The sequence below is a fragment of the Dipodomys merriami genome, unplaced genomic scaffold (genome assembly GCF_024711535.1).
Source record: "Dipodomys merriami isolate MVZ:Mamm:240054 unplaced genomic scaffold, mDipMer1.0.p SCAF_325, whole genome shotgun sequence".
In the NCBI taxonomy this organism is placed as follows: Eukaryota; Metazoa; Chordata; class Mammalia; order Rodentia; family Heteromyidae; genus Dipodomys; species Dipodomys merriami.
In genome coordinates, this window is record NW_027204771.1 from 414616 (window position 1) to 486704 (window position 72089).

General features: G+C 40.0%; 2 protein-coding genes across 2 annotated transcripts; one reads left to right on the forward strand and one right to left on the reverse strand.

The window, feature by feature from the left end:
- Window positions 1–12845: 12845 nt before the first annotated feature.
- Window positions 12846–33355, reverse strand: LOC138841660 (zinc finger protein 25-like). Its single transcript, XM_070042444.1, has 7 exons — window positions 33330–33355; window positions 32819–33014; window positions 24396–24527; window positions 15987–16113; window positions 15324–15413; window positions 14109–14209; window positions 12846–14021 (listed from the first exon to the last, which is right to left on the reverse strand). The coding sequence occupies exons 1-7, from the start codon at window positions 33353–33355 to the stop codon at window positions 12846–12848; spliced, it is 1848 nt and encodes a 615-aa protein (XP_069898545.1).
- Window positions 33356–61073: 27718 nt separating this feature from the next.
- LOC138841661 (zinc finger protein 33B-like) lies at window positions 61074–63110 on the forward strand. The gene is made up of 2 exons (XM_070042445.1): window positions 61074–61415; window positions 61713–63110. The coding sequence occupies exons 1-2, from the start codon at window positions 61074–61076 to the stop codon at window positions 63108–63110; spliced, it is 1740 nt and encodes a 579-aa protein (XP_069898546.1).
- The last annotated feature ends 8979 nt before the right edge of the window (window positions 63111–72089 follow it).

The window sequence follows — 72089 nt, forward strand, 5'->3', positions numbered from 1 at the left end:
TAGTACATAATCTGGGTCCTGACACTATCATTAAAAGCTGCTCATGAGTGCTAGCCTTGGACAAAAAAGGCTCAGTGACAGTGCTCGGACCCTGAGTTCAAGCCCCACAACTAAACAACAAAACAAAACCAAACTCATGGACAGTTACTGTTCTACTCTCTGTTACTCCCAAGATGAAATTGTGGGCTGCATCCATCCTCATCCTCTCTGAAAAGATGGAAGGCTTATTACTTTCACTGCCAAAAAGTTAAAAGTATACCAGTGTGACATATTGGCTATGGAAGTTAAATGTGCTTGAAGAAAATGGTGAAAACTGTTTTTTTTTTGTCTGACTTCTTTTTTGTTTTTTAAAAGCAAATTACTTTATTATGTAAATACTTCCTATTTCTCCTAGGTAAAACTTGCCTCGAAAGTGCTGGAAGTGACAGGCTTTTATAAATCAAAGGGGAAGAAATTATATTTTCCATTTCTGTCCCTATGCCTTATGCAATCCTGAAGCATATTAACAGAGGTATTCATAGGACTGTCCTGTCATTCAGAAACGAAGTGTATCTATAACTAGGTAGGGTATCTGGATTTCTTAAACTCATGGAAAGACTGGATGATAGAAAAGTTAAAGTTCTGATTCTTATCTCCTTGAAAAGTAGGCAAGCTTTAGCTTCAGAAAACCATTCTTATGAACCATTTATTTAGAATCTCTTGGATTAATTAATTTTTAAATGGATGACACAAATAACTCCATTTAGACTCTGCCAACATGCCCACTTATCTTAACAATTTACTTCTCTAGTATTAGAATCTGAATGGTCCCTCATTGCTGGAATAAAGTTTGTCCGTAGAAACCTTTTTTGTTGCCTGGAAGAGATGTCCTAGTCGTTGTTATCCCAAGTTGGCATGAAATGACAGTTGAGAAGGGATTCAGTGCTAAAAAGACCTTTTAGAATCAAATTGGGAGAAATTAGCTTAGGAGGAATGTTTCTGAAACTGGTCTTGAAGTTAGTTAAGGTTGTTTTTTATCCTCCTGTTGTTGGGTTGGGTAAGAGGAAGGTTAACTGGAACACATTTTTTACCTACATAGGAAGTATCCATGAATACTCCCTCCCCCCCCTCGCCCACTGCTTATGTATATCAGTTAATTTAAAATAATGAACACATGGACAGAAGCTTTTAAGTAGCTAGGCTTATTAACCTGAATAACTTCGAGGATGCTAGCTTTTTAAAGCATTTTCTTTATTCCATCATAGAAGCCTTATATTAACTTGGGAAACAAATATATTTAACATACAAGTGAGCCATCAATACTTAGCATATCACTTTACAAATACAGAGCACAGAGTATGTTAGAATCACTTAAAATAAAAGTTTGTTTACTCTGCTATAAAATATAGCAGGTATTTGGCTTAAAAGGAAAAAAATCTCTTCCTTAAAAAAATATTTATTGGGGCTGGGAAGGTGGCTCAGTGGTAGAGTGCTTGCCTTGCATGCATGAGGCCCTGGGTTTGATTCCTCAGCACCACATAAGCAGAAAAAGCTGGAAGTGGTGCTGTGGCTCAAGTGGTAGAGTGCTAGCCTTGAGCTGAAGAGCTGAGGGACAATGCCGAGGCCCAGAGTTCAGGCCCACAACCAACAAAAAAAGAAAAAGAAAATATTTATTAACAGCAGAGCAATATTATTTTTTTTTTCAGAGCAATATTCTTAAGATAGCCTTGTTACTACAGAAAAAGAGAATGAGATATTATATAGAAAATCATTTAGATAACTTTTGAATTATGCTTTAACAACACAAAAATGGTATAAGCTCCATATATTTGTTTTAAGACTTAGTAAGTTATATTGTAGCATTTTGTTCTATCCTACTTTTTCTGTGAAAGTTGTGCTGCCTGATTTCATGGCCGGGACACTGTCTTGAGCTTTTTGTTCACTGCTAGCCCTGTATCACTGGGTCTACAGTTCCACTTCTGGATTTTTTTGGTAGTTATTTGGACATAAGTAGCTCAAGGCCATACTGCCCAGGCTGGCTTTAAACCAACATCCTCAGATCTCAGCCTCCTCAGCAGATAGAATTAAAGGTATGAGCCATCAGTGCTCAGCCATCCTTCTTTTGTTTAGGAAAAAAAAATCCTTTGCAATAGTGCTTACCCTACATAACTGTTTTATTCAAAAACATTTTCTCCTATTATCTTTTTTTTATTGTGAAAATACCGAACAGAGGGATTACAATTACATGGCCAAGGTAATGAGTACATTTCTTATCAAGCATTGTTGCCTCCTCCTTTGTTTCCCCTTCCCATTCCTCCTATTATCTTTAAGAATTTGTATAAAGGGTTTCCATTCCACAGCTTTGTGAGTATACTGCATCTGGGTCACTGTCACCCTTTATTATTATCCCCACCTCCCTCAAACACACCAATCCAAATTCATCTTAATTACCTTGCATAGAATACATTACCAGCAGATCTATCTTGAATGAATTGGATCTTGCGGTTCAGGCGTGTTAATTCCAGCAATAGGAGAGGCCTAGTTAGAACTATAGTCTGAAATCCATCCCTTCTCAGAAAGCATCCAGTTTATAAAAGGTGGGCCAATGAGCCACTTCCAACTAGCTTGTATATGTATGTGTGTATGTGCATGTGTATGTGTGTGTGTGTGTGTGTGTGTGTGTGTGCGTGTGTGTGTGCGTGTGTGTCTACGTGGCATAAAAGGTAGAAAAACAGGTGCGTCCCAATTTTTCTATTTTCTTATATTTTCAATATTTTTTCTAAGCCTTTGCAGTCAAGCAAACGGATGAACATTGTGAGCAGAAAACACTTGAAGTGTAATTTCACTGTCTTCATCTTGTAAATATACTCATGGTCAGGACTAAATGGCCCTGTTTGAACAAAATAAATACTAGAATTGTGGAAGGCCTAGGAAACCTGAAATGAGACTTTGGATGAAGCCTCTATTTCCCAGAGAGAAAAGATTTCTTCAGGACAGCACAAAGGGCTCATGTTTTTATTCCTAGCTTTTCTGGAAACCAAGATCACAGAATCTCCTTTGAAGCCAGCCCTGGCAGGAAAGTCAGTAGAAATATCTGCAATTAACCATGAATTGTTGCTGGGGCTCAACTGGTAGACGGATAGCATTGGTTAAAAGAAGATAAAAGGTCAAGGATGGCACTCAAGTCTGGAGTACAAAACCCCAGAAAAGCACACAAAATTTTCTTTATGTAAGTGCTTTTAATTTAAGCAAACAGTTCAGACCTTATGAAGAATGACTGGGTTATATAGGATTTGGAGTCCTGGTCTTGGTTTACTAATTAAGCACTTCCTGGGGAAATACAGACATATTTCCAAATGCCTACAGGACATATTTACTTTTACTATATACTGGCATGTAACATGGCTCTAGGAATTCTAAACTTAGGTCAACTTTTGTGTGTCTATGTAAATGAAGACAGTATATTAGTGGAGTTATTCCAACAGTCTACAAAAATAGAGCCTTTGTTTACATCATTTTCTAAACGATTCAAGAGTTTGCTTTTTGTAAAAGCCATTTTTCTTGAGTCCTACTTCTAAAAGAATAATTGTTTCACCAGGTATCAGACATTCTTCTTTTGAATACTGTTTATCCCTCCATCCCTCTCTTCCTTCATTCCTTTTTTCTCAGGGTCTGGGACTGTCCCCCACCATCTTTACTAAGGCTAGTCCTCTGACTTCGGGTACAACTCAGAACTAAATATCTTAATGTTGACCAAAACCTTTCCAATCATTAGATTTGTAGCTTTTTACATTATCCTTTAAAGTAAAGGGGCAATGGAAAATTTCTAAAATGTTGAAAAATATTGTGCAGTCTGAGCTGAGGATCACAGTTCAAAATCAACATTGCAGTAAAGTCAGGCAATACTTCAGACTTCACCTTTAATTACTAAACAGGCAAAACTGGAGCTGGGCCTTCAAAAGTAGAATACCATCACTGACTGAAAAACCTCAAGAAAAATTGCAAGATTCTTCACCCACTACCTGGGGGAGGGCGGGAGGGGGAGGGATGCCCAGGAAGCAAAAATTAAATATTTTGCAAATCTGGTTTACCTTGAATTAGGGAGATATCGTGTGTGTGTGTGTGTGTGTGTGTGTGTGTGTGTGTGTGTGTGTGTATGTATGTGTGTGTGTGTGTGTGTGTGTGTGTGTGTGTGTGTATTTCTAGTTACACAGGCCGAAGAAAAAGGAGTGTAATCTCTGAAACATCCCTTGAGATTTATCTAATTTTACTTAGTTTGCAAAAAGGTCTAAGTAAATAAAAACATTTGGGGGCTATGGGTAATGCTCCAATTTAAGGCATCTTTGTATCAAGTGCAAAGCTACAAATTCATCATCAATAGTGTCACCTCGGTGCTATAAAGAAAACAAACTGAAAAGTAGTTCAGAGAGAACTGATACCACAACAGTGAGAAACTTAAATATATAGCATGTCATGGGTACAATCACAATAAGTAAGTGAAAAGAAAAGGTTTCCTTCACTTATCATTACCTAGCCTAACAAATCCCATTGTGTTCAAAATAAAGGCAGAAATGTTTCTTAGTGCTAGTTTATGGACAGGTGAAATGTACAGCAGAAAATTTATAAGGGACAGCAGAGGAAGTGAGTGTCCCCTGCACAGTGCTATTGAAAGTGAACTAAAGTCACTTGTAAGATTTTGAATTGTAGGGAAAACATTGAGTAACTTAAATATGCAGACTTTTTATGTTAAAAGAAGAAAGAATAGTCTGGTCTATAGTATCTACATTCCATAGTTCAATACCCAAAAGTGAAAAGGAAGAAGTAGAAAATGGAATGACATGAAGTATTCAGTTATAGGTAGATAAGGAAAAAAGGTATTGAGTGAAAGAAACAGAGGAACAAAGACAAAGAGGAAGAAATCAGTTTTTTTTAAGTTTTGGTTGTAGGGTTTGAACTCAGGACCTGTTTGAACTCAGGTATGTGACAGGACTAGGTAGGAGAACTGAAGTCTGTGAACCATCCCTTCTCAGAAATCATCCAGTTCATAAAAGATGGGAGAATATGCCACTTCCAACTGGTTTGTGTGTCTGTCTGTCTCTGTCTTATCTGTATGTCTATGTGCTATAAAAGTAGAAAAGCCAATTTTATGGGTGCTTTTCAATCACCTTATTCTTTTCTAGTCCTCTGTAGACAGGCAAAGGAGTGAACAGTGTGAGGGGAGGGGCTAAGCGAGCAACCTAGCCAGCTTTAGGAATGTAAGTTCACTGCAGTCATGGCCAGGATTTAATAGCCTAGGTATTCTGAGATTGTTTTTTGTCAGTCGTGGGGCCTGAAATCTGGGCCTGGGCGCTGTCCTTCAACTTTTCAGCTCAGGGCTAGCGCTCTACTTGAGCCACAGCGCCACTTCCAGCTTTTTTTCTCTGCTTACATGGTGCTGAGGAATTGAACCCAGGGCCTCATGCATGCAAGGCAAGCACTTTACCACTAAGTCACCTTCCCAACCCTCCCTGAGCTTTTTGATTGAAGGATGGCACTCTGCCACTTTGAGCCACAGAGCCACTTCCAGTTTTCTGCTAGTTAATTGGTGATTAGTCTCACTGACTGGCCAGGCTAACTTTAAGCCACAATTCTGACATCTCAGCCTTCTGAGCAACTAGGATTACAGGCATGAGCCACTGATACCTGGGTAAAAGTCAGTTTTGTGTATTATTTCTACTAAACCAAATATATCAGTAATCAGTTCACTTTAAATCAGTAACCAGTTCATTTTAATCATGAGCTATAACATCAATATATACCTTTGAAAATTTCAAGTTCATATTGTTAAGCATGTATCACTATTATGTTTATATATTCACAAGGTAGTTTCTTTTATTGGGGGGGGGGTCCAGTCATGGGGACTGAACTCTGGGCCTGGGTGCTGTCCCTCAGCTCTTCAGCTCAAGGCTAGCGCTCTACCACTTGAGCCACAGTGCCACTTCCGGCTTTTGTCTTTTTGCTTATGTGGTGCTAAGAAATCGGACCCAGGGCCTCAGGCATGCAAGGCAAGTGCTCTACCACTGAGCCACCAACCCAGCCCCAGGGCGTTTCTTAATGTTTGTAGTAGTTAAGGTTCAAACCTTGGGTCTCACCCATGCAGAACACATGCTTTACTCCTGAGCCACCATCCTCCATCTCTCGAGTAGTTGACAGTAACGTTTTTAATTGGTTGAACAATTTTGTGTGCATTTGTGTGGCCTGCAGGTGAATTCAGGGCTTGAGGGCTTTCTGAGCTTTTTTTCCTCAAGGCTAGTGCTCTAGCCCTTGTGCCACAACTCAGCTTCTACCTTGTTTTATAAACTCAGATTTTGTGCTTGTTGAATTTCCTTGCTCAGAGCTCTCTACCTCTTATCCCATGCCCACAACTCAGCTTTTTTGGTGGCTAATTGGAGCTAGCCTTGTAGGCTTTTCTGTCTCGGGAGGCTCTATTCCTTGATCTTCACGTCTCAGTTCATGAATATCTAGACTTAGAGGCAAACACCACCTTTGGCTGTTTCTTTACTTTTATGTCTGTTGCAGCATAAAACAAGATGAAATTTCAAGTGCTCAGCTTTACAAAAATAGTCTACTTCTACGTGGACCAGTATGTATATATAAAGAGCATACTAAGCACATTCCCTGGCTCACCATTGCTATGAGCATTCTTTACAATAACCTAGCAGTATTTTATCTATGTGCACATGTATGCATGCATGTTTGAATGTGTGGATATATATAAACATCCATATATGCACACAAACAGAAACTTAGTTTGGAGGAAGGATCTTAGTATGTAGGTTGGGTTGCTCTCAAACTAGTGAACTTCCTGACTTCACCTCTTAAATTAAAATTATAAGCCTACCCAATCACAATTGGTTTACTGTTATTTGAAATGAGTTCACTGCCATCCTCAAATGAATAGTGACTTAATGAAATACCCCCACAACCCTATTACATCTAAGAGCAATTCTTTTTTTTGGGGGGGGGCCTGGTTGTGGGGCCTGAACGCTGGGCCTGGGTGCTGTCCCTCAGCTCTTCAGCTCAAGGCTAGCGCTCTACCACTTGAGCCACAGCACCACTTCCGGCTTTTTTCTTTTTGCTTATGTGGTGCTGAGGAATCGAACCCAGGGCCTCATGCATGCAAGGCAAGCGCTCTACCACCGAGCCACCTTCCCAGCCCCTAAGAGCAATTCTTAAAAGTGAATTTTGCCAGGTGCTGGTGGCACACACCTATAATCCTACTCAGGAGGCTGAGATCTGAGGATCATGGTTCAAAGCCAGCCAACACAGAAAACTCTGTGAGACATCCTATTTCCTATAAACCAGCAGAAAATCAGAAGTGACATTGTGGCTCAAGTGGTAGAGTAATAGCTTTGAGCTTAAGAGCTGCAGGACAGGACTCAGGTCCAGAGTTCAAGCCCCACAACTGACACATATGTGCATTTTGCACATGTATACACACTATATTAATTTCTTTTTTTATATTATTGAGCTTTATGTACAAAATCATTTGATTTCAAATAAACATTTAATGTAAAAACAAATGTTCTTTAAACTGAATTTCTTTTACATCCACTGTACCATTCAAATGCTTTATCATCTTACATGATTTCTTCAAAATCTTTTATCAAGGGTACATATAGAAAAGCATTTTTTTATAAATAGAAACAAAGGTTTTTTTCAGCTTTTATTATAAGATGATGTAAAAAGTTTATTCAACAGATGTAATTTCATTACTATTTGGGGGAGGGAATCACCGACTTTTTGTGCAAACAATGCTAGCCTTCTTTTAAGCATTAAGAGCATTAACTGCTTAAGAAATGACATAAGCAATAATTCTACACCTACATCTCCCCTAAAATAATCTATTTTTTTTTCATTTTTTTTACATATGTGCACAGCTTTAGCAAATTAAAGCCCAAGAGAAATGCTGGAAACCCACTACCCAGAGGCAAGATGGGGTTTTACTGTAACTCCACAAGGAGTCAAGGAGTCTGTAATGAAGGCTGCAGTTTCCCTCTTTCCTATTATTTAACACAAAAATCAATGACTAATAACTTAATAGTGGATGACAAATCACATCTACATTACACACTATTAATTTCTATACATCACAAATATCCAATTTTAAGGCTTGAACTCATTGCCTTAGGGCTGTTCCTGAGCTTCTTTTCCCAAGGTTACTGCTCTACCAGTTGAGCCACATCTCTAATTCTACTTCCCACATTTGTGGTGATTATTTGGGGATAAGAATCTTATGGAATTTTATTCTGAGGCTGGTTTCAAGGCTCAATCCGCAGACATCAGGTTTATAGTCATGAGTCTCCTGTGATCAGTAGCTTTAGATATTTTTACTTACATGTGTTAGGTTATTTCTGGTACTTAGGATGGGTGTGCATTGCCCTTCACATGGACTGTGAGAGTTCCCATGGTGTTCATTACACTGCATACAGCTGACATTTGCTCATCATCTGATTTTAAAAATGAGAAATAGTATTTTACTGATGTTCTAATCTCAAGAAGCTATTTAAGTTTAGCTCATTGTAAATCATGTGCACATAGAAGAACCCATGTATACATTGTTTCTTTATTCAGTCAATAAACATTCTCAGTCTCTTAGAAAGTGAGATGGTTATTTTTCTTTGTTTCTCTTTTGCTTCTTCTGTGTGTATGTCTGTTTTGTGTGCCAGGAATGGGACTTGAATGCATGGCTTGGTCACTGTCCACCCTCAGCTTTTTCCATTCAAGGCTGGCACTCTACCAGGTGACACACAGATTCTACTTCCAACTTTTCATTGGGTAATTGGAGATAACTGTCATTCTTGGGTTGACTGGCTTTTAACTGTAATTCTCAGATCTCATCAACAGGTGTGAGTCACCAACCTGAGGGATGATTTATTCTTTTCTTGATCAATTCTGGGCTTGAACTTGGAGCTGGGGTGTTGTCCCTAAGCTGTCTTACTCAAGTGGTTTACCATTTTGAGCCACAGTTCCACTTCTGGATTTCTTCTGGTTCACTGGGGATGAGTTTCCTGTTCAAGCTCATTTTGATCTGTGATCCTTTGATCTCTAGCTTGTTGAGTAGCTTGGATTCTAGGCACAAGTAATACTCTTTATTTTTTTGCTTTCTGTTATTTTTGGACCTGAGAAATGACATCTACTTAATTTCTTTCTTTTGTAAACCAACTTATTGCTTGCATAGTAATTTACAGTCAAGGACTGCCCCAAGACATAGAGGTATGCTCCCACCATTTAGTTGTAAAAACAAGATCTTGTTCCAGTTTTTTTTAGGCTGAATTTACTCCAGATTCCTGATGGAGTGTGCATAGGACACATGTACCGCAAAAGTGCCATGATGGGGTTCTAGAGAGACCAATTAATTGAAAAGCTCAGACATCCTGGCTCTTCCACCCACACTGAACATTGGTAGCTCTCCAGAGAGGCAGGATAGAGCCCTCATCTCAAATGGCCTAGCCTGCCAGTGTGGCTCAAAAGGTTCTGCAGGGAAGACATGGAGATGTTGGTTCCATAGGAAATGAATGAGCTGGGAGCACTGGCTCATGGAGAGCAGGATGGCTCACTGGCATCTTTATAACCCAACCTCACACAGAGCATCGCATATGAACCAATCAGAGAGTAGCTTCTGATAGGATTTCTGAGCCACAGCAATTACACCTTGGTTGGAAGTTGCACTCCAGATTAATTCAAACAGTGGATTTAACCAAAAGTGATAGGATTAAAGGGGTGACCCACACAGCCCAGCTTCTTTTTGAAATGTGAAAAAGGATGCACCAAAGACTTCCCTTGCCCACCTTAATCCCTCCAGACCTGTCCACAAATGCTCCACTGCCCTGAGCCTGAAAAGGATTCAAAAAGATCACCTGAAGACTACAAATAGAGTTCCGAAGACTACACATAGAGCTCTGCTATAACCCAGCAATCCCACTTTTGGGCATTTTCTCAAAGAATCACAAACAAGGCTATACTAAAGCTATCAGCACAACTATGTTTATTGCGGCATTATCCACCATAGCTAAGATATAGAACAAACCCAGACGCCCCTCAGTAGATGAATGGATGAAGAAAACATGGTGTGTTTGTATGTATATATATATTTATACTTATATATATATATACATACATACATACATACACAATGGAATTCTATGCCTCCATCAGAGCAGAAACACTCAAAAGCTATATATATATATATATATATATATATATATATATGAACAGATAAGAATATGCTAAGTGAAATGAGCCCCAAGACATGGATACAGCTTTTCTTTTTTTAACAAAGTTTTTCTTTGTTATACTGTGATTTTTTTGCATGTTCTTCCCCCTATAGTATATCCCCTGTTGTCACTGTATTATGTTTTGCTTTCCTGCACAGGCCATAGAAAGGTGGGTAACATGGCAGGAATTGCCAAAACTTTTCACTCCTGTCAATACTTAAGGACTTAACTCCCAATTAAATGAAATAGATTGATTAGTTGAATCAAAAAACAAGACCCATCTATCTGTCTTCAAGAGGCACACCTTGCCCACAGAAACAAGTATCCTGACTGTGAATGGGTAGAATAAATTCTATCAAGGAAATAGTCCCCCTAAGCAGGCCAGAATAGCAATACTAATATCAGATAGAATATACTTCAAATTATAATTAGTAAGAAGAGACTAAGAAGGCCATGACATACTAATAAATGGACCTTTCCTATGGGATGATATAACAATCTTAAATACCTATACCCCAAATGAATATCCCCTTCATCAAACAGATACTACTTACCCCGTAATATACACAGATCCAAACACATTGATTTTTGGTGACTTTAACAGACCAAAGTCACCTATAGATACATCAACTCAGCAAAAATTAATCAGAGAAAACTTAGTATTAAAGAATTGCATTGACCAACTGGACTTCACAGACATCTACAGAATATCTCACCCAGCAGCATAAGAATATACATTCTTCTCAGGAACAGATGACATGATCTTGCATTGAAAGAAACTCAGATTCCTCTCCCAACTTACTTGAGCTGATTGGAAACTGGCAAAGCAGCAGTCTATAATATTAACACAAAACATTCAGTAACTTTCCTGAGTGCCAACAATGATTAGAGTGAGGCTGAAATCAGTAAAGCAACCCCATTTGTAACTGCCTCATAAAAACAAAAGCTAAGAACTTAATTAGATGTGAAGGGCCTCTATGATGAAAACTTTTAAAACCTCAATGGAAATTAAAGCACACTGAAAGAAATGAAAAAACTTATGCTCCTGCATTGGGAGGATCATCATCATGAAAATGGCAATACTACACAAAGCTATTTACAAATTCAACACAATACCCTTCAAAATCTCAACAATATTTTTTAATTACATAGAAGAAATGATCCCAAATGCTTATGGAATTACTGGAGATGTTGAATAGCAAAAGCAGTCCATAGTGGGGAAAAAACAGTGCTGGAAGAATATCAATACCAAGCCTCAAACTCTCTAACAAAGCCATACTACTACTACTACTACTACTAGTAATAGAACCCACAGACTTGTGGGTAGCCTCCAAATATTTGATAAGGGAGACAAAAATCTCAAAATACAAGAAACCAATGATGCTGGCACAATTAGCTATACATGCAGAAAACAATTAAATCCTTCTATATAACCCTGCAACAGATTAGTAACAATTAGATCAAATGGATGACCAGATACCCTGAATATATTACAGGAAGGGATAGGGAAAACACTAAGTCTCTGTGGCACAGGTCAAAACTTCCTAAAGATCCAGAATTGAAACAAATTAAAGGAAAACCAGAAAAATGGGATTGCATAAAACAAGCTTTTCTCAATACCAAAGAACCTTGCTACATGTAGACATATGACTTCTGGCTAAATGTTTTTCTATATTTGTTATACCAATTGTTTCTCTGCTGTATGTGTTCTCAGATGCAGTGAAGACTGACTTCTGATTTAGTAATTACACATTTGTTAAGTTCTATTTTCTACTGTGAGTCAGTTCTCTAATGAATAGGAATGTCATCCAGGTGACTTTCTACATTTGTGCTCATGTTTCTCTTCAAATTGACAGCCTGCTTTCTTGATGAAGGATTTTCCACATCTGTTACATTCATATGATCTCTGCTGTGTTTTCTGATATGAACTTAGTTTTGTGAAACTCTTGTTTCGAACTTTCTACATTTGTTTCTTTTGTAACAGTTCTCTTGTGGGTGTCCAATGATAAAGCCTGAGCAGTGTCTTCTGGGTGAAAGACTGCACACTGGGCTACATTCTTAAGGCTTCTCTCCTGTGTGAGTTCTTTGATGCAAACTGAGTTTTGTTTCAGGTGAGAAATTTTCCACATATATTACAGTCCAAAGGTTTCACATGAGTTGCTAAAGTGTGAATGCTAGGTGAAGGATTTGCACATATACTACATTCCTAAGGTTTCTAACCTATGTAAATTGTTATGCCTGCTGAGGTGTGAAGGTCTGTTTGAAGGTCTTTACATATGTTGCTTTCATAAGGTTTCTCTACTGTGTGTGTTCTCTGATACAAAGTGAGTTATGACTTCTGTCTGAAAGTCTGTCCAGTTTTTTACTTTCATAGGGTTTCTCATGAGTGTGTCTTCACATGAATATTAAAGTTTGACTTCTGGGTAAAGGACTTTTCACAATTCTTACATTCACAGGGTTTCTCTCCCGTGTGACTTCTCTGATGTTTAGTAAGGCCTGCCTTGTAGGTGACTTTCTACCTGTTGCATTCATAAGGTTTCTCTCCTGTGTAAACTATGATGTGAAGTGACATGTGACTGCTGCATGAAAGACTTTCCACACCTGTTGCATTCATGTTGCTCTTTGGTGTATATTCTGATGTGAAGTGAGGTGTATCTTCTGTCTGAACAACTTCCCACATTTGTTACATTCATAAGGTTTCTCTCCTGTGTGTATTCTCTGATGCAAAATGAGGGGTGACTTCCGTACAAAAGCCTTTCCACATTTATCACATTCATAAGGTTTCTCCCCAGTGTGTCTTCTCTGATGTAAAGCAAGGTTTTCTTTCTGTCCGAAAGATTTTCCACATGTGTTACATTTATAAGGTTTCTCTCCTGTGTGTACAGTGTGATGAACAGCAAGTTGTGACTTCCAGGTGAAACACTGTCCACATTCCTTACACTCATAAGGTTTCTCTCCTGTGTGAGTTCTCTGATGAAAAGTAAGGTGTATCTTCTGTCTGAATGACCTTCCACATTTGATACACTCATAAGGTTTCTCTCCTGTGTGTGTTCTCTGATGCAAAAGAAGTCTTGACTGGTGTCTGAATGACTTCCCACATTTGTTACATTCATTACATTTCTCTCCTGTGTGTATTCTCTGATGCAAAATGAAGGGTGACTTCCGCACGAAAGTCTTTCCACATTTATCACATTCAAAAAGTTTCTCCTCTGTGTGTCTTCTCTGATGTAAAACAAGACTATTTTTCTGTCTGAAAGACTTTCCACATTCCTTACACTCATAAGGTTTCTCTCCTGTGTGAGTTCTCTGATGCAAAGTGAGGTGTGTCTTCTGTCTGAACAACTTTCCACATTTGATACATTCATAAGGTTTCTCTCCTGTGTGTATTCTCTGATGCAAAAGGAGTTGTGACTTCTTTTTGAATGACTTTTCACATTTGTTACATTCATTACGTTTCTCTTTTGGGTGATTTCTATGGGTGGAAAATTGCCTATATTCCTCATATTCATAGAGTTTTTCTTCTGTTGGTGTTTGAGAATGTAAATTCAGGTCTGACATCTGAGAGGTAAATTTTGCACACTGGATATACTCATTGGAATTCTCTGGATATTTGCTCTGAGGCTTCATAAGGTCTATTTCCTGACTGAAAGATTTGTCACATGCACCACATGTGCAATGTTTCTCTCTTGTGTATCTTTTCTCATGTGTAGTGACTGTAGGTCTTAAGTTGAACAGTTTTCCACATAGACTACATTCAGGAGTTTTTCTTCCTCCCTGAAGTATTTTCTGAAAAAGAGAGCAGAGTTATAATAGCATTCTCTATATTCATTATGGTTATATTCATTCTGCCTTATGAAAAGTTACTAAACTCACTCCTTCCTCCACTGTATTACTATTTGTGACTAAGACTTCACATGGACTTTCATCTGGATTTTGCTGGCACATCTTATTCACGTCCTCCATTTCTTGGATATCTAAAATAAGTCACAGAAAAAAAGACAAAACACAAATGAGATCCAAAGATTCCTTACTGTAAAGGTAAAGACATTTTTACTCATTCTAATTATTACATATTTTAAAATATCAGAGTAGGAATTGATTGGTGATAAATATATGCTTTTCTCCATAATGTCTAAATTAAGAAAGTAATACTGATGTTTTACAATGGAAAAGAATGTTTGTGTTTCAATTTTCTTTGTTTTATAACAGAGGAAATATTTCCTCAAAATACTTACCCATGTACTGTCAGAGTAGTAAGCTGTGTACGAACTATACCCTTTAGTATTCTTGGGGTTGTTTTTCTCAATTTTTATTTTGTTTGGCATAAGGGAATAGTTATTTTTTATTTCCTTGAAATAATTTATATATTTTGTTTTATTGTTTCTCAACCATTAGGTGAGGAACAAAAATATTTTCCATTCTCAGAAACCATAATATTGTTTATATATCACTTTGCCTATCAAGTAAGCAGGAATTGTTCCTAGAAGTAAGGTTTTACACCTACATCTCTTAAGTTCTAACTTCTTACTAAGAATTATGAGGTACCTATGGGAATTTTAAACTTTCTTTGTCTTCACTGTGGATCAAAGTCTTTTTAAAATTCCTTTTCTGATATTCCTGCCTATCAGAAGCATGGAAGAACTAAGATTCTTCAGCTCATCAGCCAAATAATCATCCTCTCTAGACTAAAAGCTGCAGTTCTGAATCCCAGTGTATGTCTTCCAGCACTGATGATCTATTTTATTCATCAGGAGAACAGGCCTGGAGTACTCCTTATTTCTTCATACCTACATAGTCCTAGTTTCAAAGAAAATAAAATCTTATTTTCTACATTTCTTGTTTAATTTTTCTGTTTCAGAATGATTTCCACAAAGACAAAGAGAATTGCAAACTTTATCTCTATAGCCACAACAAATTCAGTTAGTGTCCACATGAATTCTTGATTTACTAGTCTTTAAGACAAAGGATCATCTATTTCTTTGCCACACAGGACTTAGAATTGGGAACATTATTGCTCAGAACAGTGCAAGACGAATCTACCAACAGAGCTCTGGCAAAAACATCACTACACAAGATGCTTTAACTCACTTGTGAAATTTTTGCTTGAGGCTTCTCTTATCCTTGGTTCTACTGCTTGCACCAGTTTGACGATCAAGTTAGGTTTAGGAACACAGTGCCCTGTTAATAAGAAATAATGAAGAATTATTGATCATGCTGGGTCATCTTTGCTGTAAGATTTGACCGTCTATTCACAAGGTTGCTCCTAAATCTTGTTATTTCTCAATGACTCCATGGTTGACTTTCCCCCAGCTTTGGAATTATTTTTCTTTTTGTGTGGTTTGAAATCAGCTATTTTGCTCAAGGCTAGCATTCTACCAATTAAGAGTACCAGCCCCTCTTTCACTTTTTGAGTGGTTAATTGAAAATGAGTGTCATGGGGTCTTTTCTGCCATTTCTGGCTTCAAATCAAAATCCTCAGTTCAGCTTCCTGAGTAGCTAGGATAACAGGCCAGCTCCATTGTACCTAATTGCCCGTTTTGAATTATAAATACCCATTTTAAATCTGTGGTTTCCAGATCATCTTTCCAACAGTAATATACATTATATTCTAGATTGTATAACTATTTACAATAATATGCTCAAGGTTGGGAAGATAGTCTTCTGGAATGCTACATCTAAATAACATAAATATTCATATATCTACTAAAAACAAAGCACGTGACCTTACAAGTTAATGTGACTTTTGCTCACCCAAGGACACAATGTTACGGTGGATCTCCAGCATTACATCTCTATACAGGGTCCTCTGAGCAACGTCCAGGTACTGACACTCCTCCCAGCTGAAGTCCACAGCCACATCATCAAATGACACTAGCTTCTGTAAGGACACATTTCTGTCAAGTAATTAGCCCTGAGTCATGAGAACACCAAGGCTGGAATTTCATTCGTCTACAGGTATGCATTTTATCTTATATAAAAATGTTTGGAGCTTGCTGTGTTATCTATACAGTGGGAGAAAGAATGATCAAAGTAGAAATGTTTGCCACTGTATTAACTTGGTAATTAAAATACAAGGTTTCCTGCTGGGAAGGTGGCTCAGTATTAGAGTGCTTGCCTTGCATATATGAGACTGGGTTTGATTCCTCAGCACCACATAAGCAGAAAAAGCCAGAAGTGGCTCTGTGGCTTAAGTGGTAGTGTGCTAGTCTTGAGCTGAAGAGCTCAGGGACAGCACCCATGCCGAGTTCAAACCCCACAGACAACAAAAATAAAAAAAAATAGTTTCCCTAATACATCAGAATACATTTCTAAGGAGATAATAATCTGGCATGACCACATTAAGTCTAGGTAGTAAAAGAGTATGTTTAGCTTACTTTGATAAAATTTCCTATGTATCAGGGTGACAATGAAGTAAACAAGAAATTTTTCTTGCATTTTCATATTCTGCCTCACTTAAAAAGTGCTCTCACATGGGGGCTGGGAAGGTGGCTCAGTGGTAGAGTGCTTGCCTTGCATGCATGAGGCCCTGGGTTCGATTCCTCAGCACCACATAAGCAGAGAAAGCTGGAAGTAGTGCTGTGGCTCAAGTGGTAGAGCACTATCCTTGAGCTGAAGTGCTGAGCAACAGTGCCCAGGCCCAGAGTTCAGGCACCATGACTGGCAAAAAAAATAAAATAAAATAAAACAACCAAAAAAAAAGTGCTCTCACATAAGCAAGCACAACACATTCAGAATATTATATCGAATATATACCATATTCATCAACCTACGAAAAGCAGTGTTCATGTGAATGTAAAAGAGAGTTAACAATACTCAAGAAAGTAGCTAATGACTGATTTGGACATTTTAAGATTTGACTTAGCACATAAAAATATTTTTGTTAACTGTTTCTGTTATTAAAATTTTTTACAGTAGCATTGACTTTTATTTATTCATGTTAAGTCACCTGAAATGATATCTGCTGCATTTAATGCTCATTACTGTAAATGGCTGAATAAACCCAGGGATGCCCAATATCTCATGGTTATATTCAACACAGCCTCATTACGACTCCCACAACAGTACTTTATTTTGTAAACTATAACCCACTATTACTCCCTTTTCCCCTCCCCCCCAGCTTCAAATGCACATGATAAAGAGGTTTAGTTAGGGAATGTACATGGAAAATAATAAAAACAGCTTTCCATTCACAAAATATATTCCCATACTGATTAACTCAGGCAGCTAACTGGTTTATGAAACTTTATTGAAGAAAAATAAATCAATTACTAGCAGAGCTATCAATCACTTCTCCAGTAATACCTTGCATCATTTATTCAGTGCTATATTAAGCAGTGTATTGGAAGACAGTTTAACTAATAGCCTCCTAAGATTTAAATGAAAATTAGAAAATGTTTGACACCCTATTTTGAAATACAAAGGGTGTTTGACTTCTAATTTCCATTCTCTGGAGAAGAACAGCTCACTTCTTTATTGACCTGTATAAAATACACCACATTTTCTGTTCTGCTGATACTATAAATTCAATATCAATTCTCCAGCCACATCAGTTAGGAGCATAAAGTACATGTAACCTCAAATCTCTAACAGTGGAAGGCTTCAACAAGAATGGATGCTGCTAGAATGTTGGTTCCTTTGATGTGACAACTGAGAATACAGCTCCCGCCCCCTCAGGTGGCTTCTTCATCACGTTAGAGTAGTGAGGAATGGTTTGGTTTCATAATCAGGTTAAGAGTGAATATAGGTTGGGTGGGGGTTGGGGGAAGGATGGGAAAGGATGGGAAGGGGAAACAAAGGAGGAGGCTACAATGCTTGATAAGAAATGTATTCATTATCTTGCCCATGTAATTGTAACCCCTCTGTACAGTATTTTCACAATGAAAAAAAGAAAAGCACAAAAAAAAGAAAAAAAAAGAGTGAATATAGGAAGTAGAGCTGTAGCTCAAGTGGTAGAGGGCTATCCTTAAGCTGGAGAGCTGAGGGACAGCACTCAGGCCCAGAGTTCAAGCCCCATGACTGACAAAAAAAAAAAAGTGAACATACTGGCTGTATAATACAAATGCTGAACTTTAAAAAAAAATTTGAGTCTTGGGCAACTGCTTTCTTGAAACTACAGTTTCTAAAAGCAGTTATTGTCCAAAGCTGGAAAAACTTAAGTCTACTCAGATGAGAATGTAAATGAATGGAGGGAGGGAGCTAAGTGAAAAATAAAATTTAAAAGAAAAGATGATGTCTGATAGGGGAGCAGCCAGATAAGAAATCAAAAAAGGAACAGTAGTTTCAAGTTCATTCCAGCTATAATGCAGGTTATTCTGACTTTTAGGTAGCATCACATGACATACTTTTGATTCTATTCCCGAGATACTCTGTTGTATTTGTCTCTGTCTGTTTTATTGTCCGTGCAATCTCTGGCACTAGGAGGTCATCTAGGATCGGATCACATAGCAGTGAATAAATGGATAAACAAACTTTAGAAATAGTTAAAGCAGGAGACCACTGTGACCTTAGAATATCAAGACAAATACTGTCAATATTGTTAATATTTGGATGCTAAATTCTTGTTGTAAACGCAACCTCAGGTGGTTTGTTGGGTAGGCTGTAGGAAAATGAATTGTTAAAAAAATACACCTCCATGATATGGGCTGTCATTACATAACAGAATATAAGAGAACATTATTCCTTATTAATCCATTTCAACACCATACTCTGTGCTTTTCTCCTGGCTCCTCACTATCAAAGGATCTGTCCCAAACTCTTGATTATCCAGGTGGCTGGGGAAAGACTATCTTCTTCTTACACTGGCTTTCCCAGACACAGGCACAGAGGGCCAGGGGTCCGTGGAGCAGTGGCCTCAGCCTTCTCCCCATGCAGCAGCTGATGCTTCCCCAGCCTGAAGAAATTCTAATGATTGAAATGTGGTCATAGATACCCTGATACTTCCTTCCTCTGTAAGAACTGCTACATGAACTTTTGTGAACATTGCATACCTCCTACAGTAAGAAATTTAGGTGGCAGAGGAATAAAATGTTCCTTGACTACAATTGCATTTTATCAGTCCTTTACTGAAGGATGGAGGCAAAGGGCAAAAGGCTTATGGAACATTAAAAAATGACCAAAAAAATGTGAAATATGACCACAAGCACAACAGAGTATAAAAAGGATAAAAAGTGATGCTACCTAAAACCTACAGAAGAAAATTTTAAAAGGTGAAATGAAATATAGTACTAATTTGTTTTGCAGAGGCTAAAAGGAAAGTCTTTTGATTCCCATTTTGAACCCCATTACAAAGGAAGAATGGCCAACAATCATCCTACCAATCCAGCCATGTGTGACAATACCAGTGGTGAATGCTGACTAGCACACAAAAAGGAAATATATGTGTAAAGTATTGAAAGAAAATAATCTTCAATAGATAATCCATTGGGTAGAGGAACTCTTCAGAAAATGTAGATAGGAGATATTTAAATGGAAAGATAATTCATTAATAACACATCTGCCTTTTAAGACTGTTACAAAAAATTATCCTGCTTCAAAAGAATAAGATGCCAACATGCATGTACACATAGGACAAGGTCATTAAAAGGAAATCTGTAGAACATATGTTAGGTTTTAGGTAATCTTTCTGAAATGATTCATGGAAGAAAAACTAATTTATTAAGATTCAATATACAAATGCACAAGTGTATTATACACAAAGTATTTGCACTAGGCATATGTATCAATTAATACTTTACTTGCTTGGTAAATATGAAGGCCTGAGACCAAAGAATTCTACCAAAAGAAAATAAAAAGACAATAAATTTAGGGCTGGGAACATGGCTTATAAAGAGTGCTTGCTTAGCATGCATGAAGTAATGGTTTTGATTCCTCAGTACCACATGAACAAAAAAAGCTGAATGTGGTGCTGTGGCTCAAGCAGTGAGTGCTAGACTTCAGGGAAAGAAGCTTAGAGAGAATGAATGCCCAGTTACTGAGATCAAGGAACTGTGCAAAAAAGGCCACAGAATTGTAATTTTTTAATCTTCCATTACTATTGGAAAAGTAATACTCCTCTAATTTATAAACATCAGGACAAAACATCAGCAGTACATACATATCACTGGCATTATTTCAAACTAAATGCTGTTTATAAAGTACTGAAGTATTAATTTTACGAAGACCAAAACAATGAGAGTAATTCTCAAGACAAACTTCCTAGAAAAAAATGAGATATAAAGCTAGGTTATAAACACATTACAGTTAAGTAATATATTTCTAAAAATCGATGAGTGAAATAAACACAGGGAAATTAGTATGGATATGGGAGAAATGTACATTATCACTATGTTTTATAGGCTATTAAAAGCAGTCACTTTGTTACTTCACCTTTGAACTAAAAGCAAATGCTTTTAACTATGTATGATCTATTCACAGGTATATTTTCTGGAGGGTGGGGGAAAGTCATAGAACTCCAGGGAAACAGGGAAAAAGTACAGCAGTGGAATTCATTAGACACTAATGAAAATAAACTATACAACTCATGATTAGGGAAGGGAGGGAGGAATTGTGAAAATAAGGAAAGGAAGACCCTCTGTGAAAGGGAATATACTCATTACCTGATATGTAATTGTAATCTCTCTGTATCTCTATAACAATAAATTAAATTAATTATAAAACAATCCTTCCATGTAGTTGTGCTAGCCTACACTGTTTGCTTAGTGAAGAAAATATACCAGTTAGAATAGTTACAACTATTAGAAATAAAATACAAGGCTTAATTTGAAATGTGAAATATTGGAATTGAGGGTGAATATTAATTCTATATAAACCAGTAACAATAACCTTGTTTTAGTATCAAATTAACTGTTAGTATTAAATGTTCAGGTAAGAAAAAAGCAAATCAAAACAAGTGCTCTAGCTCAAGACTGTTATCAGACCCTAGCTACTCAAGGAGGCTGAGATCTGGAAGCCAGCATTGTAGACAACTCAAATTCATTTGAAATTTTGGAGTTGAGGTTGAATATTAATTCCACATAAGCCAGTAACAGTATGTGCTGGTAAGAAAAACAAAAACAAGAGCTTCAGGAACGAGAATGTATCCTAGTTATTAAGGAGGCTGAGGTCTGGAAGCAGCCTTGGTGGACAACTCAAATTAAATAGCTAATAACAGGTTGGAGGCATGGCTTAAATGAGCGTGTCAACAGTGATTGAGGAAGCTGACTGACTGAGTTCAAGATCTAGTACTAGCACAAGAAAGCATGGTTGGGGCTTTGACACTAATTGTGACAACACAGTAAGTCCTCAGACATAAAGAGAAATGAAAATGAGTGGAGTGGGGAGAGGAGAGAAAAGGGGCAGAGAAAAGAAGAGCTGACAAGACAGTAGTGGAAAAAAGGGAAAAAGAAGGGAAGGGAAAGGAAAAGAAGAGAAGAAGGGAGGAAAGTTTCATGACATTAGACTTGACAGTGACTCCTTTGATAGGACACCAAAAGTGTTTGATACTAAACAAAATCAAATTTAGTGCATATAATTAAAACATTGTATATCAGAAGGTGTGATGAACAAGGAAGAGAAAGCATAGTATTAGTTTTTCTCTAAATAGATTACTAACCAAAGTGAATTAAAAACATAAAACAACGGGGCTGGGAAGGTGGCTCAGTGGTAGAGTGCTTGCCTTGCATGCCTGAGGCCCTGGGTTTGATTCCTGAGCACCATATAAGCAGAAAAAGCCGGAGGTGGTGCTGTGGATCAAGTGGTAGAGTGCTAGCCTTGAGCTGAAGAGCTGAGGGGCAGCACCCAGGCCCAGAGTTCACATAAAACAAAATCCTATAATTAATCATCCCCCCACAACACAAAATCTAATTTAAAAATGGAAAAAACTGAAGAGACTTTTCTAAAAAGTATACAGGTAGCTCATTAAATATAAAAAAGTTCAATGTCAATAGTTATTAGAAAAATTCAAATCAAAATGAAATATCTACTTCTTCATACACACTTTTATTAAACAAAAACAAAAAAGTTTCCAAAGTCTAACAACTGTTGAGAAAGATGTGAAAACAAAGTGAATTTTGATGCATTTCTGGCAGGAATGTAAAACAATCAACGATGGTATGGAGACTTCTAAAAGAACTAAATATAGAATTACATAGGAATATGGTCTAGGGGCTGGGAAGGTGGCTCAGTGGTAGAGCACTTGCTTGCATGCCTGAGGCCCTGGGTTCGATTCCTCAGCACCACATAAGCAAAAAAAAGAAAGAAAAAAGAAAGAAAGAAAGAAAGGAATATGGCCTAGCACTTCTATTTCTAGATTTATACCAATGGAAGTGAAAGCAGGGACTAGAACAATTATTTGGAGAATCACTACACAACAACTACTCACAATAACCAAAAGACAGAAGCCTGGAAAGAATAGATAAATGTGTTTAACAGGAAGAAAACTTTAATACATTTTACAGCAGGGATAAATCTTGAATACAATAAGCTAAATAAAATACACCAGGCATCAAGTATCAGCCATGGTATGATTTCCCTTACTGCTCTTCCATGGATCAACAAACACATAGACCCAGTAATATAATGGTTCCAAAGACTGGTAGGAGCTGTGTATTTAATGATTTTTACAGCTTCATTTATGGAAGGTAAAAAATGCTGTAGAAGGATGGAAGGCATGACCATAAAACAATGTGGCCATATGTAATGGTTTAATGTAGCCAAAAAGGATGGAATATACCTATACTCCCTGAATTTGGGATTACCAGCCAGCCTAGGCTACATAAAATTTCAAGAGCAAGCTAGACTACATAGCAAGACCTGTCTTCAAAGGGAATACAGAAAAATCAAACCATAAGAAAAATGTCAATTCTAAGAGCCACTGCAGCAAAGGAAAATTTGTAAGAAAAACTAGTTCCCAGACACAGCATTCGAAGAAAAGTAAAAAGTGAGAGACAGATGGAGGGAAGACAGGCTGGGAGAAAAAAAAATACAGAAAGAAAAATAGATACATAAAGAAAGATACAAATAAGCAAAGCTAGAGAGCAGAAAACAAAGATTGAAACAGAAAATAGTAGGGGGGTGGGGAATCCTGTGAGGACACCTTAGAAAAAAATAGAGGGATTTCTAGAAAAATCATAGACCATATCATTGCCTATAGCCTAAGTTTCAAGTAAGAAAATGACCATGAAGCAGTCCAATAAGGTATGAAGAGTAATTTAAGTACATATTGCTTACTCAGTCCTCTAAAACATTCAAAGACTTCATTAAGACAGTTCAATGTTATTCATGAGGACGGGATCTCTGACAAGTTGCTAGGGAACCTTTATCTTCCATGAGATGTCACCTCCTCTAGGTTATTGAATCACATCACAGTGTGACTACATTTTCTCACATAAGAAAAACTAGAAACAAGCTGAAGGAAATCTGCACTTAACATAGACAGAATGTCAGATTTTATTAAAATATGCTAAACTTAATAGCCATCTTTATGGGATTTATGAACATGTTCCTGAAGCTGAATCTGTTTTTCTGTTTTTAAATCTTGGACACCTTTAAGTTCATAAGATGGAATGTAATACAAAATGAGAAATAAAATGCAACTCACCAGAGAATCTTTCATTCTTTCTTGCTGTTGACAATGAACAGAAGATTCAGGAAGCATGGCTGGGAGAGAAGGCAAATGAGGTAGTCAGGAAAGAACCTGTGTGATTTTCCTGAAATTTTCCTCCTCAAAATATTATACATGGGAGGAAAGGCCTTCTTATGGGAGAAGAATTTTTTATGTATCAAGTAAAGCATCAAACTCTCCACTAAAGACAAATCCACAGTCCATTAGTTGCTAGATATTGTTAGCCCAGTAAGATTATTTCCCATAGCTAAGCATGCTCCTTCCCCTTTCCACATTGGCATGCTCCCTTCCTGGTCAACACTAGGCCCATTAAGGAAAGGCAGTTAATAATCAGCCTCCCTCCAAGCCCCCTTTACCTTGAGATGGTACTCTTCTGAGGTAGTTACCACCATATAAGGCAGCAAGAACTCCCTAGAGTGACCTTAAGGTCTGGGCAGATGCAGAGCCCCTTATCTACTATTTGGACAGCAGCCATAAATCCTAGTCCACCATGATGGATCCCTTGGTCCACATGTCCACACTGGGATCTCCACCTCCTAGCCCCTCGTTATATAGGTCACCTCAAACAATAGCCGGTACTTCTTCTCACTCTTCACTTGTGAGGTCTTGCCAGTTTCACTGCTGTCAATAAAACTTTCTTTGTTCTTTGTACCTGGATGTTTGCATGGTTTTCTGGCAAAGTCTAATATACCCTAACAGATAATACAAAAGCAATTCATTTCTCTGTTAATGTACATACAGAATTCATAAAAACTGATGTTCCTACAAAAATAATTGAATAATCAAAAAGTCACATCTTCACTAAAACTAGCTATTACTCAAACACACTTAGAGATGTATGATCTATTATTCTACTAATGCAAAGATATCCTAGGACTCCACTGAGCATTTGTATTCTAACATTCATTTACATATTTAAACACCATGGAGAACACGAATATTGTGACTCAGTATTTTTCACCTAAATTTATAGAGGGAAAATGTATACAACACATATTTTTTGTGTTATAATGTTTCAATGATGATTGTCAAATGGCACATTTCCTTGTATCCAAATACTCAGAGCATCCTCATCAGGGCAGAGAATCAAGGACAGTTATGACTCCTGGAGAGTTGTCAGATTGTCTGAAGAACTTTTGGGCTTTCAGTGACCTGGAAGGTAAATTAAAAAGGCTTAGGGACAGGCACTGGTGGCTCATGCATGTAAACCTCGCTGAATCAGGAGGCTGAGATCTAAGGATCATGGTTCAAAGACAGCCTGGGAAGGAAACCAAGTGGAATCTTATCTACAATTGACTACCAAAAACCTGGATATGGAGCTGTGGCTCAAGTGGCAGAGGATGAGTTTTGAGCCAAAAAGCTCAAGGGCATCATCCAGATTTGAGTTCAAACCCTAGGAATCACACACACACACACACACACACACACACACACACACACACACACACACACACACACACACACACACATAACACACACACACACTCGATAGATCTGTCAGACAGTGACTCTCATTTACATGCCTATGTCCCTTCAATGCACTTCCATGGAGACTGAAGGAATGCTGGGGAAGAGGGATATACCCAGTGAAGACAGTATGTGGACAGAGAAGAATAGACAGCAATGAAGGAGTGATGCTTCCTCAAGGTTTCCAGGAAGTCCATGAAATGATTATACATAAGGTGTACGATGTTCCAGGGGATCAGCAGCAGAAGAAAAGGATAACAGGGTGATATGGGGTTCTGTGCAAGCCTGAACTTGGAGAGCCTTGAGTTGCAGTGAACAATCTCCTCCTGCTGCCCTAATCCATTTGGTCATCCGTCTATTTTGCTTTCTCCTCTAAAGAAAGCCACAGGTGTTCAGTGCTGAGGAGCAGAGCCATGGAAATGGTAAAAGGGTCAGAGAACGTTGCTCAATGGGCATCATTGGCACCCACCAAAGCAGCAGGGGCTCTGAATCTACACCAGCCATCCTTCATGGCCTGCATGCAGAGGCCAAAGAGAACAGAGAGACCATAGGAAAAAATTGTGCATGTGTGCCAATTCTGGGGCTTGAACTCAAGGTCTGAGCCCCCTCCTTGATCTTTTGTTTAAGGCTAGTGATCTACCACTTGAGTGACACCTCCATTTCTGGCTTTTCAAAAGGTGGTTAATTTGAGATAAGGGCCTCACAGACTTCCCTGGCCAGGCTGGCTTTAAACCTTGATTATCAGATCTCAGCTCCCTGAGTAGCTGGGATTATAGATGTGAACCACTGGTCCCTGGCTTAGGAAGGAATCTTAATCACACTCAATCTTCTAAGTATTGATTAGTGGTATGTACTGTCACTTCTGCACAATGCAAGAATGTTTTTTCTGGTCCTGGGGCTTAAACTCTTGATCTGGGTGCTATCCATGAGTTTTTGTTCTCAAGGCTAGCACTCTACCACTTGAGCCAAAAAGCTCCACTTCCAGTTTTACAGTGGGTCATTGGAACTCAGAGTCTCACAGGGACTTTCCTGCCCAAGCGGGCTTTGAACTGTGATCCTCAGATCTCAGCCTCCTGAGTAGTGAGGATTACATGCATGAGCAACTGGTGCCCAACTAATGAAAGAATTCTGGAGACAGTAAGTAAGTGAGGAAAAATAACTGCTGTTAAAAGGTAGAGCCTGTCACAGTGCTCACACAGTAGCTACGATTACAGACATGAGCCATGGGCACCTGACATGACATGTGTATTCTTGTTTTGGATGTAGGCATATTTGTTTTAGTAAAATGTACCTTTCTCATTGGTGGCTTAGGTCTGTTTCTTAGCTACTCAACTAATTACCAAAAGGCCAGCAATGGAGCTTAGACTCAAGTGGTAGAGCATTAACCTTGAGCAAATAAACAAAACAAAACAAAAACAAACAAACAAAAAAAACAGCTTATGGAGAGTACTCAGGCCCTGAGTTCAAGCCCCAGGACCATTAGACACAGACACAGACACACAGAAACATATTGCAAATGTACTCAGAACACCACTATTCTACAAACAGAAAAACTTGGGCCCCCCCAAAAAAAATGGCTGGGAGCTGGTACCTCATACCTGTGATCCTAGCTACCCAGCAAGCTGAGATCTGAAGATTACAATTCAAAGACAACCTGGGCAGGAAAGTCCATAAGACTCTTATCTTCAATTAACCACCAGAAAACCAGAAATGGAGCTATGGCTCTAGTGGTAGAGTAGCAGTCTGGAGCCAAAGAGCCCAGGAACAGTGTTCAGATACTGAGTTCAAGCTTGGCCAGTGGTGAGCAGAAGAGCCACAAGCAAGCACATCTCCTTCAGTGAAAGGCCCTCTGGCAATCCATAAATCCAGCTAGGTCCTGCTGATCCTGTTTACTGGATTAGTTGACTGAATAACTCTATAAACAACATCCCCCCCCCCTGTGACTTACAGAGCTGCTCTGGAAGGCCCCAAGGTCTGACTGATGTGGACCCCAAGGGAGGGTTAACAACTGTTGTCTAAGCCACTCAGCTTGCAGAGATGATCAGTTCTGCCCTTTCCATTGGGCAGAGCCACTCTACACCCAGTTTTGACCCTCTTCTGCATCTTGCAGGCTCCATTCAAGGCAAAAAGTTCTGGCTAAAAATGTACAGAATACCACTGAATGAGACACTCAGCCCAAGGTTGCCATCTTCACTCAAATGAACTATAAAGCTGACTTTAATAGGTGAACTTGGTAATAAATTATCCTAGTCGTACAGACCTGGCCGCTGGAACACAGAACAAATGATTGGCCAGAGACAAGATCACAAAACTTGAATCTTGGCCATACAAACGTCTCAATCCAAATTCAGTAGTGAATATGAGACTCAAATCCAGGCACTCTCCTCACCAGACAGAGCCATGTTCTTAATCACACCTGTGGGTGTTGTTGATTCCTTGGTACAGGAATATGATGGGATGACAAAGGCCACACAAATGGAGTATTATTTGAGGGTGAGCTTTGCTAAAAGATAACAGCCCCAGCTCTGGCATTTACTAACTTGTGACATCATAGACAAGTCATTTTAATTTTTTTGCCTCTGTTTCTACATCGGTGAAATGGAGATAATCAGAGCCCCTTCCCTCATAGAAGAGCAGGTCTCCAGCAAGGTGCAGGGGCTCCTGCCTGTAATCCTAACTACTCAGGAGGCTGAGATCAGAGGATTGAAGTTCAAGGCTAAAGAGCAGCAAAGTCTGTGAGACTCTCATCTCTAATTAATCACCAGAAAACCAAAAGTAGTACAGTGGTTCGAAGTGGTAGAGAACTAGCCTTAAGCAGAAGAGCTCAGGGTCAGTGCCCAGGCACTGAGTTTAAGCCTGATAACCAAAAACAACAAAAAAAAATGAGCAGGCCGGGAGCTGGTGGCTCACGCCTGTAATCCTAGCTACTCAGGAGGCTGAGATCTGCGGATCACGGTTCAAAGCCAGCTCAGGGAAGGAAAGTTCATGAGACTCTTATCTCCAATAAACCACTAGAAAACCAGAAGTGGTGCTGTGGCTCAAGCGGGTAGAGCACTCGCCTTAAGCTGAAGATCACAAGGATAGCGCCCAAGCCCAAGGTTCAAGCCCCATGACTGACAAAAAAAAAAAAAAAGAGCAGGTTCCACTCATGAGTTTAAGATAGTATATTGAGATCAAAGCCAGCCATGGCAGCTAAATCTGAGAGATTAATCTCCAATTAACCTGTAAAAAGCCAGAAGTATAATTGTGGCTCAAGTAATAGAGGGCCAGATCTAAGCAACCTACCCACTGCCTTTGTTCCAACTTGACACAGGCCAAGCACAAAGGGTCCAACAACAGATATTTGGTGATGAGAAACTGAATGAGTGAACTTTACACCTCCTGCCAACCTTTCTTGTCCAGCCCCTCTCTGGCTGCAATGTTAATTATTCTCTCATTGTGTGAAAATAAGTATAGCATAAAACATGCTATACGAACCAAGTATACGTATACACTTCAGTGGCTTTAAGTACAATCACATTTCAAGCAACCTCACTGATATCAACTTCTAGAACTTTCTCAGTATCCCAAACTGAAATTGGGTACCTATTAATTAGCAGTACCCATCCATGCCTTTTCCCAGGCTCTGGAAACCCACCATTCTACTTCCTGAGGTTGAGAGGAGAGGATTGCAGTTCAAAGCCAGCCTGGGCAGGCAAGTCTGACACCCTTATCTCCAATTAACAAGAAAAAAATCAAAAACATAAAACAGAAATAGAGATGGTGCTCATCTGGTAGAGCACCAATTGTGAGGGGAAAAAAGCAATAAAAAATATGAGGTGGGGCTGGGGATTTAGCTCTTGGAGAAGCCTGTCCTGACAAGTACAAGGTCCTGAGTTCCATCCCCACCTCTGACTTGACAACAACAATAACAACAACAAGTAGTACACAAACTATTTATGCCCAGAGGCAAGTTTACGATAAAAGATAATCACTACCTCATCCTTCTTTATAAATATGAGCTGGGTGCTGTTGGCTCATATCTGTAATCCTTGCTGCTGCTACTCAGGATGCTGGGGATCACAGTTCAAAGCCAGCCTGGGCACAAAACTCCATGAAATTCTATCTTCAGTAAATTACTCAGAAAAAGCTGGAAATAGAGCTGTGGCTCAGTGGTAGCCTTGAGAAAAAGACTCTCATGGATATGTCCCTAGCCCTGAGATCAAGCCCCAGCATCAACAAAAACAAAATAGAATACGAGGTCCTGTGTTTAGGCAACTGCACAAGTACATACAGACACACAGACACAGAGTACAGTGCCAGCCCCAACCTGACTAACTAAATCCAAGTCTCTGGGGCTGCCTCCAGGTGGTTTGCATCTTAGCCAGCTAAGCCAGGTGCTGGTGGCCCACATCTGTTATCCTAGCTATTCAGGAGAGGCCAAGATCTGAAAATCATGGTTCAAACCAGTCTGGGCAGGAAAGTTCATGAGACTCTTATCTCCAATGAGCCACCTAAAAACCTAGAATTACAGCTGTAGCTCAAGTGGTAAAACTGAGCAAAAAAGCTCAGTTTATAGTACCCAGGCCATGATTTCAAGCCACAGCCGGCACTATAAAGTACAGAAAGACCCACCAGTTAGTAAGCAAAAGAGCACAACTGCATTCACTCCAACACCAGTCTCTCCATGGCTCATATAGGTGGAAAAGAGAGAGCATTTATTTGTGCCAGTGCTGGTGCTTGAAGTCTGGGTCTGTGTGCTATCTCATAACCTTTTCTCTCTAGGCTGATGCTCTACCACTTTAGCCACAGCTCACTTCCAAGAGAATGAAAGTTAAATTAAAAGGCTGTACATGCCCAATAATTAGATACCCTTGGGCACAATTCCAGGAAGACCAATGGTAATCTAGCTCTTAGACAAGTTCAAACCCCACAGAACCCTAGTTTCCTTACAGGTTTCTGGAATGAGAGTCCTACAAGCACCTAGAATTGCCAGCCATAGCACAGTACTCTTAAAGTCAACAAGAGTAACTTTGTGTTTCAGTTTGGTTTTATTTTGTGGACTGATCCTAGGGCTTAAACTCAGGGCCTGGATCCTGACCCTGAGCTTCTGTGCTCCTGAGACTTGAGCCATAGATCCACTTTGTGGCTTTTTGGTAGTTAATTGGAGAGCAAAGTTTCAGACTTTTCTGCCAAGGCTGTTTTTGAATCATGAGCTCAGCTCTCAGCCTCCTGAGTAGCTAGGATTACAGGCATGAGCTACTGGTGCCCAGCTAACTAATTATCTTCCTTTATTAACTAGCACTCTGGTAATCCATAAGGCCAGGGCCCACTGAGAGACCCTGGAGCTAGGCTCATACCTAGGACCCATCACCCTGAAGTGGGGGTGAGCTTCTCTAGAGGCTCCTGAACCTCCCCTCTGCCAGCTCCATTACTCCAGGATAAGGCCAGACCTGTTAATCATCCCTGCTGAGGAGAGTTTAACCCTGCCTGCAGGCCCTGGGCTAGTGTTAGCAGCCCTGGTTACCAGCTTTCCTTCAGTTCCCATATGAAGTTGGGAAAGAGGAGAGGTCTCAAAGAGAGATTCAGGCTAGGTTATCTGTGGCTCACCTCCTTTCCCCACTCCACTGCACATGCTACAGAGGCTCCCTCCATTCCCAGTTCCATTGTGGTTGTTAGGAAGCAACAGTTTCATTTAAGTCTTTGTCTTTCTTACTCTGACAACATGTATGAAATGCAGAGGGTCTGGCATATGCAAAATACAGAAGACACATAACCCACTCACACAATTCAAACACTGACAAGGGCAATTAACTGCTACAGGATGTACTTTTAGCTGCCAAGTTAACCTCAAGGTATTAACTAGAGCATTTGCTAATCTCCATTTGATTAGCCCTAGAACAAAGAGCCCTCTGTACTCAAGACACCAGAATGGCCAGAGACCAGCCAGAGACTGAGGAGAAAGGAAAAGCATCAACCTCAAAAATTCAGCCTCTTGGGCTGGAAAGGTGGCTCAGTGGTAGAGCACTTGTCTTGCATGCATGAGACCCTGGGTTCCATTCCTCAGCACCACATAAGCAAAAAGAACAAAGCTGGAAGTGGTGCTATGGATCATGTAGTAGAGTGCTAGCCTTGAGCTGAAGAGCTGAGGGACAGCACCCAGGCCCAGAGTTCAGGCCCCATGACAGGACCCCCCCCCCAACAAAAAAAATTCAGCCTCTTCCTTTGAGGCCAGCCAACAGTCAGTCAAGTCAGATCCTGATATACAAATTACCCACTTCTTATGGGACCAGGAAAAATCACATAAGCAAATCTGAAATGCCCTACTATAGGAAGCAATTTAAGTATCCATAGACTTGCTAGGAGATAAGGGAGTTGGAATGATGTGAGGGAGCAGTCAAAGCCAGGTGCCAATGGTTCACACATGCCATCCTAGCTACTCAGGAGGCTGAAATATGAGAATCCTTGTTCTAAGCCAGTGAAATCTGTACCACTTATCTCCAATGAACCACCAAAAAGCCAGAAGTGGAGCTGTGGATCAGGCGGCAGAACACGGGCCATGAGTGAAAAACACTAAAGGACAGCACCCAGGCCCTGAATTCAAGTCCCAGGATCTGAACACATGAACACACACGAACACACACACACACACACACACACACACACAGAGAAATGCAAATTTAGCCTAATGCATGTACACAGGTACAGGTACATGATTAAGTTTCAAAAAGGCAATAACAAAAATGATCACAATTTGGAATGGAAAAAATACCAAGTCCCGTCAATTCAGAGGAGAGGAGGAAGGCATGTGGCATTCTACCCTCAAGGAATTGTGCTTTGGGACATTTCGGGGGATCCTTCCACCAGGACACCTCCATATCCTGGAGAGGTAAAGGTGGCAAGTTCCTCAAGAACCAGAAACTCACCTTTCACCCTATCCAAGGCACCTGAAGCTCCAAGAGGATCTCTGCACTCACTCCCCAAGGAATCCACAGGAGCTGAGAAAAAAAATAGGAATGGGGAAAGCCAAATAGGGAGAGGGGAGCAGGGGGGCCTAGGGGCCCCTGTGCAAATGGTAAAATGCAAAAGGGACTGACCTGAGCAGAAACAACAGGATCAGGTGAGGTGGGGGGGAGGGGGATGAGGGAGGAGAGCAGAGATGAGGAGAGAACCAGTCCTACAGAAGGCATCACACCCTGGGACACAGGGTTCTCCCCAGAAAGAGAACATTGGGAGGTCAGGGGAGGAGAGAGGGCAACAGAAAGGAGGACTGACTGTAAAGCATGGAAATTTGAAATAAGAGTCCCAGACTGGCGCACCAAAGGCCCTGGGTTTTATTTCTGACTCAATTGAGTGGACACATTTTCATCCTCAATTTGCCCCATCTGGGGAAAAAAAGCGGGGAAAAGTGCAAATGTTCCCCCCTGCCGCCTCTGAGGACTCCAACAGGAGGAGAAGGAGCAAGAAGGGGCAGCAGAAAAGTATTTGGAGAAGAGGGAAAGCATTATTCCATGCTGCACCGGACCGAGGCACTCACCTGACAGCCGCTAGAAACAGCACTTTTTCTGAACCCCCCACAGGTGCCACCAAGCTGCCTCTCCTGGTACAAAGCCCACAGCCCCACATTGGGCAGGAAGACCAGGGCCACCAGTACCACCGCCTGAAAAAGCCCCTTCAGAGCCCGGCAGCCCTGCACCGCACTAGCTGTGTTGTGAGCTATCCCTGAAGCCACACTTGGGAATATAAAATATTGGAGTCTTTATTACACAGTTAACTGGCTGCAGGCCGCCCATTGTTACAAAGGCCCACAGCCCCCCAAATACACATAACACAGCTAGCAAACATGCTAAAGAGGAAAGAAATAAAAACAATACCAACAAGGCAATTCAGCTTCCATGGAGATCTGAATGACCAACTAGGGAGACACATGTGGCAAGACTTAAGCTGATCCGGGCCTAAAAAGATCAGAGCACGGGCAGATCCACCAGAAATTCCCAGTCCCAGGCACTGGACTGACAGGTTCAATAACCTATCAGCCAAGTGCTCACCCCAGGGATCCGGACACGCCCATCATCTGGCCTAAAGAGATCAGTTCACGGGGCAGAGCCACAGGAAATTCCCAGTCCCAGGCATTGGACTGACAGGTTCAATCACCTATCAGCCAAGTGCCCACCCCTGCCTCCAGGGATCCGGGCACGCCTCTCATCTGGGAGGATGGTTTTCCTCCCCCAGCATGAAGACTATATGACAGACTCTACAATCACCATGTGGCCAATATGGACAGTCAGACCTGACCTCCTTAGTCCATCCGCATGTCCACTTGGTGGCAGCGGCAACAACTAACCAAACCCAAGACAGCAATGGCGCTGTCCCACTCCGACTCTATAGCACTTTCCACTGCTGCCTGCTCATTGGGCATTGGTGCTCATGGTGCATTTTGGTGCAGTTGGAGTGCACTCCAGGATCTGATCCCTGCCTCCTATGCTTCTGTGGTCACTGGAGTCGAGGTCTTTGGGCTTTGCAGATAGTGGCGGAGCCTTGCCTTTGCTCAGCCCCCGGGGTCTGGGGCTCCCCTGAAGGCTTGGGTCACCTTGGCTCCAGTGCACATTCCTGGGGATGATGCACAAGAGTTAATGAAATGGGGGGAAGTAGTAACTCATGCCTGTATGCCTAGCTACTCGGGAGGCCGCGATCTGAGGATCAATCTCTGAAGCCAGCCTGGCAGGAAGTCCATGAAAGTGTTATTTCCAATAAAGACTCAGAAAAAGCCAAAAGCAGGGCAGGGCTGTGGCTCAAGTGGTAGAGTACTAGCCTTAAGCACAATGAGGGTCAGGAACAGACCCAGGCCCTGGGGTCAACCCACAGGGCTGGCCAATAAAAATAATCAAACCTCTCCTGTCTTTTCTGCCCTTCCTTGTCAGCCTAGGGCTGGCTTTGTGTGCTCACTCTGCCACAGTGCTGTTGCACCCAGAAAGCTTGCTCTTTCTCGCACTGACCGACTCATTCTCCACTCGAAGTTGAATTTTTTTTGCGCAAGGCTGATATTCTACTGTTGAGTCCCACCTCTACTTCTGACTTTTTGGTATAATTGGGTTAAGAGCCCCAGAGATTTTTCTGCCTAGCCTGGCTTCAAGCCTCCATCCTCAGTTCTCAGCCCACTGAGAAGCTAGTATTATGAATGTGAGCCATGGGTAACCAGCAAATTTTACTTTTATTTATTTATTTTTACTATTGTTTAACTATGGATGTGGAAACATAAATTGTCATTTTTTATATCTGGTTTATTTCACTTACAATATTTTAAAGATTCATTCATGTAGCATGGGTCCGAATGCCATTCCTTTTTAAGACTGAATAGTATTTCATTGGATGCATAGATCATATTTTGTTTATTCATTCATGGACATTTGGGTTGCTCCTACTTTTCCACTACTGTGAGTGATGCGATGACTAATATTATACTTCTTTTGTATTGGGCACACTGCTGTAACAGAGTAGCCAGAGGAGCGGCTAGAACCCCAGGTGAACTGTGGGGACTCACCAGTACTTTTCCTTCACATTAACAATCCACAAGAATCCTTACAGCCTGCGAGGCCCATATGATATGACCGATTTACACCTTTTGCTTTTCTCCTAGTTAGGCTGATCTTGCTGTTTTCCTAATTAAATAAATACCCAAGAAGTTAACAAATCAGGTAGGACCTTTGCAAATTTGCTCTGGTCTCCTCGAGAAACTTCTCTAAACCTTTGTGTGGACCTGGATACTTGAAGGCTTCTGCTTATAACCCTAGCTACTCAGGAGGCTGAGATCTGAGGATACTTGTTAAAAGCCAGACTGGGCAGACAAAGCTGACAGACTCCTATCTCCAATAAACTAGCAAAAAACCTCAAAGTGGAGGTTTGGCTCAAGTGGTAGAGGATCTGCCTTGCAGGAAAAGCTAAGCAAGGGCATGAGACCTGGAGTTCAAGCCCCCTGGCATGCATACACACACATACACACACACACACACACACACACACACGTAAAAATAAACCTTTGTGTAGTTCTCTCCATTTTCTCAGGAACAGGAGCAGAAGTTCTACCTCAGCAACCCCTTCCCTTGCCTGCTGACCTAAAATATTCATTTTCTCACTAGTTCTTTGATTTCTCCACAGACCAGGTCTCAGTTTGGGCTTCCCTCTGGAGGATGTCAGCTCCTAGGTCACAATCTATTCTATACCATCCTTATCTCTAGCAGCACCTGCTACTGTTTATTGAGAATAAACTAGAGCTCTTTCTGGACAGAAGAATTTGCAGAAAAGGTCCCCCTCTTCCCTGAGCCAAGCAGCCTAAGTAAAGCTGAGACCTGAAGATTTTAGCTCATATACTTCTCCACCTTGGGAAAGTAAACTGAGGACCTTCCCCAGCTAGGTACATTGTAGCTATTGTATTCAGTAATTACTGCTTGAGCGAAGTACAGCAGTCAAAGTCATAAAAGGAAGGAAATTATTTAGTCTCTCTCCCCTTCACCTCTCTTCAATTAGCTCCTAGAGGACTATGAAGGAAATTGGAGTTGAGGTGTATTTTGTTTTGTTTTTATCTTCCCAGAGTCACTTTTTAATCAAAGTTACAAACCAGGCCAGACTTCCCCACAATACTTTAAGAACCCAGCTTTAACCTCATGCCCTTTCATCACTTTTTTTGGGGGGGGGTTTGGTCGTGGGGCCTGGGCACTGTCCCTCAGCTCTTCAGCTCAAGGCTAGCGCTCTACCACTTGAAGCACAGTGCCACTTCTGGCTTTTTTCTTTTTGCTTATGTGGTGCTGAGGAATCGAACCCAGGGCCTTATGCATGCAAGGCAAGCACTCTACCACTGAGCCACCTTCCCAGCCCCTTTCATCACTTTTGTAATATAGGATGCACCAAACAAGGGAAAGGGCTTTTGGGATTTTATCCTCCTCCCAGAGACAAGACTACTTTCAGTGGAAAAACAGACCTGATCATTGACTGAAAGTAAATGAGAACTGATACTTTTAGACTGAGCCCTCTTATTGGGGTAGTCATGGACATTAAATGAGATAATATATAATAAAAGATTGCCTTGCTGTGGTGGCTCACATATGTAATCCTATCTACTCAGGAAGCTGAAGTCTGAGGACTGGGGCTTGACTCAGGGCCTGGGCCCTGCCCTGGAGTTTAAGGCTAATGTTCTACTACTTGAGCCACAGCTTTTTAGAGTAGTTTATTGAAGATAAAAGTCTCATGGAGGGCTGGGAAGGTGACTCAGTGGTAGGGCGCTTGCCTTGCCTGCCTGAGGCCCTGGGTTCGATTCCTCAGCACCACATAAGCAAAAAGAAAAAAGCCAGAAGTGGCGCTGTGGCTCAAGTGGTAGAGGGCTAGCCTTGAGCTGAAGAGCTGAGGGACAGCACCCAGGCCCAGAGTTCAGGCCCCACGACCGGACCCCCCCCCCCAATAAAAAGTCTCATGGACTTTAGTGCCTGGGCTGGCTTTGAAACAGGATCCTCAAATCTCAGCCTCCTGAGTAGTTGGGATAACAGGTGTGAGCCACCAGCACTTGACTCATAATGACCCCTTTAAAGCCCTCTCACCTGCACTGTTGATCTTGCTATGGTTGCTTCCCATATTTGTTTGTTTACTTGGTTGTCACTGTGCTTCCTCAAATAGATGATTGGTTGTGACTTGGGTCAGCAGCTTGTCAGCTTCTAGACTATTGTAGTTGATGAATGGTAAGTCTCTCCTCCCACTACCCCTTGCTACTTCCCTCTTTATTATTTTTTGTGTGGTCCTGTGCCTTGAACTCAAGGTCTGGGTCCTGTCCTTGAAGTTTTATTGCTTAATGCTAGCACTCAACCCCTTGAACCACAGCCCCCCCCCCATTCAGTTTTCTTGGTGGTTAACTGGAGATAAGAGTTTCACAGTCAGCCTATGCTGGTGGCTCCCACCTGTAATCCTAGCTACTCAGGAGGCAGAGATCTGAGAATCTGAGTTTAAAGCCAGTAAAGGCAGGAAAGTTCGGGAGATTCTTATCTCCACTTAATCACAGAAAGAGCCAGATGTGGCACTGTGGCTCAAGTGATTGAGTGCAATCCTTGAGCAAAAGTTTAGGGACAGTGCCCAGGCCTAGAATTTAAGGCCCAAGACTGGCAAAAAATAAAAAGGAAAGCAAGCAAGCAAACTCATAGACATTCCTGTTCAGACTTGCTTTGAATAGTGATCCTCAGATCTCTGCCCCACAAGTAGCTAGGATTACGAGCATGAGCCACCAATATCTTGGTCCCTTTTTATTTATGTATGTATTTTAACAAACTGCTTATTCATCGTCTGTGTCTTCAACCTTCCTGGTGGGATACAAAAACTTTTCCTACTAGGTGTACTTATTTGGCTTTTTTAGGGAGCTTCAATGTTGGTGCTATTCATTCTGGGACCTCATACTGATGAAGCCAAAGCCAAGGCCAAGGGTTTTGAAAGAAGAATAGATTCACCAGTCTAGAAGTGCTGGTTTATTTAAAAACACATTTTATTGATTGTGTGTGTGTGCATGACGTGTGCGTGCGTGCACAAGTGCTATGATAGTAGGGCTTGCTCTCTTGCTTAGCTTTTCTGCTCAAGTCTGGTGTTTACCACTTAAGCCACACTTCCACTTCTGACTTTTTAAAACTGGTTAATTGTCGGTAAGACTCTCACAGGCTTTTTTGCCCAGGCTGACTTCAAACCATGGTCTTTAGATCTTAGCCTCTTAAGTTGCTTGAATGGCAGGCAGGAACCACCGTTGCCTGGGTTGTTTTTAATATTCTTTAACAAACTCCTCATTCAAAGACTGGGTCTCCAATGAAATGTACAAGTCGTTATGTTGAAAATGAACATTACAACTTTGGTGCAGGTGGGGGGGGGCGAGGATTGGGTGGGGGGGGGAGGATGGGAAGGGAAAACAAAGGAGGAGGCTACAATGCTTGATAAGAAATGTACTCATTATCTTACCCATGTAATTGTAACCCATCTGTACAGCATTTTCACAATAAAAATAAAAAAGGGGGGTGGAAAGACTGGGTCTCCATTTTCCCATCTCATCATCACAAACCTTTAGTCCCCATTCTCTTCTCTACCAAGTAAGGATGATTATAATGGTGTGATTTCCAGGCTGGGAACAGACAGATCAGCTTAGCCAAAAGCAAAGCCCAAAAATCATAAGTATGAGACTTCTGGCAAAGATCCAGGAGAAAGGAGAAGGGATTGGAATGCAAGGGTTTAAGGACAATGTCTGTGAACTATGGAGGAAATGAAGGCTCAGAAGAGGGACATGACCTCTCACAGTCCCACTGGTGGCAGTGGAGAACAGGAAGAGCCTTAGTGCCTTGTACCCCAGGACTTGGCATGCCTTCAGTGAGTGGGCATTCATCTAACTCCTTGGAAATCTCCAAGAGGGCAGTGGCATTTATCAGAAGCCCCAAGATCATTCATACTGTGGCAGATGTAAGAGGCAGCAGGCTCAGATTCCATACTGTCTGTCCCTGGCTTATTCCCTTATGTTTGCCCTAGTCATCATAATAGCATTGCAGTAGATTCCTGGGACCAGAGACTGAGTGACTCAGTCAAAATAGGAGGGAGTGACAATCACCACCAATGATAGCAAGGGAGTGAAAAGTCAGGGCAGGAAGCTAGGGAGGTTGGTGGAACTGAAAAAGGGCCAAGAAGAGAGCTATAGCCAGGGGCTCATTGCTCACACCTGTTATTCTCACTACTCAGGAGGCTGAGATCACAGAATGATGGTTTAAAGTCAACCTGGGAAGAAAAATCCAACAGACTCTTATGTCCAGTTACTCAAAAAAAAAAAAAAAAAAAAAACAAAATCTGGAAGTGGAGCTGTGTCTCAAGAGGTAGAGAGCTGTCTTGAGATAAAGTCAAGTGAGGTAGATGCTGGTGGTTCACACCTCTAATCTTAGCTACTCAGGAGGCTGAAATCTGAAGATCATGGTTCAAAGCCAACCTGAGCATGAAAGTTTGTGAGACTTCTTTTTTTGAGTTATTACAGGGGGTAGGAGGGAGTCAGTACCGAGGCTTGAACTCAGGACCTAGGTGTTCCTGAACTCTTTTGCTCAAGGCTAGCACTCTACCACTTGGAGCCATAGCAACACTTCTGGTTTTCAGGTGTTTAATTATAGATAAGAGTCTCATGGAATTTCCTGTTTGGGCTAGCTTTGAACCATGACCCTCATATCTTAGCTCCCTAAGTAGCTAGGATTACAGGCATGAGCTATGAGACACTCATTTCCCTTTAATAACTAAAAAGCTGGAAGTACAGATGTTCCTCAAAAGGTAGCATGCGAGCCTTGAGCATAAACAGCTCAAGGTCAGTGCCCAGGCTCTGAATTCAAGCCCCAGGACCTGCATACATACACACCAAGGGGGTCCACTAACAGCCAGAGTGATGAAGGCCATGAAGAGAACATTCTTTCACCTGCCTAACACACTAGGACCTTGCAGAACAATCTAGAACTGTGTAGAGTGTTCTGTCTCCTCCCTTTTTGCTGTTCTCCCTTAGATTTGGATGCTGGCTCTTCCTGTTACTGAAGTCCCCATTCCTAGGCCTGTAGGAGACCCTTCCTCCAGTTCTGTCCCCAGCAACACACCAAAAACACGGCTACCAGTCAGCCACCCCCTCTATACCCCACAGCCCATGGTCATACTACCGTATCTTCCTCTGTGTGTGTGTGTGTGTGTGTGTGTGTGTGTGTGTATGTGTATGTGTGTGTGTGCTTGTGTGTATATGTATGCACAGGTGCATGTGTGCATGTTCATCCTGGGAATTGAACTTAGGACCTGCACATTGTCCCTCAGCTTTTCTACTCAAGGTTATCTCTGTATCTCTTGAGGCACAGCTCTGCTTTCAGCTTTTTGATATCTAATTGGAGATAAGTGTCTTATGGACTTTCCTGCCTTGTCTGGCTGCACACCATGATTCTTGCCTCACTCCTAGTCTCCTGAGTAGCTAAGATTACAGGTGTGAAATACCAGTACGCAGAAAACCTGTTTATCTATCTATCTATCTATCTATCTATCTATCTATCTATCTATCTATCTATCTATCTATCTATCTATCTATCTATCTATCTATCTATCTATCTATCTATCTATCTATCTGTCTGTCTGTCTGTCTGTCTGTCTATCTATCTATCTATCTATCTATCTATCTATCTATCTATCTATCTATCTATCTATCTATCTATCGCTGGTAATGAGGCTTCAATGCAGAACCTAGTCACTGTCCCTTAGCTTTTTTGATCAAGGCTGGAATTCTGCCACTTGAACCACAGCCCCACTTTGGAATATTTGCTGGTTCTTTGAAGGTATGTCTAGGGACTTTTCCTACCCAAGTTGTCTTTGAGCCAAGATCCTTAGTTCTCTGCCTCCAGAGTCCTTCTTTCTGTGTTATTTTTCCATATCTGTTTGTTACTATTTATCTGCTTTTGTCCAGAGAAGCTGATCTGAGACCCTTCCCAGATCACACATGCTGCCATGTGCAGTGTGGCAAAGGAATGGCTTGCAGAATGAAGGAATGAAGTCTGTGTGTCCAGCCTCCATCTAGGGATGTGGCAGGTTTCAGGTTAAGGCACTAAAGGTGACTAAGTTATGATCTCTGCCCAAGGAGCTCATGTTCTTCCCATAATGAGAAAGCCTACAGCTGGACAGAAAGACATGAGATCTTCGGGGTGGCAGCCCTGAACTCCCTAGGAGAGTTTTGGGAGTCTGTGATGAGAAACAAAGTAGTCACCAGGAAGGAATAGGCCTAGCCCAAAAGGCAGGGAGTAACAGAACACTCTCTTTCCCTCACCCAAAATCTAAGACCACTGGACAATAAATGGTTGGTGTGAACATTGTTCTGCCCTTTGACTGGGCTTGGACAATGTCCCTGCTTCTGTGTGTGTGTGTGTATGTGTGTGTGTGTGTGTGTGTATGCGTGCATGAGGGTGTACAAACACACACACACACACATTGGATGAACATAGAAATATTATTTTATAAGAAATGTACTCATTATCTTGCCCATGTAATTGTAACCCCTCTGTACAGTATTTTCACAATAAAAGAAAAAATATTATTTTAGAAAATCATCTCTAAAACAACTCACTGATGGCTTACGACTGTAATTCTAGCTATTTGGGAGGCAGAGATCTGAAGATCTCAGTTCAAAGCCAGCCCCAGCAGATATATTTGAGAGATTCTTTTCTCCCATGAACCAGCAAAATCCCAGAAGTGAACATATGGCTCCAGTGGGAAGAGTGCCAGCCTTGAGAAGAAAAGCCAAGTAAGAGTGACAGACTCTGAGTTAAAGCCCCAATGCTAGCAAAAATCAGGCAAATAACTAATTTAAAAAATCAGCTCAGAGCTTTCCTCATCTGTAAAATGGAATGATGAACAGATAATGGAAGAATGAAGGAAGAGAATCCTGAAGGGCCTCAATTCACCCCATTCCACCCCCAACACCCAGCAAATATACAAAATCACCTGCTCATTACTTAGAGCCAACCAACTAGGCCTGCTTAGCCTTGTTGTTTTAGTGCCACCTGCTGGTACAAATGCAAAATGCTGCATGTTGCCATCCTAGGAGACACTTTGGCAAGTGTCTTACCTGCTTCACAGACCTCTGGCCTCATTGGGTCTCACTTTGTCTGTCTGCTACATAAACACAGTAGACTCCTTCTGCTCCATATCCTGCATCTTCCTGGCTTGTGATTTTCAGATTATTTCTTTTCTATTCCTTCTGTTGATCCTGGGGCTTGATCTCAAGCCAGGGTGCTATCCCTTAATATTTATGCTCAAGGCTAGCACTCTATCAATTGAACCACACCTCCACTTCTGGCTTTTTGCTGATTATTGGAGATAAGAGTTTCGTATGAGCTAGGTGTCAATTGCTCAGGCCTTTAATCCTAGCTACTCAGGAGGCTGATATCTGAGGATGTCAATTCAAAGCCAACCTGGGCAGGAGAATCTGTTAGTTTCCTATCTCCAATTATTTACAGAAAAATCTAGAAGTGGTGCTGTGGCAAAAGAGTGCTACCTTTGAGCAAAAGAGCTCATGGATAGCACCCAGATGCTCAGTTCAAGCCATAAGACTAGTAAAAAAAAATGTTATAGATTTTTCTTTTTGCCTGGGCTGGCTTTGAACCCTGATCCTCAGATCTCAGCCTCCAAAGTAACTAGGATTACACACAAAGGGCCCCTCTTATAAAGGTTCTGTCTCCTATTACTGTGACCTTCAGCCATCCCGTATGCAAGCCCCTAGACATCAACTCATCCTGCCTTGAGCAGTTAAGCACGTGGGCTACTGGGCATCACACTGTGGCCCATCACCCCGGAAGACTTGTACATGAACACTGGACTGAATGGACCTCAGAGATATTTCCTTTTCTTTTTAGTCCCCTTCTTTGTAGAGATCTTCATTTATTTGGCTTTCAATCCCAAATAATTTAATAATCTTACTGATATCTCTTCTTTCAAAACTGATCACACCTCTTTTGTGTGCCTATTTTTAAGGCCCTGATATGGATCTTGTGTCCTGTTGTGGCTTCTCCTGACCTGAGCTTACTCAGGAGGACTAATGCTTGTGCAAAAGATATGATAAGTTTACAGGTTTATGAAGGAGTCTGGACGGGTTCAATGACTGGATGGTTTTGTATTGATTTATATATAACACTAATTTAATATTTCATATTAATGAAATACAATCTTACTGATTACCCCCAAAGCATTATATGTGTACTTATATACATATATGTGTCTATATGTTTGTCTTTGAAAGAATGGCAGTTTTTATTTTAGAACTATTATCAAACACAAGAATAGTAATTGGTATAGTTGATATTTCCAATGAAGAAAGCAGATATTTTTTGCCTCCAATCATCAATATTTATTGAGCATTTACAGTGTACTGAACACAATAGAACATACAGAAAATATTGTCCCTGCTCTGGAGGATCTTACATTCTGAAAGAAAAAATATATCTTTTTTTTTTCTCGGTTGTGGGGCCTGAACTCTGGGCCTGGGAGCTGTCCCTCAGCTCTTCAGCTTGAGGCGAGCACTCTACCACTTGAACACAGCACCATTTCTGACTTTTTCTGTGTATGTGGTGCTGAGGAATAGAAACTAGGGCCTCGTGCATGCAAGGCAAGCACTCTATCACTGAGCCACCTTCTCAGCCCCACTTGTCTTTTAAAATGGCACTTTTATTTGGTGTCTTCTGTAACTTTCTGAGGAAATATTCTGTAGGATGAGATTTGATATAACTCAGACCCATCATTACTTAGAGAAGATTTAAAGACAAACAATGGCAGAGCATTCAGGATAGAGTTTGTAGGAGATACACAATCTCATTAAGTAAGGTGAGATGTGCTGCAGTAGAGGATGGTTAATAGTTTGTGGGATGCAAGCAAGGAAAGCAAGGGATCTTAGACAGTGAGTAGACCAGAAAAGTCATGTGACCTTTTCCGTAGTACATGGCCACCAAGGAGGAATGGTTAGTGACAAGACAGAAGGCTAAAAAAAAAAAAAAACAAAAACAAAAAAAAAAACAACAGTAATCCTGTGTGCCTGGCAAATAAAATTACCAAAATCGAAGGCAAGCTGAATCAAAAAATTCTCAAAAACCAAAACTGACTTAGATGCACAGAATTTTCAGTTAATACTAACCATTGTCATGGTGGGTCAAAAACGTTGTGGCTTCCTAACTTAGAAAATGCTATATATCAAAATTTTAACTGGAACATTATTTTTCAAATCAATTATCCCCTCCCCAAGGAAAAACTTGGGTTTGTAGGAGGTAGTTGGTAGATAGATTAGTATTTTTGTTATTGTGATAAATTTTGCACTTTAAACTTGGTAAAAGCCCAGTAGCTGCCAAAAGGGAGTAAGAAACAAAGTTATAATAGTGTACAATTTCTTTTGAGGCATATCAAAACCAAAAGAATAATTTACATGAAAAGTTGTAGAGAAAACGGTAATAATGATTACCAAACAGTTCGTTTTCACTGCATCTTTACTTTTACATTTTTGTTTGTAGGTTGTCTAAAACAGTTCAATACAAATAAAATGTGTAGCAAAAATAATGAGAGCAAGCAGCAGGTAACATTACAAATAATGGAATGTGAACCATTTCTGCCCTTATCCAGAGTTAATTGGGACACAACTTTGTCTCAAATAATACTTCTGGTACTGTAGTCTAAGGTGTGCACACTGAAATAGACTCTTCCACAGAAATAGATGATTCCAGAATGCAACAGCCATGGAATATCTGTACCACAGCCCTGCAAGTGCTCCAAAATTTTCGAATATCCAGAATAACTACACCTGTGCCTGGAACCAATTTTCCCTTTTATTACCCACCAGTACAAACCAATATGTAGGAAGATTTCTTCACTTCGACATGGAAGCAGTTTTAACACACACTGGCCCTTGTGAAGTCCCCATGTACCAAAGTACATGCCAAACATTTACAACTTGTAAAAAATTCTACATCTTCGGGCTGGGAAGGTGGCTCAGTGGTAGAGCGCTTGCCTTGCATGCCTGAGGCCCTGGGTTCGATTCCTCAGCACCACATAAGCAAAAAAGAAAAAAGCCAGAAGTGGCACTGTGGCTCAAGTGGTAGGGCACTAGCCTTGAGCTGAAGAGCTGAGGGACAGTGCCCAGGCCAAGAGTTCAGGCCCATGACTGGACCCAAAAAAAAAAAAAATTCTACATCTTCATATTGGCCAATTGAAGATGAAAACAGATAAATCACTAAATGTTAACAGGCAATATCTATTCCCCTAATATTAAAAAACAACAACAAAAAACCCTGAGAAATATAGAGATTCAAATAGAAGCAATATAAACCCATCATAAATCATAAACAAACTATTTGTGGGACAGCATGGATGGCAATTAGTCTGTTGTAATAATTTTAGAATGAGGCAGACAAAAGTTGGAAGGCCATTTAATTTTCCCCTCCTTCTCCTGCTTTCACTTCATCTCCTTGGTAATCATATCTACAATGTCAACTTTTCTCTCAGTAACTACTTTATTAGCGTGCTGTCTTTGAACCCCTCTTCACTTAATGTATCAAGTTCAGCAATGACTTCATCAAAATCTGTCTTTGCAAGAAAGCAAGCTTTCTCTGGGGAGTTCAGAATCTCATAATAGAACACCAAGAAGTTAAGGGACAGAACCAAACTTATAGGTTTATCAGTTGTGAAGCTTGAACTCTGGGCCTGGGCACTGTCTCTCAGCTCTTCAGCTCAAAGCTAGTGCTCTAACACTTGAGCCATAGTACCACTTCCTGTTTTCTAATCGGTTTATCAGATATGAGTCTCAAATATTTCTTTATTGCTATTGTTTCTAACATATTTGTAGGATGATTTCTTTTTTGCTGTGTATGTCCCTCCCCAATGGTATCTGGTAAAGAACTGCTACACTTGTGTTTCGTTGAAAATCAATCTTTCTATGTTACCTAGAATGGCCTTCATCTCCTGAGCTTGAATGATCCTACTCAGGCTTAGAAGTTGCTTGACTATAGTTGTATCACTGGGCCTGGAAAGATTAGGCCTACACAGTTATTTTGAGAAGAGCTCCTAGGGAGCTAAGAAGTTAGGAATTCTCTGGTGATGCTGCATTATCAGTAAAGGAACTGTGTTTTCCCAAATGATGCCTGACTATTCCTGACTGTGGCAAATGCCAGAGGTCAGGACACAAGCCTGGTTTCTAGAAGTGGCCCTGACTCTTCCCACACTTAGGACCTGGGATAACAAAGATTTATTCCAAAGTCTAATGGGTAACACCTGGGAAGACAATATGAGGTAGCTTAGAGTGACTGAGAGGAACTTTTAGGATCATAGAAGAGGGAGGAATTCACACTGGAATAGGGTGTGCAAATGGAAAGACAAAAACACACTGGTTTGGGCCAAGCCATCAAGCTTCACTGAAACCTATCCTTCAATTCACACTTGCACCTCACCCACATTCCCCCCGATCTCCCCAAACCACCATTAGTTTGAACAGTAATTGTGGTGAGGTGCCTGTTCTAAGACCACTCCTCCCACCCACAGGAGGCTTTTCACTATTTAGCTGAACAAATTGTTAAAGAAAAGATAATGGGAACACCATGAGTTCACGCCACAAGAGCAACAATGAACATCAAAGAAAAGAAATGAAAAGTAAAGAACCTTAAAGGAAAGGAAAAATTTGGAAACAGCCAAAAGCTACTAAAGATTCCAAAAATGGAATTTGGACACTTCTGGGAAATTGTTACATTTTTTTAAAAAAATTTAATTGGTGCAAGGATTATGCTGTATATCTAGCAATTCTGCTACTTTATTGCAGTGTATACATTAAAGCATGAAAAATGATCCAAGAATCAGTTTAGTGCCTGCAAATACCTTTTTATATTGAACAGGGAACTATTCCAAAATGTAAAGAAATCAGATATCATTTACATTCAACAGAACTTATCTGTTACACACGAACAGAAACAAGTCTCATAAGCTCAATTACATTAGTAGATCTAAGAATTAAAAAGCCAACTTATTTCATGCTTCCAATACTTGTCCATTTCTCAGATAGTCTAACAATGTTTCAGAAGACACACAGTGATTTTCATTAAAAAAAAAAAAAACTCACCTATGTTCATGCGAAGCAGGTGAAAACCTCCCTATGCATCCCTGCAGTCCTAAGACAAAGGGCCTAACACTGGTGGAAACCTACTTCCTCTCAGAGTGGAACGATGCATTGTGGGAATTGTAGTCTATGTTGCAGCACAGATACTTTGAAAGTGCAGGTTTTTTATTCTTTTTTTAAAAGCAGGGAAAAGATCCTTCTGCGCATGTGCCTCCCCACCCACTGTGGGTGGTTCCAGCCTGCAAATTCCAGTTTCTTTCCCGTTGCCTTGCTGCTGGAAGTTTTCTCTTCAGTGGAGCTTGGGAGGTGTAACTTGAAGGGATCTCAGGCTGCAGAACCAATAACAGGTAGGAACTGTGAGCTGGATGCAAAACACAAGGCAAAATTGATCCTCCACATGTTCCTCCAGCATGAGGCTGATGATTTGTTCAGGGCTCAAGAGTTTGTGCTGCCACAGCCCTTGTGTCTCCAGGTGCCAGAAACTGGCTTGCAACATTCTGACAGCAAGTTGGGTGGTTCTCCAGAATAGGAGAAAGTGTGCATTTATATTTCCATGATGGTGAAATTCTGCTGTTAACACCTGTGATCTTACTATCTTTGCCCAGGTGTAAGATGAGCATGGTAACAATTGAAGCAAAATTGTGAGGTGTGTGCCTGATTTGACTCCATTTATATTGCAGTTGTTTTTTGGGTTCCTGTGTTGTTTCTCCTACAGGTGTCTCTGCTCTTCTCCTTCCTTGTTAGCTTTCTTAGTACTCCTGGTTTTAGTTCACACGTGTTTGTACAAGACCTTTTTACTAGGAACAGGTCTACATGAGATATTACAGTAGTGTGTGATGGTCCTGTTTTGTTTTTGTTTTTTTTTTTTGTTTTTTTTTTTTACTTTCTGTTAAGCAATGAAGCCTAGCAATGTTTGAAGGAGGATACCTTGTCAACTCTGACAAGCCCTACAGAGCAGAGGCAGAAAGGCAAAGGAAAGGCAAAATATTTTCAGCTTCCTTGCCTTAAGCAAAGATTGGTTCTACTCACTAGAGCACAAGACTCAGGTGGTACTCTTTCCTCTAACACTCCCAATCACTAGGTGCTGTTGGAAGGTTAACAGTAACTAGTAGGAGGGGAAATGAATTTGCCTGAGGAATCAGTCAGAGCCTAGTTCTCAGAAAGGACATGGGGCTGTGGTTTGTGGATTAGGAATTATTGTCACAACTGAAAGTATCTATCTCTGTTCTTACTAATTTATTCAGCCTCTTCACAGTATCAATTCTTGTACATGATCTCTCAAATGTCTCACCTGTGGATATACTGATAGTAGCCTTATAGCGTTGGTTTTTACCTGCAGTTAAGAAAGTGTTTGTCATGGAGTGTTACAGAAGGAAATTAAAGTACTGTGTCTTACTCAAAGTGGTATGGTTTTTAGATGTAACGTATAATGAAGTTTTAGGTAGTGTTCTCCATTTTGTCTCAATCTGCTCAAAGAAGTATTATTTCACTTAAAATCTTCATGGGAATTGAAGTCAATGAAGCTTGAACATTCATTTAAAATATGTTAGTGAAACACGTTGATCCCTTTTTATCCTTTGCAGTTCCTATGCATTTTCCTAGCTTAAAATTTTACTAACATGGAGGTTTTCCACTTTATCTGTTCTTGACAATTTACAATTTCTCCACTAGATTATTGAGCCTATTTTACATCATTTAAAATGAGAGACTGCCTAAATATGTATTCCAAAACAATTGTTCAATAGAATTTAAATACAAAACAATAAAATGCTCTTTTTTGTGTGCTAGACCTGGTTCTTGGGCTCAAGCACTGGACATTGACCCTGAGCTTGTTTTGTTCCAGCCTAATGTTCTACCACTTAAGCCATATCTCCACTTCTAGGTATTTTAGTAGTTTATTGGAGATCAGTGTCTCTTAGATTTTCCTGCCCCAGCTGGCTTCAATCTGTGGGGCTCAGATCTCAGCCTTCTGAGTAGCTAAGATTACAACTATGAGCAACCAGAGCACAGTTACAAAATAAACTCTTAAATATAGATTATGTTTGTAATAAAATAATATGAAATAGAAACTTGAAATTTAAAGGATGATAGTCTAAATCCCAAAACAAGAAGAAAATATCCCACCCCGAAATCTATAACAATTGTTGTTTTGAGTATTTGAATATGGATAATTAGCCTACAGAAGTTTCTTTGTTAGTTTTTAAAAGTAAGAAACCATTCTTGTCATGTGGAACAATCCAAAATGAATGTGCAAATGTTGCTTTTAAGTGATTCTTATTGTTCCTTAGCACAATCAACCTAACTGAAGTTTACAGAGTAGGTTTTCATATTTCATACATATCACTGTAAAATTTATGTTATTTTATATTAAGAGTTTCTAATCCACGTAGTTGTGTAAAAAAAAATAAAAACTCTGGACAGTAGCATTTCCTGTGTAAAAGCCAAGCACTAAATATAAGAAAAAGCATATCGATATTTATTTTTTATTTTTATAAGTCTGCATTTTGGGGTGTCCTCAGCTTAGAATTTTGTGTTAGTATTATTTGTGCAACATAAGATTTTAATCTTCTGGTTCTTTAGCTGTGATGTTCTGTCACTCCTATGCTTAATATTTCATGTTACATCTTTATTAAGCCCTTTATCTCTCATATGATTGTTTAGGAGAGTAAGCATTAGGGACTTCTCAAAACTGTATTTACATAATCTTTACTGATTAAGTAAAGTAGGCTAAATGACAAATTTCAAGTTATTGCTCAAGGGTTTTCCAAGTATTTGGATGCAGGGAAATGTGCCATTTGAAAACCATTACTGAAATATTATAATACAAGTAATATGTATTGTATATATTTTCTTGTATAATTTTGGGGAAAAGTATTGAGTTATAACCTATATTCTCTCCATGGAGTTTAAATGTATAAATGAATAAGATAGAGTGCAAAAGCTCGATGGAGTCCTAGGATCCATTTTAATGAATAGAAAAATAATTCATACAACCCTAAATGTATTTCATTAATAATTAGTGGTATTGAAGGTGTGGATTTTTGTTTTAATTGTTCAATCATTTTTAGGAACCTTAGTTTTTATGAATTCTGTATGTATATTAACCTAGAATACTGTTTGTCTACCAACTAATGGAATGTGGAGTCATCCTCAGTGGAGCATTTAATACTCTACTTGAGACATCAAAGATTCTTTTCCCATAAGAAGGCTTTGTGCTTTTGCACTCCATGTATAATGTTTTGAGCAGGAAAATCTGAGGCATAATCACACAGGTTCTTTCCTGACTATGTCAATTGCCTTTTCTCTAAGCCATGCTTCCAGAATCTTCTCTTCATTGGCAACAGGAAGAAAGAATGAGAGGATCTCTGGTGAGTTGTTTTTTATTTCTCATTTTTCACATTCCATTTTAGGAAGCTAAGTCTATCCAAGATTTAAAACAGAAAAAAAAATATTCAGTTTCAAGAACATGTTCCTAAACAAGAGTAAGATGGTTTTTAGAATGAGTAGATTATAGAATGTCTTAGTTGAGGGCAGACTTGCTTGGAGTTTTCTGAGGTGAGATAAAGTAGTCACACTTGTTTGGTGATTCAATGCCATTGAGGGAGTCACTTGTCATGTAAAGTGGATATTTGCTGACAACTTGTCAGAGATCACCTCCTTATGATTAATGTTGAATTATGTTAAACAGGTTTTACTGGAGTTTCTGAAATAGTGTGGTCACACACACACACCTTCAAATGTGAGAGATTACTTAGTAAGATACATGTAATTAAATTACTCTCCATACATACTTCTTGGACTGCTTCCTGGTCTTTGACTACATAAAACTTGATAATATTTGATGATATAGTGTGTGGTCTTCCTAGAAAGCCCTTTGTATTTTTCCTAACGTGTCGTCGCAAGATTTTTTTTCTCTATTTACTCTCTTCATTCTGTTTCCTACTCATAAGCTTTCATCATTTCTCTCTTTCTCTCACTTTTTATATATTTTCCTCCCTGTGTCTTCATCTCTTTCAGTCCCCCTTCTCTCCGTCTGTCTCTCACCATTTTTCAAATGCTGTATGTGGGAACTTGTTTGTTTTCCTGATCAATTTTCCTTTGCTGACATAGTTCTTTGAATTGAAATTTTTCTTACCCCTTTTCTCTTTATGTCTGAGATGAACGTTTGTTGTATTGCATGCTTGGTGTCTAAATTCAACACTAATGGGACACACCTACCTCATTCTCCACTGTCTTTCTTGTGCTAGTGTTGGAACAGGAACTCACAGGCTTCACATCCTGTCCGCTTCCTCCTTCACTGTTGACACTACTTGGTCTTTTAAAAAAAATCTTTTTGCATTGTAAAATAGTTTACAGAGGCGTTACAGTTACATGATTATATTTCCTATGGAGCATTGTTACCTGCTCCTTTGTTTTTCCTCTACCATTTCTTTCCTCCTAACCTCTGCAACCCCTCCCACCCTCCCTCACTCAAATGGTAAAGTTCGTTTTCAAACTAGTGTCTTTTTTTTGTTTTGGGGTCCAGCTGTGGGGCCTGAATTCTGGACCTGGGCATTGTCCCTCAGCTCTTTCCACTTGAGCCACAGCGCCACTTCCGGCTTTCTTTCTTTTTGCTTATGTGGTGCTGAGGAATCGAACCCTGGGCCTCACGTATGCAAGGCAAGCACTCTACCACTGATCCACCTTCCCAGCCCCCAACCTAGTGTCTTGTACATCTCATTGTTACAATGAGTCAGCCTGTATCCCTATTTAAGCATTTTGTTTTTTTCCGTCCTATCCCCAAATTAGAAAAGTGTATATACAAGATGCAAGGCACCGCAAAAACATACAGTGAAAACAGGGGTTATACCGTGGGGGAAGAACATACCAAAGGAACAAAAAGTCACATAGTACATTAAAAACAATAGCAAGAAAGAGAAAAAACACTTGAGTTCCTGTCTTAGGGCTCATTTCACTTCATATCATCTGATATGGTCATATGTACATAGCTTTTGACCATTTCTGCTTGTCCTAGACATGTACTAGTTATTTCAAATAAGGGAGATCATGGGACCTATGTTTCTTTGGGCCTGGCTTACTTCAATTATTACACATTTCTCCAAGTCTTAACATTTCCTTATAAATGGGGTGATGCCATTATTTCTGATGGAGGCATAGAAAAGCATTGTGTGTGTGTTTGTGTGTGTGTGTGTGTGTGTGTGTGTGTGTGTATGTCTATACACATATATGTATAATTACATATTATGTATATATGGATATATATATCATATTTTCTTGATTCACTCATCTACTGAGGGGCATCAAGGTTGGTTCCATATCTTAGCTATGGTAAATAAAGCTGCAATAAACATAGGTGTGCTGGTAGCTTTAGTATACCCTTGTTTGTGATCTTTGGGTAAATACCCTAAAGTGTGATTGCTGGGTCAAAGGGGAGCAACTATGTGGAGTCTTTTGAGGAACCTCCATACTACTTTCCAAAGTGATTGAACAAGTTTACACTCCCACCAACAATGCAGTAGGGTTCCCTTTTCTGTTCGCATCCCCTTCAGCATCTGTTGTTATTCGTGTTCTTGATTATAGGCATTTTATCTGGGGTGAGGTGGAATTTCAAGGTTGTCTTAATCTGCATTTCTTTTTGGCTAGAGAAGTTGAGACTTTTTTTGATTTTTGTGTTTTTTTTAGAATGAAATTGCTCCATTTGTTAGGAAATGGAAAGTCTTGGAAAAAATTATACTAAGAGAAGTAAGAAAAGCCCAAAGAAACATAGGTCCCATGGTTTCCCTTATTTGCAATAACTTGTATATGTCTGAAACAAGCAGAAACGGTCAGATAAGTTGATTGTAGGCAAAAATGAACTCCATTAAGGATTCAAATGTATTTTCTTTCTTGTAATTGTTTCTAACATATTTATAAGTTGAGCCTTTTTTTAATTATGTCTTTTGGCCATTCTTATTTCCTCTTCAGATTAGATTCTTGTTAAGTCTTTAGCCTACTTATTTATTGGGCAGTTGTTTCTCTGAGGATTTGTTGTTGTGGATTTAATTTCTTGAGTTCTAAGTATATTTTAGATATGAGACCCATGTTCATTTTATGCCTAATGAAGATCTTCTGCCAATCTGTGGGTTTTGTATTGATCTTGTTAGCAATGTCCTTTGCCATGCAGAAGCTCTGCGGTTTCATGCAATCCCATTTGTCCAACCTTTCTTTGATTTGTTGTGTTTCTGGGTCTCTATTAAGAAAATTTTGGCTGGTGCCAAGTACCACTAGAGTTTCTCCTATTCTTTTCTGTAATGGTTTTTAGGGTGTTTGCTTTGAATGTGAGGTTTTTGATCGTTTTGGAATTGATTCTGGTGCAGGGTTATATATACAGATCTAGCTTTAGTTTTCTACAGGTAATGAACTAACTTTGCCACCACCATTTACTGACAAAGTTGTCTTTCCTCGATTCTATTTTTGAGCTCCCTTCTCAAAGTTTAGGTGGATATAGGTCTGTGTGTACATTTCTGGGACTTCAGTCCTATTCCATTGGTCCTCAAGTTTGTTCTTGTGCAATTACCAATCTGTTTTGATTACTATGGCTTTGTAGTACAGTTTGAAATTTGGTAGTGATATTCTACCAGCATTGTTCTTTCTGGTATGGATCGTTTTTGCTATCTGGGGTCTTTTATTGTTCCATATACATTTCTGGCTTGTTTTTAATATTTCATTGAAGAACTCGGACTATTGATAAGTATCGCATTGAATTTGTAGATAGCCTTTGGAAGTATTGTCATTTTCACAATGTTAATCCTCCCATTCCGGGAGCATGGTAGGTTTTTCCAGTTCCTAAGTTGTGCGTTAATTTCTTTTTTTGGCACTATCTCTTGAGCCACACCTCCTCCAATATGTTGATTAGCTGCTTAATTTGAGTTGTCTACCCAGTTTTCTGGCTTCCAGCCTCCTTAATAGCTAGGGTAGGATAAGCATCTTGAACCAGAAGCACTTGTTTTGTTTTTACTTACTTGAATATTTATCATTAATAATTAATTGGATACTACAATAAAGTTAGATGATTGTTAACAGCATATTTAAAATTAATATTCAACCTAAGCTCCAGTATTTCATGTTTCAATTAAGTGATGTACTTTATTTCTAATAATTGTAGCTGTTTTTCTAACTGTGCTACATTTTCTTCACTAACTTTATGCTCACACAACTCCATGAAGAAATTGTTTCAAATTTAATTGATCTATTGTTATAGTGGTGATGTATAGAGAGACTACCATTTCTTGGACCAGGTATTGAATACATTTCCTTTCATGCTGTGTCTTCCATACCCTCACTCTCTCCCAATGTTTCCCTGCCATCTTGACTCATGATTTGTATAGCTTACTTTCATCAGTGCCTAATGACCTGCACAGATGCGCTTTTTACCCCATTTCCTTCTAGTTCTCTGGCTTTCCCCCACTCTCCAGAAGAGATCCATGTGAATACACCATATCTATTTAAACTTTTTTTTGCCAAACCTGGGGCTTGAATTTGGAGCCTGTCCTGGGCACCATTCCTGATCTTGATTTGCTCAAGTCTACAACTCTACCACCTGAGCCACAGTGCCATTTCCTAATTTTTCTATTTATGTAATGCTGAGGAATGGAACCTAGAGCTTCATGCATGGCAGGCAAGTACTCTAACACTTAGCTATATTCCCAGCCCCAAACAATGTGTTTTTATTTCAAAGGTGAAGTAAGAAAGAGGCTATATTTAATATTCTATAAATCACAATGACGGAATACATTTCTTTGAGATCCATTGTAATTTCCCTGTGTTTATTTCACTCATAGAATACTATAAATATATCTTTTAATTTTCATGTATTTATAACATAACTTTAATTTTTCATATTGTTTTCTACACCATTTGTCTTCTGATTTACTATTAATCTTGGAATATGTGTCTTGATAAATGCAACACCATAGTATTTTTTTTTAAGTTTAAGATAATGTCATCCATGTGTGTGTTCGTGCTGATTTTTTGTCTGGTTGTTGTATCAGTTAGTAAGAGGAGTATTAGTTCTACAATAGTAATGGTAGATTAAAGTATTAAAACTGCATGGTCTTTTAAACATGTCTTTGTACCTTTGCTTTTCAGCATACATTTTTACTATCATAATGTATAATCTGTCTGTCATTATCAATGATCTATATCTGTGGTCATATATTTTGGGCTGATGCTTATTTCCTACATATTATCACTATTTGTATTTTTCATCATTAACTTTTGCTCATGGTATCTTTGTATATTTTTTTTAATTTTTATTTCTCTCTAATCCATGACTTTGGATTGCTCATTAAGTTTTCTTTCTTCTGTTCATGTCAGACAGTGCCTTATATATTTACTATATTTTACAATATAAATATGGTCTTATTTTGATGGATATCTTGCTATTTAATATCTGTTTGTCTCATCTGATATTTATTTCTTATTTTGCTTCTATGTAACCTGCACACACCTCAACTTCACTGTAAATCACCTCTCATATAAGCTGCAGGCATTCTCCTGTACACTGTGAATTACCTCTGATACCAATTACAAATTAAATCTCATGTAAATAGTTGTTATACTCCATTGTTCATAGGATAAAAATAAGACTGCATGCTTAATACAGGTGCCCTACTTTTTCAAACGTTTGTTTCTATGTTCCATTGAATTTGTGCAACTCAAAATATGCAAGGACTGCAAGATTTTTTAAAAACAGTCTTATTCATATTCTTCATACAGAAATAAGCAGACATTTAATGTAAAGAACAAAGGCCATTCTCAGGCTGAAGCATAGAGCTTCAGCAGAAGTGAAATGTGCAGGAAAATTGTTATACTGTAGAACTGCAAGTAAATGAACTTTCTATCCTGTGGGATTCTTTGTTAGGAACACAAAGGAAATTAACTTGCTGGATGCATTTTTACTACGAACATTAATCTTTACAATATTATCATAGTAATAGCATATAGCATAATATAGTTACTTTTCAATGGAATTGAATGGAATTTATAACCTATGTATAACCTTTCTATTTTCCTTTTAAATTTTTGTAGAAATAATTCTTTGAACTCAGACACCCATATTTGCGAGGCAAGTACAAAATTAATTGATCCATATGCAGGATTCACAAACTTTGTTTTTAAAACACCTATGTGTTTGTATATTGAATTTGCATTCCTTATGAATTATGAATATGGTACTATAAGTTTTCTTTTCACAAGAGAAATTACATACAATGTTTTCTATACATTCTTTTACCTACACATGTACCATTCCTTTAACTACACATTTACCTTTTTAATAATCTTCTCCTCTGTGTAGATCTATGTTAGCAATTTTTTTTTTCTCTTGATGCACAATATTTTTTTTTTCGGTCCCGTTTTCGGGCCTGATCTCTGGCCCTGGGCCCTATCCATCAGCTCTTCAGCTCAAGGCTAGGGCTCTACCACTTGAGCCACAGCGCCACTTCTGGCTTTTTTCTTTTTTGCTCATATGGTGCTGAGGAATCGAACCCTGGGCCTCAGGCATGCAAGGCAAGCACTCTACCGCTGAGCCAGTCACCTTCCCAGCCCCGAAGAATAATTTTTATAGCACTTAAAATGAAGATGTGTTAATAATGCATTATCTTTCCCTAGGAATGCCTTCAATCTTAATTGTAAGAAGAGGCCCTTTGCCCCATGGATTGTGTATTGAAGTCTATTTTCTTTAAACACTTTATAGATATATTTCTTTTTGTGTGTTAGTCATCATTCACCTCTGATATTGTCAAGAATGACTGTATTCCTTTTAGACACTGTACAACAAATTAGTGCTGTATTTTATTCTAATTCTTAAAACTACTATATTTTTTACATCATGTCCCAATTCATAGTTTTATTCTCTATCCTTCTTGTGGTGGTCATAGTTCACATTTTTGGGGATCATCTTGAGCATTCCTTAAGCCTCTATCCATTTACATCCATCCTTCAATTAAGGCCTATTAAAATGCAAAGCTGATTAAGAAACATTTTATGGTAATAAGTAAGTATTTGGTGTGGTAGGAAGTAGTCAGTGTTCACAAACGTTCATGCTGGCAGTTCATTTTTACATATGAAGAAACAAATGGCTATGACCATACTTTTATATCTAGAAATTTAATAACAAAAATAGTTAACATCGGATGTTTTATTGTGAGAACTAAGTCAAATCTTATGAGAGCCAAATCATTCGTTTACTATTTTTTGAGTAATTTACTCCTTTGAACATTTATCTGGATGCTGTGCTTTTCATAGATCTACTAATGTGTTATGTATTGCATATGATGTAATGGCCATGTTGTGACTGTTTATGAGAGCACTATTTAACAGAAACTCTAAATAGTATTGTCAGTGAGGCAGAATATGAAAATGCCGAAAACACATTTATTTACTTCATTGTTACCCAGATATATAGTAAATATTACCAAAATAAGCTAAACACACATTTTCAGACTCCTACTTATACTTATTGTTGTCTTGCTAGGTTATTAGCTTCTTAGAACTGTTTTCTTGTCTTTATTGCTGGAACCAGAAATGGGTTCTAATGTAGTAGAAAAACTTTGTATGTGTAATTACCAAGTTACTATGGAGGCAAATATTTCTACTTTGATTATATATTCTCTCATTTTATAAATAACACAGAAAGTTCCAACCACATTCTGTAATACAAAAGCATACATGTAGAAGAATGAAATTCTAGTTTTGGTGTTCTCAGGACTCAGGGATTGATGGAATGTGCCCTTACAGAAGCTGGTGTCATTTGATGATGTGGCTGTGGAATTCAGCTGGGAGGAGTGGCAGGAATTGGATATTTCTCAGAGGACCCTGTATAGAGATGTGATGCTGGAAACCTATAGCATGCTGGTGTCCTTAGGTGAGCCAAAAATATCACATTAACTTGAAAAGTTAAGTGGGGCTTGACCTCTGGGCATTGGTACAGTGCCTCAGCTCTTCGGTTCAAGGTGAGCACTCTATCACTTGAGCAACAGCGCCTCTTCAAGCTTTCTGGTGGTTAAATTGGAGATAAGTATCTCACAGCTTTCCTATTAGGGCTGGCTTTGTATGGCAATCCTCAGATCTCAGCCTACTGAGTAACTAGGATTACAGGTGTGAACCAGTGGTGGGCGGAAAATGATTTGTTTGTAGTAGATATGTGAATATTTATAGAACTTTCAATGCTATTTGGATGTAAGTTTCCAGTCTGAGGGAAGTGTCATTTGTTTCAAATGAAGGTAGATTATATACAGGTAGATTATATAAATTCTGAGGCAATTTTATTTTCATTGTTCAAGAATCCAAATCAGCAGTTTGACAAAAGTTCCAAACTGTCTTCCCTAAAGAGAAGACTGTATTCCCAAACTTGAAGTGATTATTGTGGGTAGATATACAATCTAGAAAACACATACATATATACATACATACATACATACATACATACATACATACATACCTATTTATCATTATTGGAAGTAAGAACTGGAAATCACTAGATTAGAGGGAGTATTTATAATCCAAACCTAGTACTAGATGCAGTGGTTCATGCCTGTAATTCTTAGGAGTCTGAAATCTGAGGCTTTCAGTTTGAAGCAAAAAATGCCAGTGAAGTCTCCATGAGACTCTTATCTCAAGATAAGCACTCTTACACTGGAAGTGGAGCTAGGACTCAAACTAATACAATGCTAACCTTGAGAAAAAGAATTGCATTCAAGTCACACAACCTGCAAAATTAATTCAAACCTCGGGGAGATTCAACCATGGAGACAGTGAAAAATGAAAGAAGATTTGGGAGCAACCTTGTTAACAGGATATCTGAAATCTTAGAACAATTTTGACACAGCATGAGCAATAAGTCTTCACTCTTATTAACAGGGCACACTGGTCCTAAACCTCAATTGATTGTCAAGCTGGAGCAAGATGAAGAGCCATATATGAGAGAAGCCTCAGACAAGAATTTCTCAGGTGAGTTAAAGCATCTTGCATAGTGATCATGGATCCAGAACCAAATTGGTAAATTCGTCTTGCTATGTACTGACCAATAATATTCCTAATTCCCTTGAGTCCCATGTGTAGCAGAGAACTAGGTGATCTTTGTGTTAGACTTGTGAATCAAAAATGCATGTAGATGCACACTGAACTGTGTAGGGCAGTAAAGGTAAAGTTAGCAATTCTTTCTCTTGGTGGAAATTATTTTGAAAAAAGAAAATTAGAAATGTGAAAAGTGAGATTTACTTTTCTTTGAAACTAGGACTAGGCAGGTATAGCAAATGACTATGCCAAGGCTGCTATCCTCTGATAAGGATAAGGAGGGTAGAGGCCAGTAAACAGAACCCAAGCTTTCAGTCTAGAGAGAATGATTAACTAGCTCGTGATCTGATGTGGCTTTAGTTCATGAGTCTGAGGGTTTAAAAGTCAGATGAGATTCTGTCTAAGGTGGAGGGAAACAAATTTTAAAATTTCTAAAGATACTTAATTCACAGTGAGAACTTATAACTGAAGAAATGTGGTTATAAAACTTTATTCTCAGGTGTAAGCAAAGGTTTGTATAAAAAAGGTCCAATCTCCAAAGTTAGAAAATACTGTTCTCCTAATGTTTGAGAAGTAAAGTAGCACAATATATAAATTATTTTAAGAAAGTAAAACAATACAAAGCATCTATTCCCCTAAGATCAAACAAAACAATTTTTGGGAAAAAATGAAGAATGCTATATATTAAATTATACAGGTTAAAAAGCTAGCAGTAAATAGTTTAGTAATTTGTATAAATAATTCCTCTGACATAAAAAAGAAGAAAAACCTGTAATACAGAAAAACATTTTCCATCATAAACTGTCAGTGTTACTCTTTTTTGTTGTTGTGAAAACAATTTACAGAGGGGTTACAATTACATGGGCAAGGTAATGAGTACATTTCTTACCAAGCATTGCTGCCTCCTCCTTTGTTTTCCGTTACCATCCCCTCCTATCATTCCCCTCCAGCCCCCCGCCCCAGCCAAAGTTGGGAAGTTCATTTTTTGACATAACATCTTGTACATCTCATTTTTGCAATGGGTCCACCTTCCCTCCACAAATTATACCTACATCAAACACAGTAAAAACAGGGGTTATACCATAGGGGAGGGACATATAAAGCAATAAAGAAATATCATATATATATATATATATATATATGTTAGATACAATATCAATAAATAAAAACATATGAGTCCTTATCTTGGGGTTCATTTTGCTAACATCAATTTATTGACCGTTTCTGCTTGTCTCAGATATATACTAATTATTGCAAATAAGCGGAACCATGGGACCTGTTTCTTTGGGCTTGGCATACTTCACTCAATATAATTTTTCCAAGTCTTTCCATTTCCTAACAAATGGAGCCATATCATTCTTTCCGATGAATGCATGGAATTCCATTATGTATATATACCACATTTTCTTGATCCATTCATCTACTGAGGGGCATTTTTGTTTGTTCCTTATCTTACCTATGGTAAACAATGCTGCAATAAACATAGTTGTGCTGGTACCCTTAGTATGGTCTTGTTTGTGATCATTTGGGTAAATGCCCAGAAATGGGATTGCTGAGTCATAAGGGAGCACTATGTGAAGTCTGTTGAGGAGCCTCCATTCTGTTTTCCAAAGTGGTTGTACAAGTTTACACTCCCAACAACAATGCAGTAGTGTTCCCTTCTGTCCATATCCCCTCCAGCATCTGTTGTTATTAGAGTTCTTGATTATAGTAGCTCAGTGGTAGTGTGCTTGCCTTGCATGCATAAGGCTCTGGGTTCGATTCTTCAGCACCATATAAGCAGATAAAACTGGGAGTCATGCTGTGGCTCAAATGATAGAGAGCTAACATTGAGCTGAAGAGCTGAAGGACAACACCAGGCCTGGAGTTCATGCCCCATGACAAAAAAACGGTGTAAGGAAGAGTATTACTTTCTTAATCAATACATTGTGGTAAAAGAAATTTATTTCTTATAAATCATTTCCTATATTAATATTTCAAAATTTGTAACAGTTAAGATGGGGAAAATGTCTTTACCTTTATTTTAAGGAGTATTTGGATCTTATTTATGTTTTTTTTCTTCTTTATATGACTCATTTTAGATATTCAAAAAATGGAGCATGTGATTAAGACTTACCAGGAAGGTCCAGATGAATGTCTGCGTGACGTAGCTGTCACAAATATTAACACAATAGAGCAAAGAGTGAGATTAGTGACAACTTCTAACTTGACCTCAAAACAGAAGCCAGATCTGAATAGGAATGATGAGAACTCCTTAAGGATGACGACGGACGAGTTCATTCAGTGTCAGAACATGCTCCACTACAGTGAGCCTGGTAAGATGCCAGCTGCATATATGCCTGGTGTTTCTCCTGTAGTTAAACAATCGCTTCGATACTCAGAGGCTTTTAGTCAAAATGATGATGGTCCATATTTTGAATATGGAAGAGAGAAGGTATTAAATTCAGAGATGATATTCTTTCCACATAATTGGGTTTGCATCAGAGATCCCGCCTCTAACCATAACGAATATAGAGAAGAATATGATAAGTCTGCTCTTCTTGCCCAAGAACTTTGTCAGGGAGGGAGGTTTCCAGTCACTATGCATCAGAAAAGAGACACAGGAGAGAATCCTTATACAAGTAGTGAATGTGAGAAATCATTCAGTAAGGATTTACACCTTACAAAACCTGAGAGGAAATATCCAGAGAATCCTGATGAGTGTAAGCAATGTACAAAATCTATCTCTAAGAATTCAGAACTAAGTTCTGATCAACCTAAAACAACACCAGAAGAGAAACCCTATGAATACGAAGAATGTAGGAAATTTTCCACCCAAAAGTCAGGTCTCAGAAGGCATCAGAGAACTGACAAAGAACAAAAGTTTGAGGAATGCAACAAATGTGGAAAATCATTTAGAATGAAGTCATACATCACTTTGCATCAGACAATACACACAGGAGAGAAATCTTATGAATGGGACAAATGTGGAAAGTATTTCAGACAGAAGTCAGACGTTACTGTTCCTCAGAGAACTCATACAGGAGAGAAACCTTATGAATGTAATGTGTGTGAAAAGTCTTTCACCCAGAAGTCAGACCTTACTGTTCATCAGAGAACACACATGGAAGAGAAACCTTATGAATGTAACAAATCTGGAAAGTATTTCAGACAGAAGTTTCACCTTATTGTCCATCAGAGAACACACACAGGAGAGAAACCTTATGAATGTAAGGTGTGTGAAAAGTCTTTCACCGGTAAGTCTGACCTTACTGTTCATCAGAGAACTCATATAGGAGAGAAACGTTATGAATGTAATGTGTGTGAAAAGTCTTTCACCCGTAAGTCACACCTTACTGTTCATCAGAGAACACACACAGGAGAGAATCCTTATGAATGTAACAAATGTGGAAAGTATTTCAGACAGAAGTTTCACCTTATTGTCCATCAGAGAACACACACAGGAGAGAAACCTTATGAATGTAATGTATGTGAAAAGTCTTTCACCATTAAGTCTGACCTTACTGTTCATCAGAGAACACACACAGGAGAGAAACCTTATGAATGTAACAAATGTGGAAAGTATTTCAGATTAAAATCACACCTTACTGTCCTTCAGAGAACACACACAGGAGAGAAACCTTATGAATGTAATGTGTGTGAAAAGTCTTTCACCCGTAAGTCAGAACTTACTGTTCATCAGAGAACACACACGGGTGAGAAACCTTATGAATGTAACAGATGTGGAAAGTATTTCATATTAAAATCACACCTTACTGTCCATCAGAGAAAACATACAGGGGAGAAACCTTATGAATGTAATGTGTGTGAAAAGTCTTTCACCCAAAAGTCACACCTTAGTGTTCATCAGAGAACACACACGGGAGAGAAACCTTATGAATGTAACAGATGTGGAAAGTATTTCAGATTAAAATCACACCTTACTGTCCATCAGAGAAAACATACAGGGGAGAAACCTTATGAATGTAATGTGTGTGAAAAGTCTTTCACCCAGAAGTCAGACCTTACTGTTCATCAGAGAACACATACAGGAGAAAAACCTTATGAATGTAACAAATGTGGAAAGTCCTTCATCTGCAGTTCATCCCTCAGGAAGCATAAGAGAATCCACACACATGAGAAATCTTAGGAATGTGATATCTATGGAAAGTCTCACCTGGATGAAAAATAAGTTTGCATGATAGAACCAAAACCTGATAGAAGCCTTGTGAATGTAGCAAATGTGGAGCCTTTTAGCCAGAAGGCATGCCTCATGGTTCCAAATTGAATGCACACAAGAGAAAAATCTTATGAATGAAAAAAATGTGGAAAGTTTTTGCGAAGTCATAGTTAAATTTTCATCAGAAAACACACAGGAGAAAAACATTATGAATGAAACAAGTATCAAAAAAGTCCTTCACTTAGTAATCATGCATGGATGAGTGTTTATAGAGCACAGACAAGAAAGACAAGGTATGAATAATACCAATGTAGAAAATACCACTTCGACAGCATAGCACAGTGTTCAGCAGAGAACTGAATCACATAGGAGAAAAGAAAATTAACAGGTCTAACAAATATGCAATTTTTAATAGAAGTCAGTCCTCAGTACATCCAAGAACATAATAAGGAGAGAAAATGTGAGTATAATAAATGTAGACAAAATATTTAGCCAGAAGTTTCACAGGTTTCTCTACATATTTCAGAGACCTAGAGACAAGACAGAATGTCGAGTGAACATTACAGAACATCTTTCAAGCAGGAATGAACCTTCAGCCAGCATTAGAGCACTCACACAAAAAATGAAACCCAACATAGGGAAACCTTTGGCAGAAACCTCTGTAAATTATAGAGAAATCCTTCATGGCAGAATTAAGCTAGGTGTAAGGGAAAACCACTCACTGAACCAACATTTCTCATCCTCTCATTGTGTAGAGTAGGGATGATTCCCCTTCATGTTATTCAGGGGTTGGATTTCCAGGCTTGACAAAGAATTAAGATAGTGAAATTGTTGACTTGTGTCTTTTATATTGAGAAATGGATGGTCAAGAAATTTAATAAACACTTTTCAGAAATAGGAGCTCTGGACCTTTGAGATTGAACTCAAATCATCCATAGTGGTTTGGTAGTGATAGATGGGGAAGGACTATCATGCTTTATTCCAAGGACATGAGAGCATCAATTTCTCCACTGCTCCCCAAATGTCTTCCACTATATGTGTGGTCTATGTATGCATTATAACACTATTACTATTCCAATTCATTTTTTTAATGGAAGGTCTGGTGGAAGATAATACTCCTTGTTTATTACAAAATGTGCACAAGAATAAAATCTGTCTCATCATCTTTCATCCCCAAGTTCATGAAACATTCAGAAAACCTGAAAGAATACATTTTCTTTGTGTGTGGGTACTAGTCTTGTAGATTGAACTCAAAGCCTAGTCACGTTCCTTAACTACTTTTTCTCAAGGCTAAATTCTAGCACTAGAATCACAGTTCCATTTCTAGTTTCTTTGGTGGAAAAATGAAGACATGATTCTTAAGCATTTGGGTTTGGATGAGTAATGCCAAAATGATTTTACTACATGCTGTTTTCTATTTACTACTGATGAGTCTGTTGTAAATTTTTCACTTGTAGACCATGCTATTGTTCTTCTGAGTAATAAAACACTAGTCTGGATATTGTGGAGAGTCTGTGTTTTCTCACTGTTATGGAGGGTGAAAGTGAATTCTCAAGAGGAGAATATTGCTTTTTCAAGTTACAAATTTCTAGTTCTACAACAAAATATAAGTTATGGTTTTGCTAAATTTAATTCTGTAGCAATTAAAAAAAACTAGACCCATGGAAAAAATGATTGACAAAAGCTAGCTAGAATACTTACAGATATCCATGCGATTATAGAGATAAGCAGAAAGAGGTAGGACTGTGCTAGATATTTGGCAGGGTAAAATACAGGTGGCAGGTGGTCTACCACTTTAAATCACAGTAGATTGCTAATTGGAGATAAAAGCCCTGCTCTGGCTGGCTTTGAACCTCAACATCAGATATCAAGCCTTTTGAGTAGCTAGGATTATAGTGTGAGCCACTTGAACCTGGCCTAAAAAAAATGACATGGAGACATGGCTCAAGTGGTAGCATCAGCCTTATCTTGAATACAAAAGGTAAGGAAGAACTCACTCACAGAGGCTGAGTTCCAGCCACAGTATCAGCATGTGTACACATGCATGCAGGTGCATACATATACACACACACACACACACACAGTAGTTTAAGAGTGCTTAAAAAAACCCAACAATGAAGCTGGGTGCTTGTGGCTCATGCCTGTAATCCTAGCTACTCAGGAGGCTGAGATCTGAGGATCATAGTTCAAAGCCAGCCCAGGCAGGAAAGTCTGTGAGACTCCTATCTCCAATAAACCACTCAGAAAACTCGAAGTGGCACTGTGGCTCAGGTGGTAGAGTGCTAGCCTTAAGCTGAAGAGCTCAGGCACAGAGCTTAGGCCCAGAGTTCAAGCCCCATAACCAACAAAACAAAACAAAACCCAACAATGACAAATTATAGGTGAGTTGTGAGAGAACAAGTAAGGTAAATCTGGAGGCAAATGAAGCTGACATCTGTGATGGTTAAATCTTGAGGATGAACTTAATTGAGATCGATTGGTTTAGATGCATCAGGCTGATGAGTAAAACACACCTTTGTGTGTGGGGGGGTGGGGGGGTTGGGCTGGATATCAGATTAACTGAATCTCTCCTGCATATAGGTAGCACCATTCCATAGGCAGGCTTTCCATATGAAATTAAAGTGGGGTGGGGGAGAGAATACTGCAATGCAGGCATTCTCTTTCCCACTCTTACCCCCTCCCCTAACTCCCTGGCTACCATGAGTTGTTCTGCTTTGCCAAGATTGCCTGAAATCTGTGACATGAAGCAAAATAAATCCTTTTTCCCTTAGGTTATTTCTGTCAAGTATTTTGTCGCAGCAACAACAAACTATATTGCTAACACAAAACCCTATCTTTTCTACTTCTGTCTCTTGTTTTATTTTTTCGCTAGTCTTGAGGCTTGAACTCAGAGCCTGAGCACTGTCCGTGAGCCTCTTTGTGTTCAATCAAGGCTAGTTCTTTGGGGCTGGGAAGGTTGTTCAGTGGTACAGCACTTGCCTTGCATGCTTGAGGCCCTGGGTTCGATTCCTCAGCACCACATAAGCAAAGAAGAAAAAAGCCAGAAGTGGCGCTGGGACCCAAGTGGTAGAGTGCTAGCCTTGAGCTGAAGAGCTGAGGGACAGCGCCCAAGCCCCAGGACGAGACCCCTCCTCCCCACAATAAAAGGCTAGTGCTTTACCACTTGAGCCACAGTTCCACTTATAGTCTTTGAGTAGTTTGAGATAAAAATCTTGGTGGGTGCTGGTGGCTCCCACCTTTGATTCTAGCTACTCAGGAGGCTGAGATCTGAAGATCGTGGTTCAAAGCCAGCCCAGGTAGAAAAGTCCTTGAGACTCTTATCTCCAATAAACCACTAGAAAACCGGAAGTGCTGCTGTGTCTCAAGCAGTAGAGCACTCAGCCTGGAGCTGAAGAGTGCAGGGACAGCGCCAAAGCCCAGAGTTCAAGCCCCACGAACGACCAAAAAAAAAAAAAATCTTACAGACTTTCCTGTACTGGCTGGTTTGAACTATCATCTTCAGATGTTAGCCGCCTGAATAACTAGGATTACTGGCTCCAGACATTGATACCTGGCCAACGTCCACCTCTACCTCTACCTCTTCCTCTTGGTTCTTCTTCCTCTCCCCTCACCTCCCTCCTCCTTCTCACCATGCTAAAAATGTACAGAATACCACTGAATGAGACACTCAGCCCAAGGTTGCCATCTTCACTCAAATGAACTATAAAGCTGACTTTAATAGGTGAACTTGGTAATAAATTATCCTAGTCGTACAGACCTGGCCGCTGGAACACAGAACAAATGATTGGCCAGAGACAAGATCACAAAACTTGAATCTTGGCCATACAAACGTCTCAATCCAAATTCAGTAGTGAATATGAGACTCAAATCCAGGCACTCTCCTCACCAGACAGAGCCATGTTCTTAATCACACCTGTGGGTGTTGTTGATTCCTTGGTACAGGAATATGATGGGATGACAAAGGCCACACAAATGGAGTATTATTTGAGGGTGAGCTTTGCTAAAAGATAACAGCCCCAGCTCTGGCATTTAATAACTTGTGACATCATAGACAAGTCATTTTAATTTTTTTGCCTCTGTTTCTACATCGGTGAAATGGAGATAATCAGAGCCCCTTCCCTCATAGAAGAGCAGGTCTCCAGCAAGGTGCAGGGGCTCCTGCCTGTAATCCTAACTACTCAGGAGGCTGAGATCAGAGGATTGAAGTTCAAGGCTAAAGAGCAGCAAAGTCTGTGAGACTCTCATCTCTAATTAATCACCAGAAAACCAAAAGTAGTACAGTGGTTCGAAGTGGTAGAGAACTAGCCTTAAGCAGAAGAGCTCAGGGTCAGTGCCCAGGCACTGAGTTTAAGCCTGATAACCAAAAACAACAAAAAAAAATGAGCAGGCCGGGAGCTGGTGGCTCACGCCTGTAATCCTAGCTACTCAGGAGGCTGAGATCTGAGGATCACCGTTCAAAGCCAGCTCAGGGAAGGAAAGTTCATGAGACTCTTATCTCCAATAAACCACTAGAAAACCAGAAGTGGTGCTGTGGCTCAAGCGGGTAGAGCACTCGCCTTAAGCTGAAGATCACAAGGATAGCGCCCAAGCCCAGGGTTCAAGCCCCATGACTGACAAAAAAAAAAAAAAAAGAGCAGGTTCCACTCATGAGTTTAAGATAGTATATTGAGATCAAAGCCAGCCATGGCAGCTAAATCTGAGAGATTAATCTCCAATTAACCTGTAAAAAGCCAGAAGTATAATTGTGGCTCAAGTAATAGAGGGCCAGATCTAAGCAACCTACCCACTGCCTTTGTTCCAACTTGACACAGGCCAAGCACAAAGGGTCCAACAACAGATATTTGGTGATGAGAAACTGAATGAGTGAACTTTACACCTCCTGCCAACCTTTCTTGTCCAGCCCCTCTCTGGCTGCAATGTTAATTATTCTCTCATTGTGTGAAAATAAGTATAGCATAAAACATGCTATACGAACCAAGTATACGTATACACTTCAGTGGCTTTAAGTACAATCACATTTCAAGCAACCTCACTGATATCAACTTCTAGAACTTTCTCAGTATCCCAAACTGAAATTGGGTACCTATTAATTAGCAGTACCCATCCATGCCTTTTCCCAGGCTCTGGAAACCCACCATTCTACTTCCTGAGGTTGAGAGGAGAGGATTGCAGTTCAAAGCCAGCCTGGGCAGGCAAGTCTGACACCCTTATCTCCAATTAACAAGAAAAAAATCAAAAACATAAAACAGAAATAGAGATGGTGCTCATCTGGTAGAGCACCAATTGTGAGGGGAAAAAAGCAATAAAAAATATGAGGTGGGGCTGGGGATTTAGCTCTTGGAGAAGCCTGTCCTGACAAGTACAAGGTCCTGAGTTCCATCCCCACCTCTGACTTGACAACAACAATAACAACAACAAGTAGTACACAAACTATTTATGCCCAGAGGCAAGTTTACGATAAAAGATAATCACTACCTCATCCTTCTTTATAAATATGAGCTGGGTGCTGTTGGCTCATATCTGTAATCCTTGCTGCTGCTACTCAGGATGCTGGGGATCACAGTTCAAAGCCAGCCTGGGCACAAAACTCCATGAAATTCTATCTTCAGTAAATTACTCAGAAAAAGCTGGAAATAGAGCTGTGGCTCAGTGGTAGCCTTGAGAAAAAGACTCTCATGGATATGTCCCTAGCCCTGAGATCAAGCCCCAGCATCAACAAAAACAAAATAGAATACGAGGTCCTGTGTTTAGGCAACTGCACAAGTACATACAGACACACAGACACAGAGTACAGTGCCAGCCCCAACCTGACTAACTAAATCCAAGTCTCTGGGGCTGCCTCCAGGTGGTTTGCATCTTAGCCAGCTAAGCCAGGTGCTGGTGGCCCACATCTGTTATCCTAGCTATTCAGGAGAGGCCAAGATCTGAAAATCATGGTTCAAACCAGTCTGGGCAGGAAAGTTCATGAGACTCTTATCTCCAATGAGCCACCTAAAAACCTAGAATTACAGCTGTAGCTCAAGTGGTAAAACTGAGCAAAAAAGCTCAGTTTATAGTACCCAGGCCATGATTTCAAGCCACAGCCGGCACTATAAAGTACAGAAAGACCCACCAGTTAGTAAGCAAAAGAGCACAACTGCATTCACTCCAACACCAGTCTCTCCATGGCTCATATAGGTGGAAAAGAGAGAGCATTTATTTGTGCCAGTGCTGGTGCTTGAAGTCTGGGTCTGTGTGCTATCTCATAACCTTTTCTCTCTAGGCTGATGCTCTACCACTTTAGCCACAGCTCACTTCCAAGAGAATGAAAGTTAAATTAAAAGGCTGTACATGCCCAATAATTAGATACCCTTGGGCACAATTCCAGGAAGACCAATGGTAATCTAGCTCTTAGACAAGTTCAAACCCCACAGAACCCTAGTTTCCTTACAGGTTTCTGGAATGAGAGTCCTACAAGCACCTAGAATTGCCAGCCATAGCACAGTACTCTTAAAGTCAACAAGAGTAACTTTGTGTTTCAGTTTGGTTTTATTTTGTGGACTGATCCTAGGGCTTAAACTCAGGGCCTGGATCCTGACCCTGAGCTTCTGTGCTCCTGAGACTTGAGCCATAGATCCACTTTGTGGCTTTTTGGTAGTTAATTGGAGAGCAAAGTTTCAGACTTTTCTGCCAAGGCTGTTTTTGAATCATGAGCTCAGCTCTCAGCCTCCTGAGTAGCTAGGATTACAGGCATGAGCTACTGGTGCCCAGCTAACTAATTATATTCCTTTATTAACTAGCACTCTGGTAATCCATAAGGCCAGGGCCCACTGAGAGACCCTGGAGCTAGGCTCATACCTAGGACCCATCACCCTGAAGTGGGGGTGAGCTTCTCTAGAGGCTCCTGAACCTCCCCTCTGCCAGCTCCATTACTCCAGGATAAGGCCAGACCTGTTAATCATCCCTGCTGAGGAGAGTTTAACCCTGCCTGCAGGCCCTGGGCTAGTGTTAGCAGCCCCGGTTACCAGCTTTCCTTCAGTTCCCATATGAAGTTGGGAAAGAGGAGAGGTCTCAAAGAGAGATTCGGGCTAGGTTATCTGTGGCTCACCTCCTTTCCCCACTCCACTGCACATGCTACAGAGGCTCCCTCCATTCCCAGTTCCATTGTGGTTGTTAGGAAGCAACAGTTTCATTTAAGTCTTTGTCTTTCTGACTCTGACAACATGTATGAAATGCAGAGGGTCTGGCATATGCAAAATACAGAAGACACATAACCCACTCACACAATTCAAACACTGACAAGGGCAATTAACTGCTACAGGATGTACTTTTAGCTGCCAAGTTAACCTCAAGGTATTAACTAGAGCATTTGCTAATCTCCATTTGATTAGCCCTAGAACAAAGAGCCCTCTGTACTCAAGACACCAGAATGGCCAGAGACCAGCCAGAGACTGAGGAGAAAGGAAAAGCATCAACCTCAAAAATTCAGCCTCTTGGGCTGGAAAGGTGGCTCAGTGGTAGAGCACTTGTCTTGCATGCATGAGACCCTGGGTTCCATTCCTCAGCACCACATAAGCAAAAAGAACAAAGCTGGAAGTGGTGCTATGGATCATGTAGTAGAGTGCTAGCCTTGAGCTGAAGAGCTGAGGGACAGCACCCAGGCCCAGAGTTCAGGCCCCATGACAGGACCCCCCCCCCAACAAAAAAAATTCAGCCTCTTCCTTTGAGGCCAGCCAACAGTCAGTCAAGTCAGATCCTGATATACAAATTACCCACTTCTTATGGGACCAGGAAAAATCACATAAGCAAATCTGAAATGCCCTACTATAGGAAGCAATTTAAGTATCCATAGACTTGCTAGGAGATAAGGGAGTTGGAATGATGTGAGGGAGCAGTCAAAGCCAGGTGCCAATGGTTCACACATGCCATCCTAGCTACTCAGGAGGCTGAAATATGAGAATCCTTGTTCTAAGCCAGTGAAATCTGTACCACTTATCTCCAATGAACCACCAAAAAGCCAGAAGTGGAGCTGTGGATCAGGCGGCAGAACACGGGCCATGAGTGAAAAACACTAAAGGACAGCACCCAGGCCCTGAATTCAAGTCCCAGGATCTGAACACATGAACACACACGAACACACACACACACACACACACACACACACAGAGAAATGCAAATTTAGCCTAATGCATGTACACAGGTACAGGTACATGATTAAGTTTCAAAAAGGCAATAACAAAAATGATCACAATTTGGAATGGAAAAAATACCAAGTCCCGTCAATTCAGAGGAGAGGAGGAAGGCATGTGGCATTCTACCCTCAAGGAATTGTGCTTTGGGACATTTCGGGGGATCCTTCCACCAGGACACCTCCATATCCTGGAGAGGTAAAGGTGGCAAGTTCCTCAAGAACCAGAAACTCACCTTTCACCCTATCCAAGGCACCTGAAGCTCCAAGAGGATCTCTGCACTCACTCCCCAAGGAATCCACAGGAGCTGAGAAAAAAAATAGGAATGGGGAAAGCCAAATAGGGAGAGGGGAGCAGGGGGGCCTAGGGGCCCCTGTGCAAATGGTAAAATGCAAAAGGGACTGACCTGAGCAGAAACAACAGGATCAGGTGAGGTGGGGGGGAGGGGGATGAGGGAGGAGAGCAGAGATGAGGAGAGAACCAGTCCTACAGAAGGCATCACACCCTGGGACACAGGGTTCTCCCCAGAAAGAGAACATTGGGAGGTCAGGGGAGGAGAGAGGGCAACAGAAAGGAGGACTGACTGTAAAGCATGGAAATTTGAAATAAGAGTCCCAGACTGGCGCACCAAAGGCCCTGGGTTTTATTTCTGACTCAATTGAGTGGACACATTTTCATCCTCAATTTGCCCCATCTGGGGAAAAAAAGCGGGGAAAAGTGCAAATGTTCCCCCCTGCCGCCTCTGAGGACTTCGACAGGAGGAGAAGGAGCAAGAAGGGGC

Coding starts and splice junctions, on each gene's coding strand:
- LOC138841660 (XM_070042444.1), bottom strand. CDS start 33,355: ATGATGGGCGTGTCCGGATCCCTGGG. Junction 16,114..24,395: donor AGTACCGGCTATTGTTTGAG/GTGACCTATATA, acceptor GTGTCCTTACAG/AAGCTAGTGTCATTTGATGA. Junction 15,414..15,986: donor CCGTAACATTGTGTCCTTGG/GTGAGCAAAAGT, acceptor TCTTATTAACAG/GGCACTGTGTTCCTAAACCT.
- LOC138841661 (XM_070042445.1), top strand. CDS start 61,074: ATGGAGCATGTGATTAAGACTTACCAGGAAGGTCCAGATGAATGTCTG. Junction 61,416..61,712: donor TTGAATATGGAAGAGAGAAG/GTATTAAATTCA, acceptor TCTATCTCTAAG/AATTCAGAACTAAGTTCTGA.